Genomic DNA, 60,948 nt, shown 5'->3' on the forward strand with positions numbered 1-60,948 from the left:
AATATTGCTGGATACCAAGTTAACTGGTACAGTGTAGTGCAGGAGACCAGACTGTTTGTTTAACAAAGCATCAATTACAGGCAGTTATGCTTCAGATTTTAGGCAAGTGGTCAATGTTATCGTGGGCTTTTCATGACGGTCATATCACAGCGTGGTGCTGGTCAGGGATGAATGGAGTCACATTTTATGCAGTAGTGCACCTGTAGCCTGGACGCAGAAGTCACAGGCGATGACTGAATGACAATATGTCGCTTAAAATTCCAGTCACACGTCCCCTACGCACTGGCTAGCTCGGTCTCTAAGGGTGGGCCGGAGGAGTCTATTAGGGTCTGCTTGTCTACAGGTGTCTTGCTCCACATCCTACCTTTCAGCGCGTCCTCACTGAGGTTGGAGGCGCCTCCTTTGTCCGAAGAGCTCGGGGTGGGCTCGTCTCCCTCGAAAAGCTGGTTGACCTCTCCCTGGATGTCAGCCCCGCCGCGCTCGCCGTCGCTCTTGGAGAACGCGGTCACCGTAAATCTCTGGCTCATGGTGTCTGACAGGGCCACGCTGCTCTCCGCGCTGCTGCGTTGGCGACGGTATAGGAATTTCGCCGGCAATGCAGATGTTGAGCAGCCACCTACAGCGGTGCACGCGCTGCCAGTGGCTTACAACTTATCTAGACCTACGGGAAGATGCTCATTCGCTGGACTAGAAGGATAGACAACGCTCTCTGAGTCTCTCCTGCACGTCTCCGGCTCTGAGACGCGCTCTTATTGTCCGCTGTATGAGCTCTTGAATGAGTTGCAGGCAGCTCATCAACCGGTGTCTGGGAGCAGCTGTGCGCATCCGGGTCCTAGCGCCTTCAGACGCCCAAACGCGCTGACTACACACATACACACACACACACACACACACACACACACACACACACACCAATCAGGCATAACATTATGACCACTCATTGTCCATTTTATCAGCTCCACTTACTGTATAGGTGCACTTTGTAGTTCTGTAATCACAGACTGTAGTCCATCTGTTTCTCTGATACTTTGTTAGCCCCCTTTTACCTTGTTCTTCAGTGATCAAGACCCTCATGGACCCTCCCAGAGCAGGGAGTATTTGGGAGGTGGATCATTCTCAGCACTGCAGTAAAACTGACGTGGTGGTGGTGTGTTAGTGTGTGTTGTGCTGGTAGAAGTGGATCAGACACAGCAGTGCTACTGGAGTTTTTAAACACTGTCCTCTCTATTAGACACGCCTACCTTGTCTGTCTATCTTGTAGATGTAAAGTCAGAGACAGTAGTCCATCTGCTGCTGCACAGTTTGTGTTGATCATCCTCTAGTCCTTCATCAGTGGTCACAGGACGCTGCCCACAGGACGCTGTTGGCTGGATACTTTTGGTTGGTGGACTAATCTCAGTCCAGCAGTGACACCGAGGTGTTAAAAACTCCAGCAGCACTGCTGTGTCTGTGTCCATATCTGTGTTACTGTAGTGCTGAGAATGATCCAACACCCAATAGTTCCTGCTCTGGGAGGGTCCCTGGGTGTCGTAAACAGAACAACAGGGTAAAAGGAGGCTAACAAAGTATGCAGAGAAACAGACGGACAAATGGACTACAGTCTGTAACTGTAGAACTACAATTCCTATATGGTGAGTGGAGCTGATAAAATTGCAAATGGTCATAATGTTACCATGATTTTATATATATACATACATATATATATATATATATATGGAAATAAATGTAGTTGCATACATATTCATCCATCCATCCATCCATTTTCTAAGCCGCTTCTCCGTTAGGGTCGCGGGGGGTGCTGGAGCCTATCCCAGCAGTCTTCGGGCGGAAGGCAGGATACACCCTGGACAGGTCGCCAGTCCATCGCAGGGCAGACAGACAGACACAGACAGCCACACACACATTCACACCCAGGGGTAATTTAGCATGTCCAATCAGCCTGACTGCATGTCTTTGGACTGTGGGAGGAAACCGGAGAACCTGGAGGAAACCCACGCAGACACGGGGAGAACATGCAAACTCCACACAGAGAGGACCCAGATCACCCGGCCGGGGAATCGAACCCAGGCCCTCCTCGCTGTGAGGCGACAGTGCTACCCACCACGCCACCGTGCCGCCCCATACATATTCAATTTTCACTTATAAAATAGAGCCATATAAAAAAGGCCTACAAATGATTCCACCTACATACATAACCATAATAATATATAAATCTATTCTTATTGCATCATTTTTACCATTTATTTTCCATTTTAGCATATTTTTGCACTTATTCATCCACTTGTTTTCATCATTTGTGTCCATCCACTAATTCCATTATGACAGACAGAAGCTGAACTCAGTTATGTCATAAAAATGTTCTTATAGCAGAAACAAATGCATGGTTATTAGGATTTTGCAATGAGATATAAGTGTGAACACTATGAAAATGGAAGATGTGTCGATAAAACCTTTTATTTTTTAAGATTTAAGTATATTTAAGTGGCTTGCCCTGCATTTTTTATCATGCTACATATACTATACTAATGATTATGATACTAATGATTTATTTTGACATACAATTTAGTTGGGTGCTATGCAGTTCTGAATGCAAGTCAAATCAAAGTTTAATTATATAGTGCTTTTTACAATAAGCACTGCCACAAAGCAGCTTTACAGGAAAGATACAGGTCCAACCCCTCATGAGCAAGCCAGTGATGACAGTGGCAAGGAAAAACTCCCTGAGAGCAAGAAGAAGAAACCTTAAGAGGAACCAAGACAAAAAAAAAATCATCCTCCTCCTCTGGTCGACACTGGATGGCAAACAGTGAAAGAAGAGAATATGGTTTTACTATTAGTCTAAAATATTAAACCGAAAAGGGGAAAATCTATGATGCCCTGCTGGTGACATCCCATTTAAACAAAAATAATGCATGGCCACAACTTGGTAAGGCATGGGAACGAGATCCTAATAGATGGGCACGACTTAGTAAGGCATGGGAATGAGATGATTAAGCTTTGATCACAAATTAATAAGGCATGATCTCATTCCCATGCCTTGGCCATACATTAAGATCTCATTTCCACACCTTAAAAAGCAGGTGAGACAATGGCTGTGATTAAATTTATACAGCCCCTGATTCCTGCATGATAAGGTGAGTGGGCAGCATGTTAGTTGGAGCTAAACTCTGCAGTAAGATCTCCAGAAGGAGGGTTGGTGGCCACTGCTTCACAGTTGTGTATGTTCCCTGTCCCTGCTAATATCACTATCTCATAGATTCCTGACCTCTTAGAGTCCCCCAGTCCTGCACATCCCTCCACAAACACATCTGATACAACTAATCCTTAAATGAGCAGGCGAAGCAGCTCACTCAATGACTATAGTGGAGGTCTCGACAAATGAGAATTCTCTCTCCATTCTTATGCAACAACCAAAGTGTTTTCAAAGTTGTCCCACCAACCAAAGGTCTGACTGGGTCTAAAATGAACAAACAGGAACAGTGACTAAAGTGACATCTGTGTTTACATCCATGGGGAAGATCCATCCATCCATCCATTTTCTAAGCCGCTTCTCCGTCAGGGTCACGGGGGGTGCTGGAGTCTATCCCAGCAGTCTTCGGGCAAAAGGCAGGATACACCCTGGACAGGTCGCCAGTCCATCGCAGTCCATGGGGAAGATGTCAGAAAAATTGGTTGAAAGCACACATTCATTGAGATTTAAGCTTGTTTGTTAGTGTGATATGTAAGGACAAACATGAGAAGAACTAAGAGAGAATATTAATGCAGGATGTGATTAGACTTTATAAGCAAGAACAGTCTATTCACAACTACAGTTGTATGCAAAGGTTTGAGCACCCTGGTTATAAATGCACCCTAGATGCTTTTATTTATTTATTTTTATCATTTAAGCATAAAAGTATAGCTGACAATTGTCACATTAATAATTGGGATTTATGGCTTAATTGTCTTTTGTTGTTAATTATCTGAATCTATTCAATTGGCTAAAGTGGATTATTAGCCATCTTGCTTGCTAGGTAGCTAACACTGGTTGTGCTGTTAAACTGGTAAATTACACTGTTAGATATTAAGGTTCTGTGCAGGTACATTTTTCATTCATCAAGATAAAAATAATGTAATTGTTCCCTCAAAAGGTACAGCAGTAGTTTAAAGGTCCATTTTTGAATATTAAATAAGTTTATATTTAATGAACATTGATATATATGGAATGAACTTTGAGTTATGATGGCCACGCTAGACTAGCATTTGACATGGGTAAATGTGTGATCAGTCAACCTTTCATGACGTGAGCTTTAGCATGCATTGTTATTTAGATAAAACAAAATTTGTCAACTACAATAATTTTTCTACAAAATCTTTTTCCCTGTGATGTCCTTTAACTGCGTCAGCATGACTAGGCCTGTAAATATTAATATACAATACCTTTTTGCCTTTTAAAAAGGCAAGCTGCAGCTCTCCTCTCGTCCTGCGCTCCCACCCTTTGATATTAATGGTGTTATTAGGGAATAAACTGTAACAATGGACTGGGGTGTTTTTCCACAAAGCAGGACTGTTCAGTTTACCTAGGTAACTTAAGCTGAAAACCAAGCCTGTTCCATAGTGAAAGAGTTGATGGAACAATAATTCTTATCACTGGGCCAAATTATCTGGTTAATTCCAAAATGCTGCTTTGTGAAATATTCCATTTAAACTGTATGTTGATCCATTTTTCTGCACCAAGAAAGCAACACAACTTTACAATGATTTTGTAGATCTATTTAGAACAATACTTACTGTGTTGTGCTTCTCCAGAAACAGGACAGGGAAATACTGCCCTATATTACCATTCAAAAGCCTTTAAATGCTTAATACAATCAAATTAACCAGACAATGTCTTCATAAATTATTGTTCACTGTACAAGGAAAAGTCCATCATGTTAATTAAATTTCATGAAAACACTGTCCATATAAATATCATATTTAAGTGACACTTTTTAATCCCACAAACGGGGAAATTTCACCTCCGCATTTAACCCATCCGTGAAGCAAAACACCACATACGCACACTAGTGAGCACACACACACACACACACTAGGGGGCAGTGAGCACACTTGCCTGGAGCGGTGGGCAGCCCTATCCACAGTGCCCGGGAAGCAATTGGGGGTTAGGTATCTTGCTCAAGGACACCTCAGTCATGGACTTTCTGTGCTGGGGATTGAACCGGCAACCTTCTGGCCACAGGGCCAGTTCCCTAACCTCCAGCCCACGACTGCCCCCTAATCATATACAAATATGTTAAAAAATTGCAATCACCACAAATGTAAATCATGTTTACAGCGATGCAAGAGCATCACATGTATTAACTAATAATCAAATTTTATATCTCTTGGTCACAAATAACTATTTCCATGTGGACATTACACAGAAACATGAAAGATGTGTGAAAAATCACTAGGCACAAATAAAAAATGTTAACACAATATTAGTTGAAACATGAATCAATTCTTATGTGACTTTCTGATGTGCTGACAAGTGAGACAAAGCAAACCCTTAACAAACCTATGTTTGGACTAGGGCATCACTCATATTTACGTGCATCAGAAAAACGATAAAAGTCCTTTAGCATTACATCCTTCAGTTCTTGGAGATGTTTGTATTTCAGCTGCTTGACTCTCTGGCTGGATGTATACAGTGGCAGCACTGTGGTGTCATTGTTCCTCTTCCTGAGAGTGGGGGAGAGATAAGGTGTCTAGTCATCTGAATGGCAAATCTTGTAACCCATGGTACCATCCACATTGTATCGGAGAAGTAGAGGGATAGAAGGAGGAACAGGAAAGGGGAAAAAGATCAGGGGAAATCAGGAAGAGAGCAATCAGAAGCGTGAGCTTTTGATGAATTACAGAGCATGTGTATGTTTCATTTCTTTATTCCTTAGGTAAGCATGTGTGCCGTTACTTTATTATTTATGTTATGTTTGTGCACCTTAAAGAGTGAGAAAGGTGAGAATGTGTAAAATAGAGGGTACCTGATTGCCTGGAGGTCATGCAAAGTCAAGTCTCCAGGATTTGTGCCAGAACAGCACAAATTATTTTCTGCACATGTACATATGTATTCAGCATGAAGATGATTAATAGATTTAAACAGAGGTTCCAAATATATCTTAGTGGTTGAAGACCTGCAGTAATGAGATGGAACCATAGGAAGATCCATGAGAAACTGCTTATGGAACTCTTCATTCCTGATGTTGATTATCATTGTTTTCTCAGGCATTCTCCATCCTACCCAATTCAGCAAACACCACTGCTTGATCACTAGTGTCAAAAGGAACTTTTGCCATCCACTGTAAGGTGACACAGAATGTATGTGGACCTCCTAGACCTTTCTGGTCCAGTCCTCCGTCCCTTACAGGGCCTACATCTACGAGTGATGGAACATAAATTTTCCTCTCTCTCCAATCAAATTTTTTCCAGGAGTATTTAAAAGTTGCTTTTAGACAAACAGCAGATTGGCATGGCTTACCCTTTTTTCTACTTGCTTCATCACTTCCTCCTTTTGCCTTCTTCCAAGATACGATAGACCCATCATTCATGTCCTTTTCTGTATGTTGACCTTCAAGCTCTCAGTATTTGTCTGCCTTTTCAGCATTCCTATGTGAGCCTCTCCACCTGAAGCCTCCTCAACTCCACATTTCTCCATTTTATTACACTCTTTAAAAAAAGAATATATATATATATATATAGAGAGAGAGAGAGAGAGAAAGAGAAAGAAAGAAAGAAAGAGAGAAAGAGAGAAAGAAAGAAAGAAAGAAAGAGAAAGAAAGAAAGAAAGAAAGAAAGAGAAAGAAAGAAAGAGAAAGAAAGAAAGAGAAAGAAATAGATAGATATAAGCAGGGACGTCCCTGAAAAAGACGCTGTTTGGATGGCAGCAGATGTTGCTCCAAAACCTGTATGTACCTTTCAGCATTAATGGGGCCTTCACAGATGTGCAGGTTACCCCTGCCATGGGCACTAACACCCCCCCACACCATCAGAGATGCTGGCTTTTGAACTTTGCGCTGATAATCCGGACAGTCCTTTTCCTCTTTGGCCCGGAGGACACGACGTCCATGATTTCCAGAAACAGTGTGAAATGTGGACGCGTCAGACCACAGGACACTTTTCCACTCTGCGTCAGTCCATCTCAGATGAGCTCGGCCCAGAGAAGCCGGCGGCGTTTCTGGGTGTTGTTGATATCTGGCTTCGCTTTGCATGGCAGAGTTTTAACCTTCACTGACAGTGGTTTTCCGAAGAGTTCCTGAGCCCATGTGGGAATATCCGTTACAGAATGATGTGGGTTTTTAATGCAGTGCCGCCTGAGGGGTCGAAGGTCACGGGCATTCAGCGTTGGTTTTCTGCCTTGCCGCTTACCTGCAGAGATTTCTCCAGATTCTCTGAATCTTTGGATGATATTATGGACTGTAGATGATGAAATCCCTAAATTCCTTGCAATTACACGTTAAGAAACGTTGTTCTTAAACTGTTGCACTATTTGCTCACACAGTTGTTCACAAAGTGGTGAACCTCGCCCCATCCTTGCTCGTGAATACCTGAGCCTTTCAGGGATGCTCCCTTTTAAACCCAATAAACCTGTTCACCTGTGGAATGTTCCAAACAGGTGTTTTTTGAGCATTCCTCAACTTTCCCCGTCTTTTGTTGCCCCTGTCCTAACTTTTTTGGAACATGTTGCAGGCATCAAATTCAAAATGAGTGAATATTTGCAAAAAACAATAAAGTTTATCCGTTTGAACATTAAATATCTTGTCTTTTGATCCACTCCCCTCGGGCAGGAGGCTTCGGACCATTCGGACCAGAACCTCCCGCCACAGGAACAGTTTCTTCCCCTCTGCCATTGGACTCAAGAACAATATATAATCACGTCACTTACCTCTTTATAACCCTGCCTTGGTTTGCTGTGTCTGTCAGCGTAGTGTCCAGAGGCTGGAGGCGCTACCAGGAGACAGGCCAGTACACCAGGAGACGTGGAGGAGGCCGTAGGAGGGCAACAACCCAGCAGCAGGAGGAACAGGAGGAGCACTGCCAGAGCCCTGCAAAATGACCTCCAGCAGGCCACAAATGTGCATGTGTCTGCACAAACGGTTAGAAACCTACTCCATGAGGATGGTATGAGAGGCCGACGTCCACAGATGGAAGTTGTGCTCACAGCCCAACACCATGCAGGACGCTTGGCATTTGCCAGAGAACACCAGGATTGGCAGATTCGCCACTGGCGCCCTGTGATCTTCACAGATGAAAGCAGGTTCACACTGAGCACATGTGACAGACGTGACAGAGTCTGGAGACGCCGTGGAGAGCGATCTGCTGCCTGCAACATCCTTCAGCATGACCGGTTTGGCAGTGGGTCAGTAATGGTGTGGGGTGGCATTTCTTTGCAGGGCTGCACAGCCCTCCATGTGCTCGCCAGAGGTAGCCTGACTGCCATTAGGTACCGAGATGAGATCCTCAGACCCCTTGTGAGACCATATGCTGGTGCGGTTGGTCCTGGGTTCCTCCTAATGCAGGACAATGCTAGACCTCATGTGGCTGGAGCGTGTCAGCAGTTCCTGTAAGATGAAGGCATTGAAGCTATGGACCGGCCCGCCCGTTCCCCAGACATGAATCCGATTGAGCACATCTGGGACATCATGTCTCGCTCCATCCACCAACATCACGTTGCACCACAGACTGTTCAGGAGTTGGCGGATGCTTTAGTCCAGGTCTGGACTGGGACTAACCCTAACCCTAACCCTCAGGAGACCATCCACCACCTCATCAGGAGCTGCCCAGGCGTTGTAGGGAGGTCATACAGGCACGTGGAGGCCACACACAATACTGAGCCTCATTTAGACTTGTTTTAAGGACATTACATCAAAGTTGGATCAGCCTGTCGTGTGTTTTTCCACTTTAATTTTGTGTGTGACTCCAAATCCAGGCCTCCATTGGTTAATACATTTGATTTCCATTGATGATTTTTGTGATTTTGTTGTCAGCACATTCAACTTTGTACAGAACAAAGTATTCAATGAGAATATTTCATTCATTCAGATCTAGGATGTGTTATTTGAGTGTTCCCTTTATTTTTTTGAGCAGTATATATATATATATATATATATATATATATATATATATATATATATATGTGTGTGTGTGTGTGTGTGTGTGTGTGTGTGTGTGTGTGTGTGTGTATGGAATTCTCAATTCTCACACTATATATCCAGTGATAAGCTGTCTGTTTTTCAGACACCTACCTTCTTTTTCAGACTATTATGTGCCATCTGATCTTGCACATCATCAGCAGCACGTTCTTCTTCAGAGATAATTCTGGGACAATGAGCATCCTCAATAGAAACAGAAGAAAAAAAAATCACAAATTCATTAGTTGATTACATTCAGCCATTGTTATGAAGACAGACGCACTGAGAAATATTTAACACTTTAACTTTGAAACCTTTACTCCAGCTGACTAAATGCTAATACACATTTTCTACAAACCTTGTTCCTCACAAGAGGTCCTAAGGCATCCTAAAATAAATTCCTCCTGTATTAATTCTTCGCCTTCTTTCTCAACCTGCTCATCTTTATCGCTAAATACTTTTGCCTCAAGCATCATACGGCATATTTACCAATGTACACAACTTCGCTAAGGAGAAAGACATTCCTTGTCTGAAAGATACAGAGTTCAGACAGAAAGTAACGTTAAGTAATTAACTAGCTAGCTAGTTAAAGTTTGTTGTTTGCGAAAGTTAAGCTAGCAAGCTCATAAGTTCATCTGCAAGTAAATCTGTAAGAGGTGGGCACATGAAATGAGCTCACACACGATTGCAACAAATAAATGTGTATTTCAGAAACTTAAGTGGTTATTTAAAAAGAAGCGAAATTTAAATTCTTACCTTGAACGTTTGAATGACTTTGTGGTCTCGCCACTTTCTCAAGCAGTACTGAGGGGCTTGGGGGAGGTTTAGGTAATATGGTTGTGCTTAGGAAATACAGTTTTCAGCCTTCATTAATTTGATCTTATTTAGAACACACGGTTCTTTAAGAAAGTAATATTTTCAAAATGTAGGCTTTGGAGCACTGGCACCATGTTTTATATCAGAATAGAAAAACTGGATTTCTGACTGTTGGACTAAGGCCCAAACTCACTGTTCCTTTATTAGCATAATCTTACCAAGGAAACATTAATCTATAGGAAAATTGCTTTTATGAAGTAAAATAGGTCTCTGAACCACTAGCACCACATTTTGACAAAATCAGCACAAGCAGTATTGCTGAGTATTTGCACTGGCACTTTATTGATGTCATTCTATGGACACATGAATCTTGGTAAACTGGTATTTTTTTAATATAATCTTACTGGGGTTTTTTTGTGTGTGGTCATAGTGCCCAAGGGGAAATGCTAGGTAAGCCAGGACAATAGGAGTTCTGTAGTTTAATATCCACACCTATTATTAGTTCTATGACACCACCAAATAAGTGCACTATTTATAAGTGATGAAAGTAAAATCCAAAAAGAGCACACAAAAACTGAAAAATATTTACAAAATAAACAAGATTCAATGCAGCCTTTATAGAAGTTATTTATCCCCACGACTTAGGGTTTAACAGAAAAAAGTTCTGGCTTTAGTCCATCGATTCTGTCCTCTCACAGCGGATGCTGTTTGTCTGCAGAACTCTTAAGGAAGACTCAGTCCACCTCTGACCACTGAAGAACAGAGTGTCAAAGTATGCAGAGAAAGAGATGGACTACAGTCTGTAATTGTAGAATTGGGGCAGTCGTGGGCTGGAGGTTAGGGATCTGGCCCTGTGACCGGAAGGTTGCCGATCCTCAGGGCCGACAGTCCATGACTGAGGTGTCCTTGAGCAAGACACCTAACTCCAACTGCTACCCGGGCGCCTTGGATAGGGCTGCCCACCACTCCGGGCAAGTGTGTGTTCACTACTGAACACTACTGTTCACTACTTTGACAGCCCTATGTGGTGTTTCACTTCATGGATGGGATAAATGTGGAGGTGGAATTTCCCTGGTTGTGGCAACAAAAAAATATCACTTAACTTAACTTAGAACTACAAAGTGAAACTATATAGTCAGGTGTGTGTGTGTGTGACCTGTCCAGGGTGTTTCCTGCCCTTCACCCAGTGACCCAGGTGAGCTGCTGTAGCACAGCCGCCGGTCTGCTGTAACTATCTTCTGAGTTATCTGGACAGTGATGGTGAGATAAGTGGGAGACCTATCATTAACTACGTCTTCTACCCCGCATGGAGTGTATTCCTGTCTGTGTGCCTCCAAAGAAGCCAGGAATCCTTGCTATCTCTTCTACCACTTGCTGGAATACTACCAGCTCAAGGTGCAGCACAGTGGTGGAGGAGTTGAAGACCTTTACTAGAGTTAATATCCTCATGGGGATACCCCACATTCCATCCCTTGCTGATTACTAGCGCCATGACTATCAGGGGGACTTTTATTCTGTTGTATTTCATTTATGTTATGGTGGCAGGCTTTGCATTTCTGTAGTAGTGTGTGTTTTATATTTAAGCTGTTAAATGACGCTTCAGTTAAGGGACTCGGGAACAAAATGTCATGTGAGTTTTGGAAGGTCATAAAAAATGTTAATATGTAACACAATCATGTAAGAAATCATCTGAAAAGAGGTTGAAAATTATCTACAACAAACAACAAAATACACCGTGTACTCTTAAAGAATGCAAGATAAAGCATGCTTTGCATGTAAGCTGGCCTAAGACATATCACAGAACTACAAGCGTTTCGCAAGAAAGGAATGGGTGACAGTTCCAGAAAAGAAGAATAGAAAGACTCGTACCTGGCTACAAAAAGTGTTTGCATGCTTTGATATCTTCCAAAGGGGCTGTTACTAAGTACTGACTTAGTAATGTGTCGAAAGTTGTGCACATGTCACAATTTTTATTTTCTTTTTTCTGCTAACCCACATTCTATCTCTTGCTGATTACTATAGCCCTGACTAACAGGGGGACTGTTAATATATTCTTTAAATAGTTTTTTTTTTTCTTTTATTTATTTCTTGACAGCTTTCACTAAATAAACACCCTTGCACTGAATGTTCTATTGTGGTTTGCCGTCACTTTGTCTTACAACTCACAACCTTTTCAGAGCATATCTACTCTCACCTGCAAACAAGATGTGACAGATGGTGGAAGCTGTAGGATAGTAAGCTGCAAGAAAGTGAAGGTGTCAAAGAGAACTCATCTGCGGTCACAGAAAGTGTGTCCTGCAAAGCCAAAATCTTCTGCAGCAGTCAGACGCAGATGACTGGTGAGACACAATGGACTCAGAAGGGGAGTACACAGCCCAGGGGGCACGTCTAACAGGACAAGGGTGGCCCTCGTGTTGATCCACTTAAGCCATCTGGTGTGTAGAACTGACAAACCTTCTGGGCCAGTTTCTCTCTACCCAGCAAGACTGTGAAGAGAGACTTGTTCATGAGTTCCAGGAGTTGAGAACCAGCCTTGCAAAAGCATGACCAGATGATATGAGCATGGAGCCAGGTGCTGAAGCTGGGATGTCTAGATCCTCAGTGATCTCCAGATGACCAGAGTCCCAGAGTGCCTCTTCTCACACCATTGCCCAGGCGCACTCAAACATTTGGCCATCAGAATTATCAGGAACTGGTTCCTCAACTTGCACAAATCTCTGAACCTGCACAGGCAAGGCCCAGCTCAAGGACCATAGAGGTGTACTGGACTGAGCCAAAAATGCCTTCTATCCAAGCTGGGGAGGACATTGAGAATTACGTGCTCTGCTTTGAATGCTTGGCAAAAACCTGGGGATGGCCAGTTGAATAATGAATTTGTTGACTTGTTCCATTGCTAGCAGGCAAGGCCTACCACTAGCGTAGTATCTGAATGCTTGTTGAGGGTAATGTCAGCTCTTATCCAGAACAAGGCCTACCTAAGGATACGTGAGACAGACAAAAAGCAAAAGTTATCTTGATATGTTTCTATTGTTGGCAGCAAGGACACAAGGTGTCTATAGGCCATCTTAAGAAGCCACGTCAAATGGTGCCTTGAGAAAGCTTTTGGATCACCCATACATCCACCACAAATCACACCTCTCACCACTAGTCAAATGGCAGGTCCCCACAAACATAGACACTCTCCAGTGAGAAGATCCTTCCCTTGCTCACTTGTATGAACAGGTGGGACAGGGGATTAGCAATGGGTCACTTAGATGTTCTTGAGAACAACATTCTTTATTTGGCAGATTCACCTGATAACCATTTGGTTGTTGCCACTAGCTGTAGCTCTTTAGTGCTACATCTTGCACAAACCATTCCATGGGATGGTCATCTAGGACAAAATAAAACCTACCTCAGGGTTAGTTTTCGCTTCTTCTGGCCTTCTATGTATTCTGATGACCAGAAATACTGTAGTTCATGCCCTGACTGATAAAAAATCTGACATTCAACATTCTGATAAAGCACCTCTGCAGCCCTTGCCCATTATTTCCACACCCTTCAGACATGTGGCTATGGATATAGGCCCTCTTCAGAAGAGCAGCTCTGGGTTTAGGTACATATTAGTTGTTTGTGATTATGCCACACGCTTCCCAGAGGCCTTTCCTCTATGCTCCATCATAACTGCTAAGATAATGTATGCCCATGTACAACTCTTTTCCTGATGAAAGTCTTACTGACCGAGGTTCAAATGTCACTTTTGTCTCTTGTCGCAAATTCACCAGCATCTGGGAATCACTGGCGTTCACACCACACCCTATCACCCACAAACTGATGGCCTTGTTGAAAGGTTCAATCAAACATTGAAATTCATGTTGAGAAAGTTTGTGTCAGATACGGGAAAGAATTGGGACAAGTGGTTGCCCTTCCTACTTTTTGCTTATCGGGAGGTATGTTCTGCCCAATTTTAATGAGAAGCTAGTGGTTTATTCTCAAGAGGGTCAAGAAGCTATGAAACATCTTGAGGATAGAACAGAGCAGGTTAGCATTGGGGAGTTCAGCACTATGCCACCTTCCTTCTCTGTAAGCCTAATGAACCCAAGATTAAAGGTTCTATCGAGTCTGTCATAGTAAACAGGAACACAGAAAGGAGACTTAAAGGAGACCATGAGAAAGTAATCATCCTGGTATCTCCCCCAGTGTGTCACAACAACAAACCAAGACTAGTATTCAACTGCTCCTTCAAGTTTCAAGGCATGTCTCTGAACAAACAACTCCTACTAGGGCCTGTGCCGGGTCCATCGCTGCTAGATATGCTCCCATGGTTCTGACAGCATCACGTTGCTGTTAGCAGAGATATACAGGGAATGTTTAAACAGATCTGCCTGCTGCCTGAGGACAGACCCTTCGTTTACTTCATGTGGAAAGACTTGCACTGTAAGGACCCATCAGATATGTACCAATGGGAGATGCTGCCATTCAGTATAACAAGCAGCCCTTGATGTGCCATATTTACCTTGAAACTACCAAGTCCTATTGATGCAAGATCTTTGATTACAGAGCAATGGCTAGGTCTTAATTGAACTGACCCATTGGAGCCTACTTTGGGTGTCAGGTGGAACTGTACAGGTGATACACTTGGCAATCATCACCAAGCCATTGCAAATACAGTGCTGACTATGAGGACAGCCTATCTAGTACTAGCCAGTCAGTATGACCTTTTGGGTTTTGTTATACCATTTACCACCCAAGCTAAGGTACTAATCTACCAGCTATGGTCTAAAAGAACAGAGTGAGATGATCCTGATCTACCCCCAGCCCTGTGCAAGACCTAGAATCGCTGGAAGAGTGAGTTACAGTAACTTACTGCAACATCCATCCACTGCTGCTACTCTATTGCTTAGAGTATAGAGGGTGTAGACCTGGAGTGTGACTTCCATATGTTCTTCTATGCCTCTGAAAAGGCACATGGGGATGTGGCTTATTTGGCAGTTGTGAACACCATTCACATCTCCATTATAATGATGATGTCAAGGGTTGCCTCCAAGAAAGAACTGTCCATGCCACTTCTGGAACGTCATGCTGCATTAGCTGGAGCTCACTTATCCAAGCTTGTAAATATTAAAGTGACACAATCCACCAGACAACCCTCTGGATGGATTCCACAAGTGTTAGAGTGGCTTCAGTCAGACCCTGAATTAGGCACATGGAAAGAGCTGGTAGAAGCATCCCAAATAGCATGTCATGGAGCAGCCAAGGAGTTTCCAGTGATCACTCACCAGTCCATTAGCTATCGAGAAGCTGAAGTCCAATTGCTGAAAGAGTGTCAAGCTCACATTTTTCCTAAAGAAGTGGCTGCCCTTTATGGACACAAATCTGCGCCAAACCACAGACAGCTGTAGGATCCCACGACTTATAAGATGAGTAGGAGGATGGCTGCGGAGACAATACATTCCCAATAGAAAAGTCCATCCCATTGACCTGGACCCATGACACCCAGCAACAAATCTCCTCATAAAACAATTTGATGAGTGTCTCTTACATCTTGCAACAGAATAGATACATGCAGAGATCTGAAGGCAGTACTAAACACATGCAGTTTGTATTGAACTCCTCAACTCATTGGATATAGATGCATTCCTACTGGCCCTACACTGCTTCTTTTCCAGAAGAGGCTGATCAAGAGAAATTCTGTTTGATTGTGGAACCAACTTAAGGCCTTTGCAACACTGGAACCACAACTGAAAACCCTGTTGGTGAGTTACCAGATCTTTTTCAGATTTAATCCACCAAATGCTCCCCAGTTTGGTTGGGTATGTGAGAGAGAGGCTTGCTTCAATAAGAGTGCTCTCCAGGTGGTAGTTTTGAACTCTAAGCCACTTGGGTATGCCTCAGAACCTTATGGATCAATTCTGGAAACAACTTGCACCTAATTTGCATTAATATGACCATTTGGATCAAAGGAGGAGCTACTATAATGTTGGATACACTGGACAGAAGAGAATGCTCAACACCTCCATTATAAATACATACATTTTACATACACTTGTCCACTATTCTATTTAAAAATGCAAGGCTATCTGACTAAAGCTCTTTCATTAATTGTGTAAAGGACACAGTGTAAGGAAATTGGAAGCAAAGTGTCTGTCAAAATGGCAAGTTAAGAGGACCATCCATTGCAATCTGAAGTCTGATCAGTCTCTTGTCCCGTTTACAGGTCACAAGAGTGGCTGTGTTGCACGTATCAGAGGTGGCTGAAGAGCAAAAAATGGAAGATGTGTGAAGACATCTTATGAATGCTCAACTGGGTTGCTTTTTGTAAATTTAATCTGTGCACTTTAAATCATTTCATAAATGCTATCCCTTTCTGCAGAGAATCTGGTTCTGAGGGATGTAGTCCATACAGCCATAGTCTGAAAATCAGGAACCTGAGCTGCTAGAACATTCTAAATGACCTGGATCTCTTGCATTAATTGATGTGGATATAGATATGTGGATTCATCATTATGAATTTATTATCTAATCACTGTTTTTTTTTCTTTTGTTTATGGTTGTTTTTTTTTACTTTTGTACTACACTCTTACACTGTAAAAAATTTTAACTCTCACCAACTTAAAATTTTCTAGTGACCCGTTGCACCTATTTTTTTTAGTTGGTCTAATTTATGTTCTGTGAGATGCATATTTTAAGTTCTGCTGACAACCCTAGAATTTTGGTCCAATTAAAGAAAGTTGAGTCAATGAAATTTTATCTGTGAACCAAATACACCTAAGTTGGTCCAACTACATATTTTGCATTGTGTCAGCTCCATTTCTTTAGTTCAGTTAATTATTAAGCACTATCAAAGTTGACCAAACTGCCAATTTTATGCTGCATCAAGTAAATGTAAAATATACTAAATGTAATTAAAGGAAACACTGAAAATTAAACATACTTTTTAACAAATGCATTTATTTGCAAAAATATTAAAAACATCAGATTTTTATAGTTAACAGTGATAAAACATCTACTAGGCATATTAAAGCTGCTTTAAAACTAACAAATTACTTTAATAGATATATTAAATGGTTCCTTTATAGCAGCATTATTGCACTTGTGTGTGTCCATTTCAGTGGTATAGGTAGCAAAACTTTACAAAAATAAGTAGTAATAAAACAAACTCTTACTTTAAATACACACATTTGTGACAAATGTTGCCACTAGTGCCAGAACAGCAGTCAAACATCTGTGACATTCATGCAGAAATTAGTACAATACCTTGTACTTTAGAGAACAAAAGTTTTAGAAGGTTACGCTAACAGAAAAACTGAACATAAAGTGTGTGTGATTTCTAAAAGTGGAATGAATATTTAACATTGAAGCTAGCAAAGAAGGAAACAACGACAATGCTGTTTTAAAAAAAACTGCAGCATTTACGACAAAGACAAGAACTAAAACAGTCTTTTTTTTTTTTAAAAGTGGAACAAAACCGAATCAAACCAAGTCATCTCAGCCATTTTAGATGGGTACTCTTAAATGAGTAGCAAACTGCTCCAAGCAGAGGTGAACATGGACAACATAAAATAAAAGCACCGCATTGTGTGTTGTAAGTCACAAAAAAAATTTAAAAATAAAAAAAATAACGCTTATGCGTGTAGTGATTACATGTGCACTAACTTGTTCTTTAGAGACTGCACTCTGGCTGTGCACTCGTTTCCAAGATGAAGGAACACTTTTTGGACCACTTCAAATGTGTATTTTAAGTCTTTTGGATATTCTATGTTTAGTGCATACAGAAGTCCAAAGAGCAGAATGAAGGCATTAGTGTAGTCAGGCAAGTTATCCATTACTACCTCCTCTTCAAGCACAACTGCAACATTGACCACACTGGTCAGTGATCGCGATGGATCAGCACTCTCCTTCACCACTTCAAGAATTCCCATTTTCATGTTCTTTGTGTGGTCCTCCAATGCTTCAGCATCCTGTGGAAAACAAGAAACCTTGACTGACTGATATTTTCATATCATGCATCACTTGATTAAACTGTGTGTGTGTGTGTGTGTAATATATATATATACACACACACACACACACACACACACACACACACACATACATATATATCAGTAACTTTTTTTTTTTACATTAGTGAGAAAAACAAATTACAAGTAAGGTCTTTGAAATGGAAGGCCTCTCCCTCATGTACAGCGGAAAACCCCGGAGGACAGTATATCTTCTATGTGCCGTCAAGTTTGTGGTCTGTGTCAAAATAATAAATTAAAAAACGGAAACAGTGGAGAGGTGGTTAATAGTGGCAACTTAAGATGTTGACCAAAACAAATCTTGCCCACGAAGAAGTGTATTTTCTTTGAAATACTTACCATCAAAACATGATGTGTAAAGACCTTGGGTGCTCTCTTGGATTGGAAACGTCTTCTCGAGTACTTCAGGCTTACTCAAAAGATTCTTCAATGTCTTGAGAACAGGGACATAAACAAATGTCTGTTTCTTTGCCCTGTTAAAAACATATCCAACAGGTTCAATCACATCAAAATTGGATTTAAAGTAATTGCTCCTCTTGTAGTCAGTCGATAAAGGACCATTTTCAGAGGTTTTGCTCAAAAATGGATTCGAATTGTGAAGAGCATCTCCAATGTCTGAAACAACTGACTGATCAAAATTGCAATTGTGTCTTCGCAGAACTTCCTCAATTGCACGACATGTGTTTACATTTGATATTGATAGAATATCATTCACACTGTCAAGTATGTGTTGAACGGCACTTGCCGTTCTGTGTATGTATGCAAACAAGAAAAGGGCTGCAACCTTGTGTTCAACTATTTGCACAGTATCAACAGCTTCAAAGTCTGAAATGCCCCTTTCAGCATGAATTTCTCCTGCATCACTTTGTACACTTTGTGTTGAAGTTGTAGCAATCTCATTGCCTGTATTACCTGCATTACCTGCAGTACAGACAGATGTCTGGAAATCATGTACTGTGTGGTGTGGGTGCTTTTTGGACTTGTGAGCTCTGAAGGTGGCGTTACTGTTACTACTAAAAAGACAGTTTGAAAATGGACATTGAACTCTCTCATGGTTTTGAAGATGTCTTCCTAAATGGCGAAGAAATGATGCCTGGGAGCAAACATTCTTGAATTCACATAATTCACAACAAAATGTGACATTCTCTTTAAATTTGTCTGATTTAGAATGTATTCTCCACAAGTGTGTCTTTAATGCTCCTGTCGTTTTGAACGTATTAACACAATCTGGATAAAGCAAGGAAAACAATCTCTACCTGTCTGCCAATGATGAAGTCTGTAGTGCTTGAACAGGATGTCTTGCTCTGCAGCGAATTTACAGTAACGCCACTGCATTGGATTTCGACCTTGTGAATGAAGACAAACAATAAAGAGGAAATAAAAAATAAATTATTTTGTTAATAATGTCTGTATACGGAATACAAAAGTTGTATGGCACACAGAAAAACATGGCTGAAAAAAATCTGAAAAATGCTTCCAATCTATAGCCCAAGTACTTATTTATACATAATTAAACAAATGTTTAATTTAAACACAGAACAAGCCAGCTAAGCCAACCTACCATTAGTCAAATCGAAGTGAACAGTTCACACAAATAAATTTAGTAACCCACACCACAGCTGGCTTGCTAGAACTAGTCCGGAGAGTAGCTAACAGAGGGGCTGGTTAGCTAGAACTAGTCCGGAGAGTAGCTAACAGAGGGGCTGGTTAGCTAGAACTAGTCCGGAGAGTAGCTAACAGAGGGGCTGGTTAGCTAGAACTAGTCCGGAGAGTAGCTAACAGAGGGGCTGGTTAGCTAGAACTAGTCCGGAGAGTAGCTAACAGAGGGGCTGGTTAGCTAGAACTAGTCCGGAGAGTGCAACGTTAGTTAACTAGCTTTGATAGGAGTTGCGTTTGAAAGTATGTTTGAAGACCTCATTCAAAGTTTGAACTCAACAAACACCAATAAATTAGTTGTGTTAGGTTAATAAAACTCACATGAACGTCTCTCAAGGTACTTTGGAGTCTTCTGGGCTGGTTGTAAAATACTGGGTCTTCGTCTTCATTTTGGTCTAGAAAGCGCCAGAAATACGTCCCTCTTGTGCGCATGCGCAGTAGTTTCACTGTTGCTCACCCAACAGTTTTTTCTTTGGACTTAACGCGTTGACTGAAAACAGAAATGTTCATTCACTGAATATAAAATTCTATGTCGCATGGTAAAAATGCTGCAGATGATGGTACAACCTATTTTTTGTTTTTGGGGTAACTATTTTTATATTTCATGTTGTGCCTATGTTTATTTTTAAATACACAGGACAAATATTTTTTACAGTGATAGGGTTCCTGTAGGGTTCTTCAGTAAAGGCAATGGATCTATTTAGAGTGCTTTAATAGTTCTTTCCATAATGAAATGATTCTTCAGATTGAAGGATACTGTGGTTCTATATAGAACAAAAAAGGGTTCTTCTATTATTGTGATACCAAGCAGAAGAACCCCTTTTGGTGCTATAGAGAACCATTTTAACATAAATAATGCAATGGTTGAACTTGGTTTCTGGAATACTTTTGTTTACTTTAATCCACATGCAATAAAGCATGGCCACAACTACCCCAAAAGAATAAAAATGGCATGCCTTATGGGTAGTGTAGGGCAAGCAGCTAGACGCTGAAAAAGAAAGGGCAGGGGTAGGGAAGTTCTTTTTAACCCCTCACCTTTTACTTTGCCACAACAGTGTATTTGCAAGCACACTTTTTAAAACAATAAAAAAAAACACAACCTTAATCAACAGAGGTAATTCGACTATGACTGCAAAGTCACATAAGGCTAGTCACGCAAATAACCCTTACAAACAGGTATAGGGTAGCACTATAGAAGTAACCCAAACGGCGGGTTACAGAGCCATATATATACAGGTAACTCCTCCCCCAAGCTATTCCATTCCCCCCACAGGTAGGAAAATAAACCATACATTTCCTATTTACACGTTGAAATGAATATGGCACAATATTATACGTGGCCATCAAAATACAAGGCCAGAGAAACAGTAATCAATCACCGTTATTTACAATGTTCGCACGATTCACATTTCTCTTTGTATTTACAGGTTCTCAGTCCCCTCCTCTACTACAGAGGGTGGACTCGCCCAGGTAAGTAAAAGCCCAGGAGTCACACTCGCTACTCCTTTTAGGACCTGAAGGTGAGTACAAGCAGTGCATGTTAAAACAGGCAAGTATGTATACGCAGACATCCCAAGTCTCCCGGAAGTTTTTGCGTGATTGGGAAAAAAAAGTCTGTGTCGCGTTTGTGTGTGCTCTTGGCCGCTCGTTCTAGATTCCAGGAGATTTTATCTGGCTTGTGGGCATCAGGGAGCTGCTATGTATGATCATATAATATGTGGGAGACTCCCAGAGTTTCTGGGACACTTGGGATGTCTGGTATACAGTCACTTATAATGGTAATGTGCTGAGGGGTACCATGCATCATTATACCACATTTATACTTTGTCATGTTCCACAAATGTATGTCTACATTAAATAGTATGTAAAACATGCAAATTTTCATATTTTAAATGTGCTACATGCTTCTGTATTTTCCCTTAATCAAGCAGTAAGTTCCAATGACAAAATCTGATTAGTTGAGAAGCTTTCTAGCCATTTTTTATGACAAGTATATCATTCTGCTGAACACCAGTTACAGATAGTTCCAGTTTGTAGCTAACATCCCATTGTTGCTAATATGTTGTGTTGTATTGTATTGTTAGTATTTTTAAAAAATTCCATCAACCCTGTATTAGAAACTGAGTAAGATTCATTATACATTGTAAGACATCTTCCATCCATCCATTTTCTAATCCAATTCTCCGTCAGGGTCACGGGTGGTTGCTGGAGCCTATCCCAGCGGTCATCGGGCAGAAGGCAGGATAGACCCTGGACAGGTCACCAGTCCATCGCAGGGCAGACAGACATCTTGTGAGATTATTTTGGTCCAGGCCATGTCTATAGACATGCATTAAGACATCTTAATTTTTAAGACATGCCTTAAGATATCTTAATAACCTCCATAAGCATGTCTTTGGAGGCGTTGTTTACACATTCTTCATTCGTGTGTTAAGATGTGTCAGGACAGTTGTTTCTTAAATAGCAATGATGTGAAGATGTTGAAGGAAGTCTCTGCTGACACCATCTTACTTGTATATAAAAAAGTTCATTACAAAGTAGAACAGAGTCAGATCAAGCTTTCAGGGTTGATTGAGAGAGGGGTCTTGTCAATTGTCCTCTGAGTTCTTACTCAAAACTCTCTGCTATATATAGGTTGGTTGCTTGCCACAAAAGGGAACATCTGGACTATGTAAGATAACTTTACCTGTTTGGAACTCACTTTATACATGTCAGCCATAGCCTCATATTTATGCTTACCCAAATTCATCATAGTTGCTACAGTTAGATATTCCCATAAACATCCCAGACCCATTGTGTGTATCATTTGAACAAAAACAATCTTTATCCATCACATCAGGGATTGCTGTTTTCACATTTTCATGCTTAGCAAGTAGATTCACATATGTTAACTCCCCCAACCAAGAACAATTATTTCCAGGTTTAAACAAATGCACTGACAGAACCATCACTTTTATCTTCTGCTGATTGCTGCTGATATAACAGCCACGATGGTGCATAAGAGTGCATTTGACATTTAGCAAGTAGTGGTACTGGTACTGTCTCTAAAATTGAAGGCCATGTACCTGGTGTTGAAGTGCTGTGTGAAGAGATGTCTTCAGTCTGTGTTTGAAGACAGCAAGAGACTCTGCTTTACAGACAACCAGTGGGAGTTCATTCCACCACCTGGGTGCCAGTACAGAGAACATTTTCAACACTTGTCTTCCATGTGCCTTGAAGGATGTCTGGTCGAGCCAAGCTGTACTCAAAGCTCGAAGGGCTCGTAGTACAGTTCGAGATTTCACCATTGCCATCAAGTAAGTAGGGGCTGGTCCATTTTTGGCTTTGTAGGCAAGCATTAGGATTTTAAATCAGACGTGTGCAGCTACAGGAAGCCAGTGAAGGGAGCGCAGCAGTGGGGTGACGTGGCTGAACTTGGGCAGATTGAAGACTGAGATGAGTCTGGATGAGTTGCAGAGGCTTGATGGCCTGCATGGGAAGACCAGCCAAGAACAAGTTGCAGTAGTCAAGACTTGAGATGACAAGACTGCACTAGCACCTGGATGCCCTCTCTGTGAGGAATGGTTGGATCCTATGGCTGTTGTACAGGAGAATCCTGCATGAGTCAGGTTTGTGATGTGAGTTGAGAACGATAACTGGCCATCCAGAGTCACACCAAGACTTCTTGCCTCTACAGATGGAACAATCAGAGTTCTTGAATGAGATAGCAAGATCATGATGAGGACCTGTAGTTGCAGGGATGAATATCAGCTCAGGCTTGCTGGGACTGAGCTTCAGGTGGTGAACTGACATCCATGAAGAGATGTCACAGACATGCTGAGATGCGACTGGAAACCTGTCAGAGGGTGAGGAAGAACTCATTAGTTGAGTGTCATCAGCATAACATTGATAGAAGCCATGAGAAGATATTACATCACCAAGAGAGATGGTGTAAAGAGAAAAGAGAAGAGCGATCTTCCAGATAGGACTTGAACCACTTCCATGCATAGCCAGTGATTCCAAGGTTGGTGAGGATCTCCAGAAGGATCATATGGTTGACTGTCAAAAGCTGCTGAGATCAAGAAAGGATCAGGACAGATGACAATTTGGCTGATCTTGAAGATTGGAGCTTTTTGGTCACTGCAATGAGGGCAGTTTCTGTAGTGTGCTGGTTTGAAGCCAGACTGGTTGGGGTCCAGGAGCTTGTTCAGTGTGTGAGAGAGAAAGTTGATTATAGACTGCACGTTCAAGAATTTCTGAAAGGAAAGAAGTGATACCAGTCTGTAGTTATTGACATCAGAGCTGTCAAGCATGATGAAAATCAATGTCTCAATCTTCTTTCCTGTCCATTAACTACAGAGTCATTTCTGGCATCAGAAGTATGCTCAGAATAATCAACCTTGTCTAAATCTCCTGGATTTTTGACTCTGGAAATCATTATGCATCTCTTCTTCTTGCATTTTCTTCCAGCTCCCTTGAGCCTTCAAAATCTTGGCTCTGTGAATGTAACACTTATTCAGATTCAGATTCCTTTATTGATCCCAGGGGGAAATTGCCGAGTGTCAAAGTACCCTTGGTGCTTTGACACAATGCAATAAATGATACCACGTTGGAGACCCTTTGACCTGAACCACAGTTCCAGTAGTGTGAACAACTTCAAATGATCCTTCATGGTGTTCATTATGCCACTTTCTTAACACCTTCACAAGCACCTTGTCTCCAGGTTGCACTGTACTCTTCTTTTGTCCATCCAGCCTCTCCTGCACCACCTTTTCTTTGCCGGTCAGTAAAGGCTGGCAGATTTTAACAATTATTTGTCAGATTTTTTCACAAATCCCTTGGCTTTGCGGATGATAGACTAGACCAAGACACTGTTTAATCCCCAGTTTTTGCATCCACAAACTCTTTCCCATTATCTGAAGATATCTGATCTGGAAGCCTCCACCTGCTTATGACCTCTCTGTACAAAAACCTGGCAACAGACTGAACGTCCTTCCGCTTGGTTAGACAAGCCTCAGGCCATTGCGAAAATCTATCCACAACTAGCATATATCTTTTACCTTCAACTGGTTTTATCATGTCAACAAAGTCCACAACCAACTCATGCATAGGACCCCTTGGAGTTGGAATGTGACCAGGAGGAACAATCACACCCCTCTGAACACTTTTTTTCAGGCAAATAGTGCGCCTGCCTGTAACATAAACAATCTATTCAAACAAGAATGGTGCCCAAAAACCATACTCCTTTGTAATCTTTCTCCTAACTTCCCCTCTTGCAACGTGAACTGAATTTGTCTGCTCCTGTAACTGCTTTTGCAGCATCAGCTGCTTTATTCCCTTGTGTAACCTTCGACACATCCATTTTTATGTGCTGCACATTTAGCCATCACGATTTCTTTAGGCTTCATCATAGCATGCAACAGCTTCATTATTTGAGTGTGATGCTGTATTGGAGAACCACATCTTAAACCCTCGGTTCTTCCACACCAATCCAAACAAGTGATGCACATTATCTGCATAAGCAGAGTCAGAATATATTTTCACTTGCTTACCTTCTGCCAACAAACACACTTCAGTTTAGTCCCACAAGTTCAGCAAGCTATGCAGATGCAGGCTGTGATACTACTTTAGCCTTCTCAACAAAACCAGTTCCTTGGGCTTTTACTACTGCATAGCCAGCACTAAATTTATCTCCCATACGATAACAGAACCAATCGGTCAACATTCCAGTGTTGGCCCCCAGCAGTGGGACGGCTTGCAAATCTGATCTAAGCCTCGAGTAGCTCTCTGCTTCTTGAACACAATCATGTGGTTCGCCATCATATGGATTTGGCAAATTCTCAGCTGGATTCACTGTAACACCTCGCTAGGGTGACATCTTCCTGCTCTAAGAGCCTATAGTCTCTAAGCCTAGGCATAGTCAGTGTGTATTTGCCATAATTCAGTCTGTTGCCAAGCCTCTCTTTCAAATGTCTACAGCATGTAATATCTTTTGTACATAAACAAATGGCCAATAGCCTATAAGTAAAAGCCAACTAAATGTGTATCAACTATAGTAAATACAATACAAATACTAGAAGCAGCACACACTGACGTCAGCAGCCTCGATCTGCAGCTAGCTGTTTTCTCGTCTGCACCCCTCCTTCTCCTTTACTGAACACATCCACATTTAGTGGATGAGGGAGAAAATCATAAACAAAGGCTTAATATCTTAAACCCACAAGATCCTCTGAACAGCTCAATATGATTTGCACACATCAACACTTGGGTCATCTTTGTCTACCATACATCAACAAGATAGAATAAAATACACTAAAATTAACATCTTAAACCTGCTAGAAGCATAACATTGCCCACAGGCTATATTATAATTTCTTTTATTATAATTTTTTCCTATCTTTATATCTCCCTTATAAATTTTTACTTTACCCATGCATACACACACATCTCCTACACTGATCTCTCTCCACTTTTCTCAGTCCTCCTTGGGGGCTCATAACTTTTAAATCATATGTCCCTCTTTGGGGCTCATAGTTTGTCAGTCCCCTTCAAAGGCACAAGTTTTATTCAAATTTAAAGTCCTCTGTTCTGAGGCTCATATGGTTTTAACAAATCCTAAACTGTCCCCGTCGGACACTCAGTGTTAACGATAAAGACAAAATATCTTTCCTTATAAATGACCAAATCTCCTCTTTCAATCACAACTTTTATTTAGCTATCTTCATTATAAATCCACACTTTGTACACATGGCAGGTCTGTAAGAGAGGAAAAAAAAGCTGACATGCTGGGAGGGAACGGACACCTCACCCACAGAAAGGGCTGCCACACACAGAGCCAGCCAGTGCACGTACATAGAGCTACATAGATACAAAGGAACTGCTCCGTGCGCACACGGAGAGGGAGAGAGAGAGAGAAAGAGGGGGACCAGTCTTTAAAAAGGCTACAGTATTACAAAGTTCCTCAAAACAAAGTTCAACAACATTCAAAGCAAAACACAAAGCATTTCATTCTCAGTCGACTCATTCATTCGTTGCTATAGCATACTTTTCCGCCGCTCCCTTTTCCTTTTTTCTCTAAATTTCTGCTACCTTTATGAGGTCTAAGTTATTCAGTGTAAGCTGCATGAAACATTTGTTAATCAACAATGTATGTGGGAACTCACACGTGACTATTTCCATACTGTTAGAAATTCAGATTTCAGGATTCAGAAGTCAGGAGACCTTCAGCGTAGACTTGATTTTGACACACAGGAAATGTGGGTACAGCTTAGTCGATCGCAGCCAGTCTGATTAGGAATATTTTAGGAGGACCTTATATACACTGGAAATTGTGGGAGGAAGATAAAGGTGAGGAAGAGGAGTTTTAGGGGGGTTAAGCAGGGGGATGATTACCTTATCAAAAGAACAGAGGTGCCATCTCCCTGCAAGGATGGCGAACGTCAACACTCCTTGATGGTTGCCACCCTGGAGGGTTATTGTGTGGCCTTATGGTCGCAAACAATACATAAAGGACAATACAATGCAATAAAGGACAAACAATAGAGGGAGCTGACCATCCTCAGGTCAGAAGATAGAAGCTTAATTCTTCCAATATTCTCACTTCCAAGCCTTTTAGAAGAACCGACCTGAAACTCACCTAGTGATTTTTCAGGATTTTAGGCCTGTGTAACATTGCCTCCCCAGAGTGCTTTTGTCCAAATCCGTGGCTTCTTTCTCTTTAACTCAATCTCTCATCTTTATTTCTATTTCTCTTTTACTCTTTTTTTTACTTTTTTCCCTTTTAAGCCAATCCGACTATTCCTCAAAGCCAACTTTTCACGCAGTGACTAATATACATGCCTTACCATTTTAAGGAGATATGGGCCTAACTTTCATAAATCTCGCATGGTGTTATTTAGCACACCTTATCATTACTAATCAGGCTTTTCTACACTTAGTTCTACTGTCCTTTTCATCTGTATTATATTCCCCCCTATTGCAGCGTGTACACTGCAATAAACCCAAATTTAGAAAGGAGATTCACTCCCCCACCAACACAGCATGACATAAACGAGTTCTTTACGGTGCAACTACACAGCTTAAACACACAGCCACAGGGAACAAATCAGCGCTCAATTGTGTGAGAACTCCCTGCAAGTGGAGGTGCGCAGACGCCGTAGTCACAACAGTCTGAAGTTCATGTCGCCAAATTCTTGCCACCTCACTCTTCATCCTGTTCTTGATGCCACATTCCTGTTTCTTAAATAGCGATGTGATGTTGAAGGAAGTCTCCGCTGACACCATCTAACTTGTATATAAAAAGGTTTATTACAAAGTAGAACAGAGTCAAATCATTAACTTTCTTGTGTATGTGTGTGTGTGTGTGTGTGTGTGTGTGTGTGTGACTGTGTCTGTGTGTGTGTGTGTGTGTGTATGTATGTATGTGTGTGTGTATGTATGTGTGTATGTGTGTATGTATGTGTGTATGTATGTGTATATATGTGTGTGTGTGTGTGTGTATGTGTATGTGTTGCTTTTACCACAAAAGGGAACATCTGGACTATGTAACAATCTTATCTGTTTAGAACTCAGAGAAACGGGACAGGATAGGCCCCTTTCTCAAACATAACATAGTGACATACCATATATGTGTAGCCCCAGAAAAAGAAAACAGCATATGTGGAGGCCAGACACCTCAACATAGTGGTAGCTGGGTAAATAAATACTTTTTACCAGCAAACTGTTTGGTCAGATTCCAAATCAGAGTGCAACAGCTTAAAAAGAGAGATAAAAAGAATGAAGTGAACATTTCAGTTGGCAGCTGAGATAGCAGAACAACTAAACAGGAATTATCCAGAAACACAGCGACATTCAAATAATTAACACATTTAATCTAGCAAGTACTTAAGTATTGAAGAAGCTGAGTTGTATCTGACATTGTTGCAGGTTTGTGGCTCTATCTGTAAAAGCACAGTAAAGTTGGCTGCTTGCTTGGATATTCAGCTTTCAATTCTTGATTTTTTTTTTTTTTTTTTTTTGTTAAGTAAATGTTTTCCCTGTTAGACTGTCAACAGAGATGCTGAAGAGGACTGATCACAAGAAAAAGGACCAAGAGCATAAAAGTAAGTTTGATCTTCAATACAGCAAAACTTAATTTGGTGTTTTTAACTGCTATTATTCAGGTAGTGATGCTAATATGAAAGTTTAGTTAGGAGAGAGAAATTTAAATGTGGCTCTGCAGATTAATTTCTATCAAATGTCATACATCCAGGGGTGAAGCCTTTTTAAATTTAAGCTGTAAAATGTATAGTTGCCACTTTTTAAAATTTAATGGATTATTGATTAATTAAAAATCAGGATTTACACATCAACAAAATCTATGTATTGATTCAGCAGTGCTAAATGGCATGTCTTATAAACAAAATAAAAAAATAAAAAACAGTGAAAATGAAAAATTGCATCAAAAAAGGTTTCTGGAATAGTGTCAGTCAAGTCCCCTGCATATTTTATCTCTTTCCACATAAACCAGCTCGTCTGTCTCCTCTCTAATAGTTTTTATACATTCTAAAACACTAAGTAGTCATTCATTAAAACTACTTTTCTAAAATCAAGCAAAAGCAATTGAAAGGACCGGCCGTTTTTGGTCCGTTTATGAAGAGGAACCAGAGAGTGGATCACCTGTCCTGTGGAAAGTCTCAGTCGCAGCGAACACGCTCGGTGCAGGAAGACAGAACCACTCTCGTAATCAAAGAGTTTAAGTCTTCTGCACAAAGAAAGAAGGGCACTCCTTCTTCTATACAAACACATCCTGCCCTGTTGCATACAAGTTAAGTTGTCTAACAGTCATGAAATGCTAAGCTGACACTCACGGATCACCGGAACTGCCCAAAGGAGGGGGGCTTCTGCTCTGTGTATGATAATCTTACCTACGAAAGAGAACAAATGGTTCTGGACAGAATGTTGTCCCGATAAGAGGAGCAAGTTGTTTGTGCAAACTGCCAAGGACAGTAGCTATGCTTGCTGCAAAGTCTGCTTAGAGCAGAGTTAGAGCAGAGTTAACCCTTTCAGCAATATTTATAAAAAGAAAGATTACAATGTCTTGTTAAATTTGTGCCCTTATAAACATTGCTTGAATCTGCAGTCTGACCCAGCAGAGAGGGCCAGGTAAACATCAGGTGTAACGTTGAACTCCAGTCAGGCTTGATATCAAATGATATTGAGTTTTTTTTTTTCTTTCATGTACTCTGTAAAAAATACTTTGGGCTTTAAAAGTATATAACCTGGCTGCCTTCAGGGAATCTGAAATTGTAGTTACAATGTTTGTTTTCTTTTTCACTTTGTGCCATGCATCTCCCTCTCTCCCTCTCCCTCTGTTCCAGTGAATATAGTAATAAGGAAATTCCAGCCCTCAGACGATGAGGCTGTGATGGCTATATTTCAAAATGGAACCCAAGAGCACATCATCCCGTCCTTCAAATACGCCATTTCTCAGCCACTCCACATCACTGTGACCCTGTGCTTTTTCACTGTGGGCTATATACTGGGTGGAGGATCAGTTGTCCTGGCCCTGCTGGCTGGAGGTTTGTGGATAGGTCTGCTGTACTACTGCTGCTATGAGTTCTATGCTGGTTATGTCCGATCAAAGCTGAACACAGACATGCGGGACATTGCAGGCTTCTACCTCAGCAGTCCAGATAACTGCTTCTGGGTCGCTGAGGCTGAAATCAACGGCCAACCTCAGATCATGGGTATAGTGGCTGTGGAGGGCAAAGAACTTCCAGACAGCGGGCAAAAGTATGGAGAACTTTTCCGAATGAATGTGTTGTCCACATCCCGCCGTACTGGCCTCGCCTCTCGACTTTGTGAAACAGTGATAGACTTCTGTAAAGAGCGAAGGTTCTCGAAGATTGTGCTTCATGTTACTTTTACACAGACCGCAGCTATAGCTTTCTACAGGAAGATGGGCTTTGCGCTTGTGCGGACTGATGAAAAAGCTGAAGCTCAATGTTGGAGCCTCTGGCTGGCCAGAAGTGCTATGCTTAGGATGGAGAAAATCCTACAGCCATGACCTTCTATTTAAGGTTAATAACACCATGTTTAACCCACTGTGGTGACAGCAATTATAGATCAGGTCTGAAGTATGGTTTTTCTGGTTTATCAAAACTGGAAGCAAAATGTTTTGACATACAAAGTAACACATGTATTAGATGAATATCTTATGTGCATAAACATGTTAATGCTTTTAAAGAATTTTCAATCATTAAAATGGGAATACTATATACTTTGTCTTTTCAAATTATGTATGTGTAGCATATGATATTATTGTAATGTTTAATGCATATTAATGAATGCCTAATCAGATGTATTCACTAGAGTTCAAGTGATATTGATGTACTATCAGCAAATTTTAATACTATAAATAAAAACTGTTCTATTGTAAATAAACTCATTTTCATGTTTCAAGTTCATTGAAAACAAACTTTCTCCTTCAAGTTCCACATATCTTTACATACGTAAGTATACACAAAGATGTAATCAATGCAGTTGCATGTTATTGAAATATTTTTGTTGGGAATTTCACAGTTCAGATGTTTATCATTGAGTATGCTGATTAAGTCTTTGCATAGCATCAACATTTGTTAGTTACTGCAACTTGGTAGGGGTATACACGCGCATATATATATCAGGCCCGTAGCCAGGGGGGGTCGAAGGGTTCGTTCGATCCCCCCCTCCTCGCCCCCTCCCGCCGTACACACATGCCCCTCAAGATAGGTAGGCTATTCACTGAATGAATTGTTAATCTCCGTTGAATATACATCAAATCTTAATTTACAATATCACATCCAGACTAATAAAAAAAAGTAGACTCAGAGAAGTGAGGAGTAAGAAAAACGGTTAATGTTTCTCTTTACACATTTTGTTCAGACTGTTTTACACCAATCCAGTAGGTGGCGGTAATTCCCCCATTTCTGTTAGCTAGTGGAAAGAATAAGAATCAGGGGATTAAGTTACTTGAGAAAATGGGTAAAAAAGAAGACAAGGAGCGAAAAAGGAGGAAATCGGCGGCAACATTGTCCCAAAACATTGGTGACTTGTTCAAAAAAAGGTCCAAAACCGGTAAGCTGCTGCTGCTGAGTGCAGGGCTTCTATTTCTTTACAACTCCCCTGCGTTAACAGTGCCGGGCTTGGCTTAGCCCAAGAGTATATTGTACATGTAACACCGGATTATTAGTGTTATTATTCAGATAACTCCAAAGTCTGGATTTTAGTTGATTTTTAAGAAATGTAGGTTAAGTGACAATAACATTCAGTCACTCACTTTGCAATGCGGATGATCAAGCTAGGGTGTATTTTACTCTCAACATGCCTGTTGCTCCTAAGGCCATAGTAAATAAAATACAGTATAGAGGTGTAAAAAAGGGGTTAAATATGGAAATGTTTTTAAATTTATTATTTTGCTGTATTTATTCAGTGGGTCAGCATTTGGAGGGTGAGCTATCAACAGCTAGTAGCAGTGAAACTCAACAGTTAGCCGAGTATAAATTATGAGATATTAAAATACTAAAATCTGAATATAAAAAAAAAAACTATTTTAAAATGGTCAGTATCTTTTCCACACATAGCCTGCAATGTCATGAACAACCTCTGAAATATTAGTGCCAGATTCATGCAAATGCAGTTTTGGAGTTCTACCTTGCCACTAAAAAGGGCCCAACTGTTGAGTTCAATGTTGTTTGTGTACTCTGTAGAGCCAGAAAAGAGCTTTCAAACAGCATCAAAACCATCGGTTTGTAATTTAAATGGACATAATCAAGGTTGAATGTGTCGTGCCCTACCCTCTTACTTAAAACATTCTTAGTCCATTTCTCCCTTTATATTAGTGGCAGATTCATGCAAATGCAGTTCTGGGGTTCTACATTGCCACTAAAAAGGCACACAAAGTTTGATGAAAATATGTGTCGGTTGAGTTCCAAAGTGTCCGATTTCCCGTAAAATGACCCTAAAGGAGAGGAAAAACAGACAGACAGTGAAGGCAAGACCCAATTAAAAAACAAAGAAAAAGAAGGCGAGATACAAAAGATGGAGAGGAAAAATAGACAGACAATAAAGAAAAGCAACAGAGACAGACAGCAACAGAGATACAGAGGAGGGAGAGCAACAACAGACCTAGGTGAGCAACAGAGAGAGACAATGAAGTCCCAGCACAGTTGTAGGAAGATTTGAATAAGACGGAACACTTCAATTTATATCATTATTAATTCGTTTAAGTTTTAATGACCATACCGATTGTGTACCTCATGAAGTAATTCTTATCTATTTATGTCAACAGTAGAGAGATAGGCAATAAAGGACAGCAACATCAGAGACAGACAATGGAGGGCAGCAACAGAGACAATGGAACAAAGCAACAGACAACTGAGGTGAGCAACAGAGACAGACAATGAAGTCACATCACAGATGTAGGAAGTTTGAGTAACACTTATATTTATATCAGATTTATGTTAACAGTGGGGAGCAACAGACGAACAAATAAGGACAGCAACAACAGACTCACATCAAACTAATAATGAATAAAATATGTCTAAAGTAAAAGGTTTGAAGTGTGCTCGTGTATTTAGGGGGCATTGGAGTAGAGAGCCAAATGAAGTCCACTTTTGGGGGAAAAAGATCCCCCCATCACAATGCTGGCTACGGGCCTGTATATATATATATATATATATATATATATATATATATATATATATATATATATATATATATATATATATATATATAAAGCAGGTAAGACTCTCTGCCTAGGAGAACCATTAGCCTCTCACAGCCCAAACTCCACAGACTGGTTGAGTATGGATTCCCTAAGAAAACTGATAGAATCCATCTCTAAGAGTCAGATACTACTGAAATGGCTCAGCTCATCAGGCAACATATTTCATCTCTCCTGATGGGAGAAGAGGAAGATGAGAACCAGTTACAAATGAAAAGAGCAGTACATCTAATGGGTATGTCACCTAAAATGCCACCCAATACACTCCCAAGTTTCCCCTCTGCTCTAAACTCTCCACAAGTGAAACAACCTAACTAGCCAATGACTGCATGAGAGATCAGTCTCCCATTACAGATGCAGAGCAATCTAAATCTGTTTGTGCCTACCAGCTCACTCCTGAGAAACTTCCAGATTTACCCCCCACCCGGTACGGTAACCCCACGGTCAGACCCCCAGCAAAACTACTGTAAGTCAAAGCCTCTGATAATGCTTACTGCAGCACAACAACTGTTTGTGGATCCAGCTGCTATAAACCATAACTCTGCTATGCCTAGTACCTATCCTTCAGTGGCACTTTCTCAGCTGCCACCAGGCGTAGCAGCATTTAGTCCCAACCACGCTCCCCTAAATTATGCTTCAACTACTAAGTGAATAGCATCACCAGAGTTTGGCATGACTCATTGTCCACTATACATTGTGCTGAGGCCTGAAATCCCTGATTAGTCCACTGATAGCGTGACAGAATTTGAAAACTTTAAACTAGTCTTAGACAAATTGTTTGAGCCTCACCCAGAACTATCAGAGAGGTATTAATATCATGTACTGCTAGAGCTCAGATGATCAGTCCACCATCAATGTTGGAAACATTCCTAAGGGATTTTGGTTGGTTATTTGAGTTACTGTTGCATTTCTATCATCTGGAACCAGTCTGCCCGTTCTCCTCTGACCTCTCACATCAACATGGCATTTTCGTCCACACAACTGACCGCTCACTGGATGTTTCCTCTTTTTCGGACCGTTCTCTGTAAACCCTAGAGATGGTTGAGCGTGAAAATCCCAGTAGATCAGCAGTTTCTGAAATACTCAGACCAGCCCGTCTGGCACCAACAACCAGGCCATGTTCAATGCCCCTTAAATCCCCTTTCTTCCCCGTTCTGATGCTCGGTCTGCACTTCAGCAAGTCGTCTTGACCACCTCTACACGCCCAAATGCAGTGAGTTGTGGCCATGTGATTGGCTGATTAGCTGTTTTTGTTAACAAGCAACTGAACAAACAACCTAATAAAGTGGCCGGTGAGTGTTTGTATATATGTATATATATATATATATATCTCAACTGTGGCTCTCTACTATAAGATGGGCTTTACACATATGCAAATTCATGAGCAAACTGAAGCTCCTTGGTGGGTCCTCTGGCTGATCAGTGTTTCAGTTCTGAGGATGGAGAAACTCCTACAGCCATGTGAACATCTCGTAACAAATTGGTGAAGTAAAAATAAAAAAATCATCCCATCCCACTTTTGTCATTTCTCAACCACTCCTCATGACTGTGACCCTGTCCTTTTTCACTGTGGCTAGCAAGGAAAAGAAAAGTGAGTAAAGCGGTAGATCCACAGATACTGAACACACTGGTCTCATCAGAGCATGAGTAAACGGATGAAGCACTTTGGTCTAGATTACATTTATTATGCTGTAAATGCTATAAACACTGAAGGTTAAAGTTCTGTTGGGTTGTTCATTGCTGTAATGATGAAATAAGGAGCGTCCAGCACTCCAGTCAAAAGAATGAGCTTCTTCTGTTTTTTTATTGTGGAAAACACATAATGTTTATAATATTCACACAATAAATGTACAGTACAGTTTCAACACCTCTAATGTTTTATTGATTTTCTTAGTGTAAATAAATCACATCTTCTACAGGGAACATACAAAATACCATATTTTCTAAAAAGTTTAGTGCACAATTCCTATTTTTGTGAAATTTTACATTGGACAAAAATAACGAATTAAGTATACAATGCGCAATAACCTTTGCTCAGTCCACATGTAACTTTTTTTAAACTTTTTTATTTATATGTTAAATTCACCAGCTGAACAATGATCATATCGTAAAACAGTAACCAATGAGGGCAGTTCAAAAAAAACAGAAATCCAGAAAAGAAGGTCAAATCTTAAATACCAACAATACTAGGAGGACCAGGCAAAAGACAATGTTAGATAAGATAAGATAATCCTTTATTAGTCCCACAGCGGGGAACAGCAGCAGCAGAGTAACAGGAGTAAGGCACTCAGTAATTGAAACAGGAAACAGTATAAACCTTATCAACATTATAAATAATAGAAATTAAAGCTAAATCTCTAGACTATTTACAACAAAATAAGTTGTATAATAGTTGGATAATAACAAAAAGTTGGATAATAATAAAATAAAATAAAATAAGAGTTGCATAAGATCTGTATTGCACTTAGCATATTGCACAATGAAAAATGTTCGCATTCTGAATGTAAGTGTATATTGTATTGTATGTGGTCTACTGGGAGCAGTGCTGGTTGTACAGTCTCACAGCAGCAGGAAGGAAGTACCTGCGATAGCGCTCCTTCACACACTTGGGCCAGAGTCTCACGCATGGGGTGGGAGTCGTTCTCCAGCATGGATGCTAGCTTGTTCAGCATCCTCCTTTCTCCCACCGCCTGCACTGGGTCTAGAGGAGTCCCTAGGACCGAGCCGGCCCTCCTGATCAGTTTGTCCAGCTTCTTCCTGTCTGCAGTGGAGATGCTGCCGCCCCAGCAGACCACTCCATAGAAGATGGCTGATGCCACCACTGTGTCGAAAAAGGTCCTCAGGAGTGGCCCCTGCACTCCAAATGACCTCAGTCTCCTGAGCAGGTAGAGTCTGCTCTGTCCCTTCCTGTAAAGTGCAGCTGTGTTGTCTGACCAGTCCAGTTTACAGTTAAGGTGCACACCCAGGTACTTATAAGAGTCCACTCTTTCAATGTCCGTTCCCTGGATGTTCACTGCTGGAGGGGGATGTGTGCGCCTGCGGAAATCCACCACCAGTGCTTTGGTCTTCCCTGCATTGATCTGTAGGTGATTCCGCAGACACCAGTCCACAAAGTCCTGGATCAGTTCTCTGTTCTCTCTGTCGTCCTCATTTGTGATGCGGCCGACGATCGCTGAGTCATCAGAGAACTTCTGTAGGTGGCAGCTGGGTGAGTTGTACATGAAGTCTGTGTGATCAAACCTGTTGAAAAACAGATTGAGATTGTTCACCCACTTTTGGTCCCTTACCGCTTGAGAGTCGGACTTCTTGTGGCCAGAGATTGCTTTAAGGCCTTTCCAGACTCCGCTGACATTATTCTGCTGTAGCTGTTCCTCCATCTTCCTCCTGTAGCTAGCTTCCCCTCCCGGATCTTCCTCCTCAGCTCCTTCTGCACAGCTTTCAGCTCCTCCTTATCCCCTAATCTAAAGGCCCTCTTTTTCTCCTTCAGAAGAGCCTTTATATCAGGGTTAATCTACGGCTTGCTGTTAGAGAAACACCGTACAGTCTTGGTGGGTACAGTGTTCTCCATGCAGAAGTTCACATAGGCACAGGTAGGGGCATGAGTTTCCCTGCAGGTAATGTCTTAGGCGTCTAACATTGTGTACAAACAGAACAGGATGAAATAAATCTATGAACACTGGTCTTAAGGGTTTCCCACCAGTACAGATTTGTAATGAGCTGTTGCATGTGTCTCACCTGGGTGTCCTGATGTGAGAGAAGAGTGAACTCATGAAATTATCTGGAGTGCAATAGGAAGTTATGTTTATGTCTCTAAGAGCCCAGCTGATCTCATCTAATTCCCAATGGATGGAAGTGGGAGCTTTAACGGTCATCATTTAAAGGGACAATGTCTTTGCTGAGTGAATCTTGGGTATGATGCCATATTAATTTTTTTTTTCTGAGCCTTTACAAATCTGTGTTATTGATCTGAACTCTAGCATTGAATCAGCAATAACTGCTTTGACCTCTTTTTGTCAGTTCTTTAAATTATGTTTCTTTTTTCATGTTCCCATTTTCATTATGGAGAGACTCGGAGACTCGGTCGTGAACTTTTGTAAAGAGCGAGCGTTCTCAAAGATTGTGCTTCACACTAGTTCTACACAGTCAGCAGCTGTGGCTCTATACTATAGGCTTTAAACTTGTGCAAACTCCTGAACAAGCTGAAGCTTCTTGGTGGGTCCTCTGGCTGGTCAGAGTTTCAGTTCTGAGGATGGAGAAAGTCCTACAGCCATGTAAAGACATGTAGATGATAATCAAATGTAAGTCTTTTTACTATAGAATTGTCTTAGGAATATTTTTACACCTAGAAAACATTTTAATTATTCAAAGGGTCCTTTTGAGTGTTCATGGTTCTATATTGAAAACTTTTTTTAACAAAAAAGAAATCCTACTTGTTAAAGTCCTGCTTACTGTTAAACTAATTAGGTTACCTTAAATTCCTTGTATGGTACATTGGCATTAATTAAAACAGTCCTATTCTATTCTAAATACATTAACTGTCAGCGATTCATTGTATTGTACTGTGCCTAATTTCTGTAATCAGCCGCACCTTAAATACTCCTCTCTTTCAGCCAAACAGCATGAAGTGCTGTCTGTTCACTTGCGTCTGCATACTGAGAGTTTTTGGATGAACTACCTGTATTGTGTTTCTGACTCTCTGCCTAGACTTTTGGATTTTTACCTTTTGCCCCTGTGTTTTGGATGTTTGGTTTTTGGATGGACTTACTGTTTTTGGCCTGTTTTTTATGCCTTTTGACCATGAGATTTGTATTGCCCCTTTAACTATTAAACCTGCACATGGATTCTTCTTCGGTTTCCAAGTCTGATGTGTCACATTAACAACTAAGTGTGTAACATAAGAATAATAAAACATATTAAATGCATCCAAACATGTCATTTAACTCCAAAGTATGCTCTGACACAAAAATGACATTTTGCAAAGACAATTATATTTCTAATTATAAATATAAGAGTTGACTGAGAAAGCCGGGGAGCTCTTCAGTGGGTATGACATATTCAAATGAACTGATCTTAGCTATCTTTAACACAGTCACTAAAACTTATACAAGAAAATGTAAGTGTTGCTAGTTTTGTATTAGTAAAGGCTGTTCATGCATGAAATCTCAAAAGTAAATTTCAACTGAAACAGTTAATGGAATTAAGGTTTGGGCCAAATTATGGAGTCACTTACAGACAGCAGACTGAGCATGACTGAATGAGGTAAAGGAATGATGACAAATTATGCAGAGAAGCAAATTAGTAAACAAAATATAGGTTAGTGTAATTCTTATGTTTTACAGTGTGTGGGACGGGAGTTGGAACTCTTGACTGAATCTCACCTGTGATGTGCAGTTTTGTTTCTGATCCTGTACAAATCTGTTATAATAGATTTAAATTGTAACAGTGAATTGGTGAATTGACATCTCTCTCTCTCTCTCTCTCTCTCTCTCTCCTCTCTCTCTCTCTCTCTCTCTCTCTCTCTCTCCTCTCTTTTTCTCTTAAGACTGTTAGACTGCCAGTCTCCTGATTTTCTTTGCGCTTTTGCGTGAGGTTAACCTCAGATTATGTGCATATGTGTGAGTGTGTTAATCTCTTGATCATTTTCTCTGTTTTTATCTGTTCTTTTAATAAGGTTTCCTTTTTCATGTTCCTGCAATTCTGACAAACATTTTGCACTTTGAGCTGCTGTAAAAACCGCAGGTTAAAGTTTCACTGGTTTGTGTGTCGCGTGACTTGGCGGTACTTCCACTTTATAAGACGCTGTAACGATGAAATAAGGACGCGTGTCGGCAGCAGAGCTGCTGGAGAAGACTGACCACACTGACCACGAGGAAGAGAGCAAAGCATAAAAAAGTAAGTTTTATAACTCACTCAGGACACTGGGCTGTTGTCAGAGGGTTATCATGGAGATCAGGGGCGCTGCTGTCGACCCATCACCGCAGACCCCTCCAACCCTGAAAATATAACACTGTGCAGACATGCGTTCAAACAGTGGGATTCACTATTAGATGCAAGACTGACTCCCTTTACAAGAAATGCGCTAAAAATCTTCTTTTACAGGTTTGTCATTTCAATGGTAAAAATTTTGGAAGGAAAATTCTCTCTTTTGCCACTTTTCTGTTAAAAAAAGAATGATTGGCTAATAATTTAATATTGAAAAATTACCTAATGTAGTCATTTTTAGGACCCCTGTCAGGCAGGTTTTTAGAATGGTCCTAACTTTTCCTCCATATCACACAGTCAAACTTCATTTGGAGGTTTTTTAAGGTGGAAATCAGACCTTACGCTTCTTAGACTTATTGTGTGACTTTGTCAGATCCTCCAAATCATGTATACATCATGTTTATAATGTTCACACCATAAATGTACAGTACTATGCAAAATTTCAACACCTCTGCTCTGATGCTTTAATGATCTTCTAGATGAAAGTTAGTCGACAGATCTTCTATAGGGAACATATAAAATACCATATTTTCTGTAAATTTTAGTGCACAATTTCTAATTGTGTGGATTTTAACATTGGACAAAAATAAAATATTAAGTATAAAATGTGCGATTGCTTTTGCACAGTTCACATCATCATCATCATCATCATCATCATCGTTAACCGCTTAGTCCAGATAAGATCACGGTACAGTTCACATTATGTCTTGTTTTTTTATTTATGTTTTTATTAATATGTTAAATTCAGTAGCTGAACAGTAATCTTGCTGTAAAATTTGCAGAAGTGTGTTCTCTGTATAGGATATGTACTTGTTTTTAAGTCAAATCAAATTTAAATAACTAAAACATGCAACTTATTCAGGGGCACCCAAATTTTTGCATATATTTGTATACATATACACCGACTCCCTAATTCGGCTCCTCTAACTGCAGACATGTTATTCAGATGTAAACCTTCAAACAAACAATGCAGTAACTATTAAATGTTAATACTAATATGTTATGTGGTTATGAGAGTGTAGAATTGAAGTATGAACATAGAGTACTGGTCTTAGTTTCTGCATGAAATGTTAGAAAAAGTAAAGTAATCGTTCCTTGTATGTCCCTAATATATACTATGTTTCCAAAAGTATTCACTCACCCATCCAAATTGTTGAATTCAGGTGTTCCAATCACTTCCATGGTCACAGGTGTATAAAACCAAGCACCTAGGCATGCAGACTGCTTCTACACACATCTGTGAAAGAATGGGTTGCTCTCAGGAGCTCAGTGAATTCCATAGTGTGTGGATGCCACTTGTGCAACAAGTCTAGTCGTGAAATTTCCTCGCTACTAAATATTCCACAGTCAACTGTTTCCATGGCTGAGCAGCTGCATCCAAGCTTTACGGCACCAAATGCAATACAAAGCGTTGAATGCAGTGGTGTAAAGCGCCGCTACTGGACTGTAGAGCAGTGGAGACGTGTTCTGACAAATCACGCTTCTGCGTCTGGCAATCCAATGGACGAGTCTGAGTTTGGTGGTGCCAGGAGAACGTTACTTGTCTGACTGCATTGTGCCAAGTTGTGGAGGGGAGATTATGGTGTGGGGTTGTTTTTCAGGAGATGGGCTCCGCCCCTTAGTTCCAGTGAAAGGAACTCTTAATGCTTCAGCAGACAAAGAGATTTTGGACAATTTCATGCTCCCAACTTGTGGGAACAGTTTGGGGACGGCCACTTCCTGTTCCAACATGAGCACCAGTGCACAAAGCAAAGTCCATAAAGACATGGATGAGCGAGTTTGGTGTGGAAGAATTTGACTGGCCTGCACAGAGTCCTGACCTCAACCCAATAGAACACCTTTGGGATGAATTAGAGCGGACACTGTGAGCCAGGCCTTTTGGTCCAACATCAGTGTTTGACCTCACAAATATGCTTCTGGAAGAATGGTCAAAAATTCCCATAAACACACTCCTAAACATTGTGGAAAGCCTTCCCAGAAGAGTTGAAGCTGTTATAGCTGCAAAGAGTGGGTTGACATCATATTAAACCCTATGGATTAAGAATGGGATGTCACTCAACTTCATATGCGTGTGAAGACAGATGACAGAATACTTTTGGAAATATAGTGTATTGAGTGAAAAAACATTCCTTCATTCTCTTCATCTCTATATTAAAATCGTCTGAGTGTTTGGTTTTTTCTCGTCACTTTATTAATGATCCTATGCACCCCCCCCGGCCTCTCTCTCTCTCTGTGTTCCAGTGCATATATTAATTAGGAAATTCCAGCCCTCAGACCATGAGGCTGTGAGAGCTTTGTTTCGAGATGGAATCCAGGAGCACATCATCCCGTCCTTCACTCACGCCATTTCTCAGCCACTCCACATCACTGTGACCCTGTGCTTTTTCACTGTGGGCTATATATTGGGTGGAGGATCAGTTGTCCTGGCCCTGCTGGCTGGAGGTTTGTGGATAGGTCTGCTGTACTACTGCTGCTATGAGTTCTATGCTGGTTATGTCCGATCAAAGCTGAACACAGACATGCGGGACATTGCAGGCTTCTACCTCAGCAGTCCAGATAACTGCTTCTGGGTCGCTGAGGCTGAAATCAACGGCCAACCTCAGAACATGGGTATAGTGGCTGTGGAGGGCAAAGAACCTCCAGACGGTGGGCAAAAGTGTGGAGAACTTTTCAGAATGAGTGTATCGTCCGCATCTCGCCACACTGGCCTCGGCTCGCAACTCGGTCAAATGGTCGTGAACTTTTGTAAAGAGCGAGGGTTCTCGAAGATTGTGCTTCACACTAGTTCTACACAGTCAGCAGCTGTGGCTCTATACTATAAGATGGGCTTTAAACTTGTGCAAACTCCTGAACAAGCTGAAGCTCCTTGGTGGGTCCTCTGGCTGGTCAGAGTTTCACTCCTGAGGATGGAGAAAATCCTACAGCCATGTAAAGACATGTAGATGATCTCTCATGATCAAATGTAAGTCTTTTTAATACAGAATTGGCTAGAAAACCTAGAAAACCTTTTAATTATTCAAAGGGTCCTTTTGAGTGTTCATGGTTCTATAAGGAACCCTTTTTTTGATAAAAAAGAAATCCTACTTGTTAAAGTCCTGCTTACTGTTAAACTAATTAGGTTACCTTAAATTCCTTGTATGGTACATTGGCATTAATTAAAACAGTCCTATTCTATTCTATTCTATTCTATTATATTCTATTCTAAATTTATGAACTGTCAGTGATTCATTGTATGGCCACCAGAGGTCTCACTCCCCGGAGTACTAGCCATGTTCCCACCAAACCACATGAGCCTAATTTCTGTAATCAGCCGCACCTTAAATACTCCTCTCTTTCAGCCAAACAGCATGTAGTACTGCCAGTTCCCTTGCGTCTGCATACTGAGAGTTTTTGGATGAACTACCTGTATTGTGTTTCTGACTCTCTGCCTAGACTTTTGGATTTTTACCTTTTGCCCCTGTGTTTTGGATGTTTGGTTTTTGGATGGACTTACTGTTTTTGGCCTGTTTTTTATGCCTTTTGACCATGAGATTTGTATTGCCCCTTTAACTATTAAACCTGCACATGGATTCTTCTTCGGTTTCCAAGTCTGATGTGTCACATTAACAACTAAGTGTGTAACATAAGAATAATAAAACATGTTAAATTCATCCAAACATTTCATTTAACTCCAAAATATGCTCTGACACAAAAATGACATTTTGCAAAGACAATTATATTTCTAATTATAAATATAAGAGTTGACTGAGAAAGCCGGGGAGCTCTTCAGTGGGTATGACATATTCAAATGAACTGATCTTAGCTATCTTTAACACAGTCACTAAAACTTATACAAGAAAATGTAAGTGTTGCTAGTTTTGTATTAGTAAAGGCTGTTCATGCATGAAATCTCAAAAGTAAATTTCAACTGAAACAGTTAATGGAATTAAGGTTTGGGCCAAATTATGGAGTCACTTACAGACAGCAGACTGAGCATGACTGAATGAGGTAAAGGAATGATGACAAATTATGCAGAGAAGCAAATTAGTAAACAAAATATAGGTTAGTGTAATTCTTATGTTTTACAGTGTGTGGGACGGGAGTTGGAACTCTTGACTGAATCTCACCTGTGATGTGCAGTTTTGTTTCTGATCCTGTACAAATCTGTTATAATAGATTTAAATTGTAACAGTGAATCGGTGAATTGACATCTCTCTCTCTCTCTCTCTCTCTCTCTCTCTCTCCTCTCTCTCTCTCTCTCTCTCTCTCTCTCTCCTCTCTTTTTCTCTTAAGACTGTTAGACTGCCAGTCTCCTGATTTTCTTTGCGCTTTTGCGTGAGGTTAACCTCAGATTATGTGCATATGTGTGAGTGTGTTAATCTCTTGATCATTTTCTCTGTTTTTATCTGTCCTTTTAATAAGGTTTCCTTTTTCATGTTCCTGCAATTCTGACAAACATTTTGCACTTTGAGCTGCTGTAAAAACCGCAGGTTAAAGTTTCACTGGTTTGTGTGTCGCGTGACTTGGCGGTACTTCCACTTTATAAGACGCTGTAACGATGAAATAAGGACGCGTGTCGGCAGCAGAGCTGCTGGAGAAGACTGACCACACTGACCACGAGGAAGAGAGCAAAGCATAAAAAAGTAAGTTTTATAACTCACTCAGGACACTGGGCTGTTGTCAGAGGGTTATCATGGACATCAGGGGCGCTGCTGTCGACCCATCACCGCAGACCCCTCCAACCCTGAAAATATAACACTGTGCAGACATGCGTTCAAACAGTGGGATTCACTATTAGATGCAAGACTGACTCCCTTTACAAGAAATGTGCTAATGTGCGATTGATTTTGCACAGTTCACATTATCATCATCATCATCGTTAACTGCTAGGATCACGGTACAGTTCACATTATGTCTTGTTTTTTTATTTATGTTTTTATTAATATGTTAAATTCAGTAGCTGAACAGTAATCTTGCTGTAAAATTTGCAGAAGTGTGTTCTCTGTATAGGATATGTACTTGTTTTTAAGTCAAATCAATTTTAAATAACTAAAACATGCAACTTATTCAGGGGCACCCAAATTTTTGCATATGTTTGTATACATATACACCGACTCCCTAATTCGGCTCCTCTAACTGCAGACATGTTATTCAGATGTAAACCTTCAAACAAACTATGCAGTAACTAGTAAATGTTAATACTAATATGTTATGTGGTAATGAGAGTGTAGAATTGAAGTATGAACATAGAGTACTGGTCTTAGTTTCTGCATGAAATGTTAGAAAAAGTAAAGTAATCGTTCCTTGTATGTCCCTAATATATACTATGTTTCCAAAAGTATTCACTCACCCATCCAAATTGTTGAATTCAGGTGTTCCAATCACTTCCATGGTTACAGGTGTATAAAACCAAGCACCTAGGCATGCAGACTGCTTCTACACACATCTGTGAAAGAATGGGTTGCTCTCAGGAGCTCAGTGAATTCCATAGTGTGTGGATGCCACTTGTGCAACAAGTCCAGTCACGAAATTTCCTCGCTACTAAATATTCCACAGTCCACTGTTTCCATGGCCGAGCAGCTGCATCCAAGCTTTACGTCACCAAATGCAATACAAAGCGTTGAATGCAGTGGTGTAAAGCGCCGCTACTGGACTGTAGAGCAGTGGAGACGTGTTCTGACAAATCACGCTTCTGCATCTGGCAATCCAATGGACGAGTCTGAGTTTGGTGGTGCCAGGAGAACGTTACTTGTCTGACTGCATTGTGCCAAGTTGTGGAGGGGAGATTATGGTGTGGGGTTGTTTTTCAGGAGATGGGCTCCGCCCCTTAGTTCCAGTGAAAGGAACTCTTAATGCTTCAGCAGACAAAGAGATTTTGGACAATTTCATGCTCCCAACTTGTGGGAACAGTTTGGGGACGGCCACTTCCTGTTCCAACATGAGCACCAGTGCACAAAGCAAAGTCCATAAAGACATGGATGAGCAAGTTTGGTGTGGAAGAATTTGACTGGCCTGCACAGAGTCCTGACCTCAACCCAATAGAACACCTTTGGGATGAATTAGAGCGGACACTGTGAGCCAGGCCTTTTGGTCCAACATCAGTGTTTGACCTCACAAATATGCTTCTGGAAGAATGGTCAAAAATTCCCATAAACACACTCCTAAACATTGTGGAAAGCCTTCCCAGAAGAGTTGAAGCTGTTATAGCTGCAAAGAGTGGGTTGACATCATATTAAACCCTATGGATTAAGAATGGGATGTCACTCAACTTCATATGCGTGTGAAGACAGATGACTGAATACTTTTGGAAATATAGTGTATTGAGTGAAAAAACATTCCTTCATTCTCTTCATCTCTATATTAAAATTGTCTGAGTGTTTGGTTTTGTCGTCACTTTATTAATGATCCTATGCACCCCCCCCCGGCCTCTCTCTCTCTCTGTGTTCCAGTGCATATATTAATTAGGAAATTCCAGCCCTCAGACCATGAGGCTGTGAGAGCTTTGTTTCGAGATGGAATCCAGGAGCACATCATCCCGTCCTTCACTCACGCCATTTCTCAGCCACTCCACATCACTGTGACCCTGTGCTTTTTCACTGTGGGCTATATACTGGGTGGAGGATCAGTTGTCCTGGCCCTGCTGGCTGGAGGTTTGTGGATAGGTCTGCTGTACTACTGCTGCTATGAGTTCTATGCTGGTTATGTCCGATTAAAGCTGAACACAGACATGCAGGACAGTGCAGGCTTCTACCTCAGCAGTCCAGATAACTGCTTCTGGGTTGCTGAGGCTGAAATCAACGACCAACCTCAGATCATGGGTATAGTGGCTGTGGAGGGCAAAGAACCTCCAGACGGTGGGCAAAAGTGTGGAGAACTTTTCAGAATGAGTGTATCGTCCGCATCTCGCCACACTGGCCTCGGCTCGCAACTCGGTCAAACGGTCGTGAACTTTTGTAAAGAGCGAGGGTTCTCGAAGATTGTGCTTCACACTAGTTCTACACAGTCAGCAGCTGTGGCTCTCTACTATAAGATGGGCTTTAAACTTGTGCAAACTCCTGAGGAAGCTGAAGCTCCTTGGTGGTTCCTCTGGCTGGTCAGAGTTTCACTCCTGAGGATGGAGAAAATCCTACAGCCATGTAAAGACATGTAGATGATCTCTCATAATCAAATGTAAGTCTTTTTAATACAGAATTGGCTAGAAAACCTAGAAAACCTTTTCATTATTCAAAGGGTCCTTTTGAGTGTTCATGGTTCTATAAGGAACCCTTTTTTTGATAAAAAAGAAATCCTACTTGTTAAAGTCCTGCTTACTGTTAAACTAATTAGGTTACCTTAAATTCCTTGTATGGTACATTAGCATGAATTAAAACAGTCCTATTCTATTCTATTCTATTCTATTCTATTCTATTCTATTCTATTCTATTCTAAATTCATGAACTGTCAGCGATTCATTGTATGGCCACCAGAGGTCTCACTCCCCGGAGTACTAGCCATGTTCCCACCAAACCACATGAGCCTAATTTCTGTAATCAGCCGCACCTTAAATACTCCTCTCTTTCAGCCAAACAGCATGAAGTGCTGTCTGTTCCCTTGCGTCTGCATACTGAGAGTTTTTGGATGAACTACCTGTATTGTGTTTCTGACTCTCTGCCTAGACTTTTGGATTTTTACCTTTTGCCCCTGTGTTTTGGATGTTTGGTTTTTGGATGGACTTACTGATTTTGACCTGTTTTTTTATGCCTTTTGACCATGAGATTTGTATTGCCCCTTTAACTATTAAACCTGCACATGGATTCTTCTTCGGTTTCCAAGTCTGATGTGTCACATTAACAACTAAGTGTGTAACATAAGAATAATAAAACATATTAAATGCATCCAAACATTTCATTTAACTCCAAAATATGCTCTGACACAAAAATGACATTTTGCAAAGACAATTATATTTCTAATTATAAATTTAAGAGTTGACTGAGAAAGCCGGGGAGCTCTTCAGTGGGTATGACATATTCAAATGAACTGATCTTAGCTATCTTTAACACAGTCACTAAAACTTATACAAGAAAATGTAAGTGTTACTAGTTTTGTATTAGTAAAGGCTGTTCATGCATGAAATCTCAAAAGTAAATTTCAACTGAAACAGTTAATGGAATTAAAGTTTGGGCCAAAGTATCTCCAAATTATGGAGTCACTTACAGACAGCAGACTGAGCATGACTGAATGAGGTAAAGGAATGATGACAAATTATGCAGAGAAGCAAATTAGTAAACAAAATATAGGTTAGTGTAATTCTTATGTTTTACAGTGTGTGGGACGGGAGTTGGAACTCTGATCTCGCTGTTGTCATTAAGAGGGACATTACGTTCCCTGACTGAATCTCACCTGTGATGTGCAGTTTTATCTCTGAGCCTGTACAAATCTGTGTTATAATAGATTTGAATTGTAACAGTGAATCTGTGAATTGACATCTCTCTCTCTCTCTCTCTCTCTCTCTCTCTCTCTCCTCTCTTTTTCTCTTAAGACTGTTAGACTGCCAGTCTCCTGATTTTCTTTGCGCTTTTGCGTGAGGTTAACCTCAGATTATGTGCATATGTGTGAGTGTGTTAATCTCTTGATCATTTTCTCTGTTTTTATCTGTTCTTTTAATAAGGTTTCCTTTTTCATGTTCCTGCAATTCTGACAAACATTTTGCACTTTGAGCTGCTGTAAAAACCGCAGGTTAAAGTTTCACTGGTTTGTGTGTCGCGTGACTTGGCGGTACTTCCACTTTATAAGACGCTGTAACGATGAAATAAGGACGCGCGTCGGCGGCAGAGCTGCTGGAGAAGACTGACCACGCTGACCACGAGGAAGAGAGCAAAGCATAAAAAAGTAAGTTTTATAACTCACTCAGGACACTGGGCTGTTGTCAGAGGGTTATCATGGAGATCAGGGGCGCTGCTGTCGACCCATCACCGCAGACCCCTCCAACCCTGAAAATATAACACTGTGCAGACATGCGTTCAAACAGTGGGATTCACTATTAGATGCAAGACTGACTCCCTTTACAAGAAATGCGCTAAAGATCTTCTTTTACAGGTTTGTCATTTCAATGGTAAAAATTTTGGAAGGAAAATTCTCTCTTTTGCCACTTTTCTGTTAAAAAAAGAAAAGGAAAATAAATGAATGTAATATTATATTAATGATGATTGGCTAATAATTTAATATTGAAAAATTACCTAATGTAGTAATTTTTAGGACCCCTGTCAGGCAGGTTTTTAGAATGGTCCTAACTTTTCCTCCATATCACACAGTCAAACTTCATTTGGAGGTTTTTTAAGGTGGAAATCAGACCTTACGCTTCTTAGACTTATTGTGTGACTTTGTCAGATCCTCCAAATCATGTATACATCATGTTTATAATGTTCACATCATAAATGTACAGTACTATGCAAAATTTCAACACCTCTGCTCTGATGTTTTAATGATCTTCTAGATGAAAGTTAGTCGACACATCTTCTATAGGGAACATACAAAATACCATATTTTCTGTAAATTTTAGTGCACAATTTCTAATTGTTTGGATTTTAACATTGGACAAAAATAAAATATTAAGTATAAAATGTGCACAGTTCACATTATCATCATCATCATCATCGTTAACCGCTTAGTCCAGATAAGATCACGGTACAGTTCACATTATGTCTTGTTTTTTTTATTTATGTTTTTATTAATATGTTAAATTCAGTAGCTGAATAGTAATCTTGCTGTAAAATTTGCAGAAGTGTGTTCTCTGTATAGGATATGTACTTGTTTTTAAGTCAAATCAAATTTAAATAACTAAAACATGCAACTTAATCAGGGGCACCCAAATTTTTGCATATGTTTGTATACATATACACCAACTCCCTAATTCGGCTCCTCTAACTGCAGACATGTTATTCAGATGTAAACCTTCAAACAAACAATGCAGTAACTATTAAATGTTAATACTAATATGTTATGTGGTTATGAGAGTGTAGAATTGAAGTATGAACATAGAGTACTGGTCTTAGTTTCTGCATGAAATGTTAGAAAAAGTAAAGTAATCATTCCTTGTATGTCCCTAATATATACTATGTTTCCAAAAGTATTCACTCACCCATCCAAATTGTTTAATTCAGGTGTTCCAATCACTTCCATGGTCACAGGTGTATAAAACATTTACATTTACATTTACAGCATTTAGCAGACGCTCTTATCCAGAGCGACTTACAAGAAGTGCTTTGTCAATCTAGAGAAAGTATCTTTGCTAGTTACCAATAGCTTAGAGAAAAGACAGTCCTGAGCTCAGATACTGCTAGAGACAAATATGTCACTGCAAACACCAAGAGAAAAAGAAACAGAGTTGAACGCAGAACTCTGTGCCATTCAATGCAATACAATAACAATAAGATACAATACAATAAATAAAATAAGTGCAGCTTATAGTTCAATGCTCATTTAAGTGCTGTGTAAAAAGATGAGTCTTCAGTCTGCGTTTGAAGACAGCAAGAGACTCTGCTGTTCAGACAGCCAAGGCGATTAGAGCAAGTGCTCCCTGAAGAGCTCTGTCTTCAGGAGTTTCTTAAAAATAGCGAGGGACGCCCCTGCTCTGACAGCGGAAGGTAGCTTGTTCCACCGTTGGGGAAGCAAGTATGAGAACAGTCTCGATTGCTTTGTGTGAATGTTTGGCAAAGCTAAGCGACGTTCATTGGAGGATCGCAGCGGCCGGGCGGTGCTGTAAGCCTTTAGGAGCGAGTGCAGGTAGGAAGGAGCCTGCTCTGTTAACACCTTGTAGGCAATTATGAAAAGTTATGAAAAAATTATGAAAATGCTTCTGGAAAAATGGTCAAAAATTCCCATAAACATACTCCTAAACATTGTGGAAAGCCTTCCCAGTAGAGTTGAAGCTGTTATAGCTGCAAAGAGTGGGTTGACATCATATTAAACCCTATGGATTAAGAATGGGAGGTCACTCAAGTTCATATGCGTATGAACACAGTTGACAGAATACTTTTGGAAATATAGTGTATTGAGTGAAGAAACATTCCTTCATTCTCTTCATCTCTATATTAAAATTGTCTGAGTGTTTGGTTTTGTCGTCACTTTATTAATGATCCTATGCACCCCCCCCCCCGGTCTCTCTCTCTCTCTCTCTCTCTCTCTCTCTCTCTGTGTTCCAGTGCATATATTAATTAGGAAATTCCAGCCCTCAGACCATGAGGCTGTGAGAGCTTTGTTTCGAGATGGAATCCAGGAGAACATCATCCTGTCCTTCACTCACGCCATTTCTCAGCCACTCCACATCACTGTGACCCTGTGCTTTTTCACTGTGGGCTATATACTGGGTGGAGGATCAGTTGTCCTGGCCCTGCTGGCTGGAGGTTTGTGGATAGGTCTGCTGTAGTACTGCTGCTATGAGTTCTATGCTGGTTATGTCCGATTAAAGCTGAACACAGACATGCGGGACATTGCAGGCTTCTACCTCAGCAGTCCAGATAACTGCTTCTGGGTCGCTGAGGCTGAAATCAACGGCCAACCTCAACTCATGGGTATAGTGGCTGTGGAGGGCAAAGAACCTCCAGACGGTGGGCAAAAGTGTGGAGAACTTTTCAGAATGAGTGTATCGTCCGCATCTCGCCGCACTGGCCTCGGCTCGCAACTCGGTCAAACGGTCGTGAACTTTTGTAAAGAGCGAGGGTTCTCAAAGATTGTGCTTCACACTAGTTCTACACAGTCAGCAGCTGTGGCTCTCTACTATAAGATGGGCTTTAAACTTGTGCAAACTCCTGAGGAAGCTGAAGCTCCTTGGTGGGTCCTCTGGCTGGTCAGAGTTTCACTCCTGAGGATGGAGAAAGTCCTACAGCCATGTAAAGACATGTAGATGATCTCTCATAATCAAATGTAAGTCTTTTTAATACAGAATTGGCTAGAAAACCTAGAAAACCTTTTCATTATTCAAAGGGTCCTTTTGAGTGTTCATGGTTCTATAAGGAACCCTTTTTTTGATAAAAAAGAAATCCTACTTGTTAAAGTCCTGCTTACTGTTAAACTAATTAGGTTACCTTAAATTCCTTGTATGGTACATTAGCATGAATTAAAACAGTCCTATTCTATTCTATTCTATTCTATTCTATTCTATTCTATTATATTCTAAATTCATGAACTGTCAGCGATTCATTGTATGGCCACCAGAGGTCTCACTCCCTGGAGTACTAGCCATGTTCCCACCAAACCACATGAGCCTAATTTCTGTAATCAGCCGCACCTTAAATACTCCTCTCTTTCAGCCAAACAGCATGTAGTACTGTCAGTTCCCTTGCGTCTGCATACTGAGAGTTTTTGGATGAACTACCTGTATTGTGTTTCTGACACTCTGCCTAGACTTTTGGATTTTTACCTTTTGCCCCTGTGTTTTGGATGTTTGGTTTTTGGATGGACTTACTGTTTTTGACCTGTTTTTTATGCCTTTTGACCACAAGTTTTGTATTGCCCCTTTAACTATTAAACCTGCACATGGATTCTTCTTCGGATTCCAAGTCTGATGTGTCACATTAACAACTAAGTGTCTAACATAAGAATAATAAAAACATATTAAATGCATCCAAATATGTCATTTAACTCCAAAGTATGCTCTGACACAAAAATGACATTTTGCAAACACAATTATATTTCTAATTATAAATATAAGAGTTGACTGAGAAAGCCGGGGAGCTCTTCAGTGGGTATGACATATTCAAATGAACTGATCTTAGCTATCTTTAACACAGTCACTAAAACTTATACAAGAAAATGTAAGTGTTACTAGTTTTGTATTAGTAAAGGCTGTTCATGCATGAAATCTCAAAAGTAAATTTCAACTGAAACAGTTAATGGAATTAAAGTTTGGGCCAAAGTATCTCCAAATTATGGAGTCACTTACAGACAGCAGACTGAGCATGACTGAATGAAGTAAAGGAATGATGACAAATTATGCAGAGAAGCAAATTAGTAAACAAAATATAGGTTAGTGTAATTCTTATGTTTTACAGTGTGTGGGACGGGAGTTGGAACTCTGATCTCGCTGTTGTCATTAAGAGGGACATTACGTTCCCTGACTGAATCTCACCTGTGATGTGCAGTTTTGTCTCTGAGCCTGTACGAATCTGTTATAATAGATTTGAATTGTAACAGTGAATCTGTTACTTGACATCTCTCTCTCTCTCTCTCTCTGTCTCTCTCTCTCTCGGTCTCTCAAGACTTTTAGACTGCCAGTCTCCTGATTTTCTTTGCGCTTTTGTGTGAGTATAATGTAGCCGGTAGTTCCCCTCCAGTCCGCTGGGTGGCGCTGAAGTCCCAGACACTTCATCCTACAGATATTCCCATAGAAGGTGCTGGGGGCCAACATCAATCTTTCATTTATCGAGAAGTCCTGTCAGGGAGTACCAGTCTTTGTCGTCCCAGTCTGCAGCTACCGAGCCTCCATCCCATTGCTGATAGGCACAAATGTAATACGTGCTTCACAAGAACACCTGAAATCTGAATTTGCTGTACAGTACCTGTTTGTGGTGCAGCAGTCTCATTCTGAATGGTATTCTGCCCTGGTGAAAATGGAAGGTGCTGAAGATGGAACTGGTAAGGTGGGGCCTGTGAAGTATGTTGGACAGCGAGCAAAGGTAATTCCTGCTGGGCAAGAGGTAGTGTAATTGGAAGAGTCTTTGGAGGCCCTAGATGGAAGGAATACACTGGGCTTGTTGAGGGGTTAGCTTCCCAGAAACTCCCGGATGGTCTAGTTGTTGCTCGGGTCCTAGCAAATGTGAAAAGAAGTGGTGTTCCGGTTCGGATAATGAATCTGTCTGAGCGACCGATGAGGATAAGGCCACAACCCCCCATTGCTGAAGTCTTCCTTGTAAAGCAAGTGTCTGAAAGGGGGGAGGAGGTGGGCACAGAGAGAATTAAGCTGCCACTTCATAGCCTCAACTCCCAGGCCCACACTCTCCAAGCAAGTCCTGCTCAAGACCAGCCCCACAAAGAGCCTGACCAGGATATTGTGTCCTTGTTAGACCTCAGCAATGCCTGTTTTGAGTCTGAGAATCAATATCTGCAGATGATGGAGGTAGTAAAGCAGAACAGCGATGTGTTTTCTAAACATCATTTGGACTATGGGCACACTACAGTTGTTAAGCATGAGATTCCATTGGTGGACCCCAGGCCTTTCCGGCTACCCTATAGGAAGATACACCATCCCAGTATCAGGCAGTGAGGAAGGCCATCACAGAAATAGAAGCAGGGGTGATGCGTCCAAGTAAGAGCCCATATGCCTCACCTATTGTAGTTGTCACAAAAAAGATGGCTCGCTGAGGATATGCATGGACTATAGGAAATTGAATTCCTACAGCACCTGTGATGCTTTCCCTCTTCCTAGAGTTGAGGAGGCTCTGGAGGCCTTGGGGCAAGCTAAGTATTTTTCCACGCTAGATGTAACCTCTGGTTACTGGCAGGTGGAGGTGGCAGAGGCCGATAAGCACAAGACAGCATTCAGCACGTCATTGGGTCTTTTTGAGGTGAATCGGATGCCGTTCGGGTTACAGAATGCCGCATCAATGTCCCAAAGGTTAATGACCTGCTGCTTTGGTGACCTCAACTTTGAAAGTTTGCTCATCTGTCTGGATGACATCGTCGTTTTCTCCAAAACCTTTGAGGAGCACTTAGAGAGGCTGCAGATGGTCTTTAACAGACTGAGGATGTATGGCCTAAAGTTGAAACCTCAAAAGTGCCACCTGCTAAGACGAGAAGTGCGCTACTTGGGCCATGTGGTGTCCAGCGAAGGCATTAAAACTGACCCAGACAAGATCAGCAATGTAGCAGAGTGGAAAGTGCCAGAAAACCGGCAAGAGCTGTTGCAGTTCCTGGGCTTTGCGGGGTATTACCGCAGATTCATTGTAGGCTATGCATCAATTGCAGCACCACTGTATCGGCTGACCTCAGGCGACCCAAGAAAGAAAAAAAGAGGCCAGAAAGGTCCCCCAGCAACTGGGCTGCCATTTGTTTGGACAGAGGAGTGTGGAAGTGCCTTCCAGTCCTTAAAGGCTAAACTTACTACAGCTCCAGAGCTTGGCTATTCAGATTATAGTCTGCCTTTTGTGCTCCAGACAGATGCGTCTTTAGCAGGGTTGGGTGCAGTGTTGGCTCAAGTTCAGAATGGCCAAGAAAAAGTGATCGCATATGCTAGTCACGGTTTGAGTCCTGCCGAAACGCGGTACCCCGCGCACAAACTGGAATTTTTTGCCTTAAAATGGGCAGTGACAGAAAAGTTTTATGATCATCTGTATGGGCACAAGTTCTCGGTCCTGACTGATAACAATCCGCTGAAGTATGTGATGACCTCGGCTAAGCTTGACGCAACAGGCCAGCGCTGGGTAGCACAGATTTCGATGTTTGACTTCGACATTCAGTACAGACAGGGAGGGTGTAATACCAATGCAGATGGCCTATCATGAATGCCAGCCAGCAGAGGCCCTGCACACATGCCCACAATTAGTGGCCACATCACCGCAGAGACAGCCACCAAAAGGTGATGATAATGCTGAAGTAGCCACTGACGTCACGCTGAGAGAGTCCATTCCAAACGAGACAATGAGTGCTGCAGACCAGTTCTGTAGTGCTGGCAGTGATGCCCTACCAAGTATGACAAAACAAGACATAAGAGCAGCTCAGAGAACTGATCATGCAATCGGGCCTGTCTTGTACTAAGTCGCAGTACACCAGGCCCAAACGTTCAGTGAGGAGCCAGAGTAATGTGCATGAGAGGCTTCTTAGAAAGCAGTGGAAGAGACTGGTGGTGAAGGATGATATCTTGTTCCGGCAGGTGAGAGACAATCAGAGTGGATCTTTCTGCCAGTTAGTGCTGCCAGAGAGGTTTTGTGGCTATGTTAAGTCGGCACTTCATGATGACTCAGGGCATTTTGGGGTGGAACACACATTTGCTCTGGTCAGGGAAAGATTTTACTGGCCCCGGATGTTCAACGATGTCAAGGTATGGTGTGAACAATGTGAAAGATGCTGTTTAAGAAAGACACCGACTGCCGGTCTCCGAGCCCCCCTTGTCAGCATTCACACCAATGCCCCTCTGGAGCTCATCTGTGTTGACTTCTTGACTGTAGAGAAATCCAAAGGAGGCTTTGAGAACATCCTGGTGGTGACAGACCATTTCTCTCTCTGGGCGCAGTCCTATCCTACCAAGGACCAAAGGGCAGAAACGGTGGCAAAGGTGCTGTGGAGGAACTTCTTCTGCGAGTTTGGGTTCCCAGCTAAACTCCATGCAGATCAAGGGCGAAATTTCGAGAGCACCGTGGTCAAAGAGTTGTGCAGGCTGACAGGTACCCTAAAGACGCACACCTCTCCCTATCAACCCCAGGGCAATGGGATGACAGAGAGGTTCAACCGTACCCTGATGAACCTGTTGGGTATGTTGCCACCTCAGTCCAAGACACACTGGCATGAGTACATTGATGCACTGATCCATGCTTATAATTGTACGCGTCATGACTCCACAGGCTACACACCTTACTACCTAATGTTTGGTCGACACCCACGGCTGCCCATTGACCTTGTGTTTGGTCATACTTGGTCATAAACAGCCCGGGATACCGGTGTATGTCGTTCGGACAGAAGGAGGCTGGTTCATCAGAAACTAATGACATAGTGCATGCTCTTTCCCTTGGAGCCCGAGCAGGTTCAGGAGAACCCGGATGAGGAGCAAGTTTTGAACAACAGTGAAGACTCAGAAACAAGTGGCAGTGATGTGGAAAATCATGAGATGAGCGGTGGACTGCAAGAGCAGAGGGATGATGTCGCTGAAAATGACAAGGACTTGGTGGATGGCATGGGAGGTAGCTTAAATGCGCAGGATTGTTTTGGCCTGGAACAGAGTCTGAATGATGACTCCACAACAAGAGAGCTGGTGGAAACTATGACCCAAGGTGTTCAGAGCTTGCAAGGAGCCAAAGAATGCACCGATGGCAGAGGTGCTCCCCGCTGTAATCCTCCAAAGAGGAGACGAGCCCCAAGTAGACTGTCGTATCAGCTGTATGTCCCCGGAGTAGAGATGGCAGAGGACAAGATAGAGAGAGGACTGAATATATGGCAGCTGGCAAGAATGGGGAATGGCAGAAGCACTACATTGTGTGCATGACACACAGGCACACAAACATTCATTTAAGAGACCCAATTTAAGTTCCAACTTTTGGGGTCAGTGTTATTTAGATGGCAGGGACGCCATCACTCTTATTGGGGTGGGTGTAGCCAGTAGTTCCCCTCCAGTCCACTGAGTGGCACTTTGCCCCAGCCGGTAGTGTTTGGTCGCACGGGGAGCACAGCCTTAGTGCTCTGTTATGCTGTGTGAAGGTAGGATGTACAATTAAGCATCCAGTTGAAATAATTGTCTTATTGAGCCATCTGTGTTCAGACTGCGCATGAAAATACTTTTAAATGTGTTTTAGTCCAGTAGTAAAGATTAATTTGTTTCTCCGGAGACTGTTTATATATTATTTTTATCGGTTAATGTTAAAAGTGTAGCTATGGCGGCAGTCACATGTACAGGCATGGATTTAATGCGCTGAGCTCTGTTATGTATGTTCTGAGGCTAAAATATGGTTGTATTAGTTGTTTTCTTTCCAGTAATTCATATTTTTGTCCGGTATTTCAGTGTTTTATAAGCAGCAAGTGATGATAAGCAGTCAGTAACTGTCCAGGTAATTTGTGTAGTAAAACTGAGTGCTCTGTTATGCTGTGTGAAGGTGACCAAGAGCCGCAGTGCTGTGCTATGCTGTGTGATGGAAAGAACTATGTGCTTCCTGAGAGTCAACCTGTTTCTGTTGAGTTAAGCGCTGTGAGAGAGACCCTGTCACTGAATAAACTGCTGCTGCTGAGCCGCGATCAAAACGAACTTTACTGGTGTCCAGTCTCCCTCTTTCCCCAAACCAAAAAAAACAACACAACGCAGAGGAAAAGGTACCATCAGAGGTGTTGATCATTTTCTCTGTTTTTATCTGTCCTTTTAATAAGGTTTCCTTTTTCATGTTCCTGCAATTCTGACAAACATTTAGCACTTTGAGCTACTGTAAAAACCACAGGTTAAAGTTTCGCTGGTTTGTTTGTCGCATGACTTGCCGTAATTCCATTTTATATAAGGACGCGCATCGGCGGCAGAGCTGCTGGAGAAGACTGACCACGCTGACGACAAGGAAGAGAGCAAAGCATAAAAAAGTAAGTTTTATAACTCACTCAGGACACTGGGCTGTTGTCAGAGGGTTATCGTGGAGATCTGGGGCGCTGCTGTCGATCCCATCACCGCAGACCCCTCCAACCCTGAAAATATAACACTGTGCAGACATGCGTTCAAACAGTGGGATTCACTATTAGATGCAAGACTGACTCCCTTTACAAGAAATGTGCTAATGTGCAATTGATTTTGCACAGTTCACATTATCATCATCATCATCGTTAACTGCTAGGATCACGGTACAGTTCACATTATGTCTTGTTTTTTTTATTTATGTTTTTATTAATATGTTAAATTCAGTAGCTGAACAGTAATCTTGCTGTAAAATTTGCAGAAGTGTGTTCTCTGTATAGGATATGTACTTGTTTTTAAGTCAAATCAATTTTAAATAACTAAAACATGCAACTTATTCAGGGGCACCCAAATTTTTGCATATGTTTGTATACATATACACCGACTCCCTAATTCGGCTCCTCTAACTGCAGACATGTTATTCAGATGTAAACCTTCAAACAAACTATGCAGTAACTAGTAAATGTTAATACTAATATGTTATGTGGTAATGAGAGTGTAGAATTGAAGTATGAACATAGAGTACTGGTCTTAGTTTCTGCATGAAATGTTAGAAAAAGTAAAGTAATCGTTCCTTGTATGTCCCTAATATATACTATGTTTCCAAAAGTATTCACTCACCCATCCAAATTGTTGAATTCAGGTGTTCCAATCACTTCCATGGTTACAGGTGTATAAAACCAAGCACCTAGGCATGCAGACTGCTTCTACACACATCTGTGAAAGAATGGGTTGCTCTCAGGAGCTCAGTGAATTCCATAGTGTGTGGATGCCACTTGTGCAACAAGTCTAGTTGTGAAATTTCCTCGCTACTAAATATTCCACAGTCAACTGTTTCCATGGCCGAGCAGCTGCATCCAAGCTTTACGTCACCAAATGCAATACAAAGCGTTGAATGCAGTGGTGTAAAGCACCGCCACTGGACTGTAGAGCAGTGGAGACGTGTTCTGACAAATCACGCTTCTGCGTCTGGCAATCCAATGGACGAGTCTGAGTTTGGTGGTGCCAGGAGAACGTTACTTGTCTGACTGCATTGTGCCAAGTTGTGGAGGGGAGATTATGGTGTGGGGTTGTTTTTCAGGAGATGGGCTCCGCCCCTTAGTTCCAGTGAAAGGAACTCTTAATGCTTCAGCAGACAAAGAGATTTTGGAAAATTTCATGCTCCCAACTTGTGGGAACAGTTTGGGGATGGCCACTTCCTGTTCCAACATGAGCACCAGTGCACAAAGCAAAGTCCATAAAGACATGGATGAGCGAGTTTGGTGTGGAAGAATTTGACTGGCCTGCACAGAGTCCTGACCTCAACCCGATAGAACACCTTTGGGATGAATTAGTGCGGACACTGTGAGCCAGGCCTTTTGGTCCAACATCAGTGTTTGACCTCACAAATGTGCTTCTGGAAGAATGGTCAAAAATTCCCATAAACACACTCCTAAACATTGTGGAAAGCCTTCCCAGAAGAGTTGAAGCTGTTATAGCTGCAAAGAGTGGGTTGACATCATATTAAACCCTATGGATTAAGAATGGGATGTCACTCAACTTCATATGCGTGTGAAGACAGATGACTGAATACTTTTGGAAATATAGTGTATTGAGTGAAAAAACATTCCTTCATTCTCTTCATCTCTATATTAAAATTGTCTGAGTGTTTGGTTTTGTCATCACTTTATTAATGATCCTATGCACCCCCCCCCCTCTCTCTCTGTCTCTCTCTCTCTCTCTGTGTTCCAGTGCATATATTAATTAGGAAATTCCAGCCCTCAGACCATGAGGCTGTGACAGCTTTGTTTCAAGATGGAATCCAGGAGCACATCATCCCGTCCTTCACTCACGCCATTTCTCAGCCACTCCACATCACTGTGACCCTGTGCTTTTTCACTGTGGGCTATATACTGGGTGGAGGATCAGTTGTCCTGGCCCTGCTGGCTGGAGGTTTGTGGATAGGTCTGCTGTACTACTGCTGCTATGAGTTCTATGCTGGTTATGTCCGATTAAAGCTTAACACAGACATGCGGGACATTGCAGGCTTCTACCTCAGCAGTCCAGATAACTGCTTCTGGGTCGCTGAGGCTGAAATCAACGGCCAACCTCAGATCATGGGTATAGTGGCTGTGGAGGGCAAAGAACCTCCAGACAGTGGGCAAAAGTATGGAGAACTTTTCCGGATGAGTGTATCGTCCGCATCTCGCCGCACTGGCCTCGGCTGGCGACTCGGTCAAACGGTCATAAACTTTTGTAAAGAGCGAGGGTTCTCGAAGATTGTGCTTCACACTAGTTCTACACATTCAGCAGCTGTGGCTCTCTACTATAAGATGGGCTTTAAACTTGTGCAAACTCCTGAGGAAGATGAAGCTCCTTGGTGGGTCCTCTGGCTGGTCAGAGTTTCACTCCTGAGGATGGAGAAAATCCTACAGCCATGTAAAGACATGTAGATGATCTCTGAAATGTAAGTCTTTTTAATATAGAATTGGCTAGAAAACCTAGAAAACCTTTTAATTATTCAAAGGATCCTTTTGAGTGTTCATGGTTATATATTGAACCCTTTTTTTGATAAAAAAGAAATCCTACTTGTTAAAGTCCTGCTTACTGTTAAACTAATTAGGTTACCTTAAATTCCTTGTATGGTACATTGGCATTAATTAAAACAGTCCTATTCTATTCTATTCTATTCTATTCTATTCTATTCTATTCTATTCTAAATACATTAACTGTCAGCAATTCATTGTATGGCCACCAGAGGTCTCACTCCCCGGAGTACTAGCCTTGTTCCCACCAAACCACATGAGCCTAATTTCTGTAATCGGCCGCACCTTAAATACTCCTCTCTTTCAGCCAAACAGCATGAAGTACTGCCAGTTCCCTTGCGTCCGCATACTGAGAGTTTTTGGATGAACTACCTGTATTGCGTTTCTGAATCTCTGCCTGGACTTTTGGATTTTTGCCTTTTGCCCCTGTGTTTTGGATGTTTGGTTTTTGGATGGACTTACTGTTTTTGGCCTGTTTTTTATGCCTTTTGACCATGAGATTTGTATTGCCCCTTTAACTATTAAACCTGCACATGGATTCTTCTTCGGATTCCAAGTCTGATGTGTCACATTAACAACTAAGTGTGTAAGAATAATAAAAACATGTTAAATGCATCCAAACATGTCATTTAACTCCAAAGTATGCTCTGACACAAAAATGACATTTTGCAAACACAATTATATTTCTAATTATAAATATAAGAGTTGACTGAGAAAGCCGGGGAGCTCTTCAGTGGGTATGACATATTCAAATGAACTGATCTTAGCTATCTTTAACACAGTCACTAAA

General features: G+C 41.3%; 5 protein-coding genes, 1 long non-coding RNA gene and 1 pseudogene across 8 annotated transcripts in view; 5 read left to right on the forward strand and 2 right to left on the reverse strand.

Annotated features, from left to right (window-relative positions):
• slc12a5a (solute carrier family 12 member 5a) overlaps positions 1-762 on the reverse strand; it is a 226,528-nt gene extending 225,766 nt beyond the window's left edge. Inside the window, exon 1 of one of the 2 annotated variants that reach the window (XM_037534817.1) lies at positions 365-762. In XM_037534817.1, coding sequence (XP_037390714.1) covers positions 365-527 — 163 coding nt within the window. In that variant the 5' untranslated portion in view covers positions 528-762. The remainder of the gene's footprint in view (positions 1-364) is intronic. The other variant, XM_037534818.1, reaches the window with a different exon arrangement.
• A 16,110-nt stretch (positions 763-16,872) lies between these two features.
• On the reverse strand, positions 16,873-20,037 carry LOC108415096. Of its 2 annotated transcripts, none has more exons than XR_005129726.1 (5): positions 19,940-20,037; positions 19,219-19,308; positions 18,302-18,395; positions 18,087-18,179; positions 16,873-17,902 (listed from the first exon to the last, which is right to left on the reverse strand). It is a non-coding gene; the product is annotated as an uncharacterized LOC108415096 (long non-coding RNA). The 2 variants fall into 2 exon arrangements; XR_005129725.1 differs by having other exon boundaries at positions 18,302-18,435.
• Positions 20,038-21,876: 1,839 nt separating this feature from the next.
• Positions 21,877-30,857, forward strand: LOC108415095 (probable N-acetyltransferase CML1). The gene is made up of 3 exons (XM_017688063.2): positions 21,877-21,910; positions 28,621-28,698; positions 29,956-30,857. Exons 2-3 carry the CDS (start codon positions 28,653-28,655, stop codon positions 30,642-30,644), a joined length of 735 nt encoding a protein of 244 aa, XP_017543552.1. The 5' UTR covers positions 21,877-21,910; positions 28,621-28,652; the 3' UTR covers positions 30,645-30,857.
• A 7,520-nt stretch (positions 30,858-38,377) lies between these two features.
• On the forward strand, positions 38,378-42,897 carry LOC108416835 (N-acetyltransferase family 8 member 3-like). Its single transcript, XM_037535068.1, has 2 exons — positions 38,378-39,233; positions 41,565-42,897. Coding segments are annotated over exons 1-2 (702 nt in total). The 5' UTR covers positions 38,378-39,232; the 3' UTR covers positions 42,266-42,897.
• Positions 42,898-43,087: 190 nt separating this feature from the next.
• On the forward strand, positions 43,088-47,100 carry LOC119262523 (probable N-acetyltransferase CML1). The gene is made up of 2 exons (XM_037535067.1): positions 43,088-43,945; positions 45,752-47,100. Coding segments are annotated over exons 1-2 (702 nt in total). The 5' UTR covers positions 43,088-43,944; the 3' UTR covers positions 46,453-47,100.
• Positions 47,101-47,308: 208 nt separating this feature from the next.
• Positions 47,309-51,918, forward strand: LOC108415098 (annotated as a pseudogene).
• A 7,391-nt stretch (positions 51,919-59,309) lies between these two features.
• LOC108415094 (probable N-acetyltransferase CML1) lies at positions 59,310-60,701 on the forward strand (the record flags this gene model as incomplete). Its single annotated transcript, XM_017688062.2, has 1 exon — positions 59,310-60,701. A coding segment is annotated over one exon (756 nt), but the record flags the coding sequence as incomplete, so codon positions are not given.
• Between the last annotated feature and the right edge of the window lie 247 nt (positions 60,702-60,948).

The sequence above is a fragment of the Pygocentrus nattereri genome, chromosome 26, assembly GCF_015220715.1.
Source record: "Pygocentrus nattereri isolate fPygNat1 chromosome 26, fPygNat1.pri, whole genome shotgun sequence".
Classification (NCBI taxonomy): Eukaryota; Metazoa; Chordata; class Actinopteri; order Characiformes; family Serrasalmidae; genus Pygocentrus; species Pygocentrus nattereri.

Bases quoted from the DNA above. Each gene is read 5' to 3' on its own strand.
- LOC108415095 (XM_017688063.2), top strand. From the start codon at position 28,653: ATGCTGAAGAGGACTGATCACAAGAAAAAGGACCAAGAGCATAAAA. The intron at 28,699-29,955 runs GTAAGTTTGATC...CCTCTGTTCCAG, and splicing joins AAAGGACCAAGAGCATAAAA to TGAATATAGTAATAAGGAAA.